Source organism: Taudactylus pleione, unplaced genomic scaffold, assembly GCF_031769625.1.
Source record: "Taudactylus pleione unplaced genomic scaffold, aTauple2 ptg000061l, whole genome shotgun sequence".
Classification (NCBI taxonomy): domain Eukaryota; kingdom Metazoa; phylum Chordata; class Amphibia; order Anura; family Myobatrachidae; genus Taudactylus; species Taudactylus pleione.
In genome coordinates, this window is record NW_028284463.1 from 15,921,644 (window position 1) to 15,978,827 (window position 57,184).

At 47.9% G+C, this 57,184-nt stretch overlaps 2 protein-coding genes across 3 annotated transcripts; one reads left to right on the forward strand and one right to left on the reverse strand.

Moving 5' to 3' along the window:
* Positions 1–8,285: 8,285 nt before the first annotated feature.
* On the reverse strand, positions 8,286–30,917 carry TOP3A (DNA topoisomerase III alpha). Of its 2 annotated transcripts, none has more exons than XM_088464800.1 (20): positions 30,570–30,917; positions 28,777–29,059; positions 28,587–28,646; positions 27,200–27,273; positions 26,635–26,710; positions 25,794–25,902; positions 25,570–25,713; positions 25,128–25,298; positions 24,311–24,411; positions 23,835–23,909; positions 22,653–22,735; positions 21,660–21,867; positions 21,290–21,475; positions 19,692–19,821; positions 18,552–18,665; positions 17,976–18,141; positions 17,748–17,891; positions 14,229–14,351; positions 12,899–13,617; positions 8,286–9,625 (listed from the first exon to the last, which is right to left on the reverse strand). In XM_088464800.1, exons 2-20 carry the CDS (start codon positions 28,966–28,968, stop codon positions 9,438–9,440), a joined length of 3,063 nt encoding a protein of 1,020 aa, XP_088320926.1. In that variant the 5' UTR covers positions 28,969–29,059; positions 30,570–30,917; the 3' UTR covers positions 8,286–9,437. The 2 variants fall into 2 exon arrangements, with proteins under 2 accessions (XP_088320926.1, XP_088320927.1); XM_088464801.1 differs by lacking the exon at positions 30,570–30,917 and adding an exon at positions 30,450–30,536.
* SMCR8 (SMCR8-C9orf72 complex subunit) lies at positions 30,769–41,034 on the forward strand. Its single transcript, XM_088464802.1, has 2 exons — positions 30,769–33,378; positions 37,840–41,034. The coding sequence occupies exons 1-2, from the start codon at positions 31,037–31,039 to the stop codon at positions 38,291–38,293; spliced, it is 2,796 nt and encodes a 931-aa protein (XP_088320928.1). The 5' UTR covers positions 30,769–31,036; the 3' UTR covers positions 38,294–41,034.
* The last annotated feature ends 16,150 nt before the right edge of the window (positions 41,035–57,184 follow it).

A 57,184-nucleotide genomic window follows, 5' to 3' on the forward strand; every position in this document is an offset into this window, starting at 1 on the left:
TCAGTCCAGGAGGTAGACACTAAGTCTTCCATCAATGTGCGGGCTCTGGTTAAGGCGGTGCGGGCTATTCTTCTGATTGAGGATGAGGCACCCGCTCCCAAGTCAAGGTATCCTAGTTTTAAAAAAGCTAAGGTTACTTCTACAGCGTTCCCCTTGTCTGATCAGTTGACTGATCACATGGCGGTGGCCTGGCAGACGCCCAGTAAGCGTTTCCTGCCACAGAAACGCTTGGCGTCCAATTATCCATTCCCGGAAGCGCATTGTAAGAAATGGGAAACTCCGCCTGCAGTCGATTCCCATGTAACACGCCTCATCAGGAGTGCTACTTTGCCATTGCCGTCTATATCCTCGCTGAAGGATCCTACGGACAGGAAGGTGGAGACTTGTCTAAAGTCTATTTATTCTCTCTCAGGGGCTGTAGCCCGGCCGTCCATGGCCATCTCCTGGGTGGCCAAGGCCATTGAGGGGTGGGCCAACGCCTTGGAGGACACGTTTACGGATGAATCTCCGGACGTCCAGAGGGCGTTGTTAGGACAGATGAGAGATGCCGCCTCCTACATTGGAGAAGCATCTTTGGATGCTAGCCTGTTGACCTCTAGGGTTTCGGCGGCAGCAGTGTCTGCTCGTAGATCCTTGTGGTTGCGGTCTTGGAAAGCAGACGCGGATTCAAAGAAAGGCTTGGAGGCCTTACCTTTTAATGGGGACCTGGACAAAATAGTAGATACCCTGGCAAAATCCAAGTCAGCCTTCCTCCCTTCAGCTACTACACCTGCTAAGGTCCGGAGCTCGGCGTTTCGTTCCTTTCGGATTCAGGGCAAGGCAAAGGGTCAGTCCTTCCCGAGGCAGTCCGCACCCAAGACCGCCTCAAAGCCAAAGAAGCAAGCCTGGAGTGCTAGGCGCCCTTCTTCCAAGCCAGAAGATAAGCCTTCTGCGTGATGGGACGGGCCTCCCTCTGGGGGACCCCAGAGTGGGAGGCCGACTTCTTCAATTCGCCCAGTGCTGGCACAATACCACCACGGATGCCTGGGTGCGAGAAGTGGTCTCCCAGGGGTACGCCCTGTCTTTTCGGCACAGGCCGCCTTGCCAGTTTTTTTGCACAAGTCCTTCTCAGGACAAAACCAAGGCCTTGCAGGTTCAGGAAGCCATAGAGGCCTTGCTGACGGCGGGGGTCATTATACCCGTACCACAGTCTCAACGTGGGATGGGGTATTACTCTACGCTGTTTCTGGTGCAGAAACCCAATGGCTCTCATCGCCCCATCCTCAATTTGAAGTCCCTGAACAGGTTTCTCAGGGTTCCCAAATTCAGGATGGAAACTTTGCGTTCCATCATACTGGCGATGGAACCGGGGGATTATATGGTCTCCCTGGATATCCAGGACGCCTACCTCCATGTGCCTATAGCAACATCGCACCAACGGTTTCTGCGGTTTGCTATTCTCCACAACCACTACCAATTCAGGGCTCTACCCTTTGGTCTCTCCACGGCACCAAGGGTATTTACCAAGGTGATGGCGGTCATGGCGGCTCACCTTCGGAGCCAGGGGATACGGTTGCTACCGTATCTAGACGACCTCCTCTTGCTGGCAAGCTCCCCGGAGGTACTGATCCAGCATCTCCACCTGACGGTCGCTTGTCTACAGGCGCACGGCTGGTTGATCAACTGGAAGAAATCCTCCCTCATCCCATCACAACGGATGGTTCATTTGGGGGCCCTGCTGGACTCTCGTCAGCAACGGACTTTTCTGACTCCAGAGAAGGTCTCCTCCTTACAGCTGCGGATTCACAGTTGTCTGAGCAGTGGCAGAGTGTCGGTGCACTCAGCGATGAGAGTTTTGGGGTCCATGGTGTCGGCATTCGACATGGTGGAGTTTGCCCAGTTCCATTCCAGGCCCCTGCAGGGGCTGATTCTTTCAGAATGGAACGGATTGCCACACAGGATCCGCTCTCAGATGCTGGTGTTGTCCTCGGAGGTGCGTCTGTCCCTAGCCTGGTGGCTGCAGACAGCGCATCTCCTGGAGGGGCGCCCCTTTTGGATCCCGGAATGGGTTCTGCTCACGACAGATGCCAGTCTCCGGGGTTGGGGGGCGGTGACAGGCTCCTTGTCACTTCAGGGTCGTTGGTCGGCGGAGGAAGCGATTCTTCCGATCAACATCCTGGAACTGCGGGCAGTATACAGAGCCCTGCAGTCGTCCGGCACCGCTCTTCACGGAAGGGTCGTTCAGCTGCAGTCGGACAACGCCACCACGGTGGCGTACATCAATCACCAGGGAGGGACTCGCAGTCGAGCTGCGATGTCGGAGGTGTCCCGCGTCCTGGCTTGGGCGGAGCGCTATCTTCCAGCTCTCTCGGCAGTTTTCATCCCAGGAGTCCTCAATTGGGAGGCAGACTTCCTCAGCCGTTACGATGTGCATCCCGGGGAATGGTCGCTTCATCCAGAGGTATTCCAACTACTCGTGGACAAGTGGGGGCTGCCAGAGCTGGACCTGATGGCGTCCCGTTACAATCACAAGCTGCCTGTGTACGGGTCAAGGACAAGGGACGCAGGCGCAAGTCTGATAGACGCGCTGTCGGTGAAATGGCTGTTTCAACTGGCTTACCTGTTCCCTCCGATATCTCTGCTGCCTCGGGTCCTGCGCAAGTTCAAACAGGACGGAGGCACACTGATCCTGGTGGCCCCAGCGTGGCCCAGAAGGCCGTGGTACTCCGATCTGCGGAGCCTGTCCATCGACGCTCCGTACCTCCTACCTCAACGGCGGGACCTGTTGTCTCAGGGGCCCTGTCTTCACCTGGATCTGGGTCGACTATCTTTGACGGCGTGGCTCTTGAGACAGCCGTCCTGAGGTCTCGGGGCTTTTCTAGCTCCGTTATTACCACCATGCTGAGGGCGCGCAAGCCTGCTTCCGCGAGGATCTATCACAGAGTGTGGCACACTTACTTTCAGTGGTGCGAGGCCAGAAACTATGATCCCCAGGTGTTCCGAGTTTCGCGTTTCTGGCTTTCCTTCAGTCGGGTTTGGACTTAGGATTACGTCTTTCTTCACTGAAGGTACACGTGTCTGGTCTGTCGGTGTGGTTCCAGCGCAGGATCGCTGCTATGCCGGACGTACACACCTTTTTCCAGGGTGTTTTGAGAATCCAGCCTCCCTTTGTGCCACCTGTGGCCCCGTGGGATTTGGCGGTGGTTCTTAGGGCCTTACAGGGTCCTCCTTTTGAGCCCTTGGAGTCAGTGGAGCTCAAGTGGCTAACTTTTAAAACTGTTTTCCTCTTGGCAATTGCTTCTGCCAGGAGGGTTTCAGATTTGGGGGCGCTTTCTTGTCGTCCCCCTTTTCTGATTTGTCATCAGGACAGAGCGGTGCTTCGCACTCGTCCTGATTTCCTGCCTAAGGTGGTTTCCAGGTTCCACATTAATCAGGAAATTGTTGTACCAGCCTTTCAGTCACCTGATCTTTCGGCTGGGGAGACTTCCTTAGACGTTGTAAGGGCACTCCAGGTTTATGTGGACCGGACTAGTTCTGTGAGGAAGTCGGATTCTTTGTTTATCCTCTTTGGTTTTCACAAGAGGGGTTGGCCTGCCAACAAACAGACTCTAGCCCGTTGGCTTCGTTCTGTTATTATTGAGGCTTATATGCAGGAGGGTTTACCTGTTCCAGCCTCTGTTAAGGCTCATTCCACTCGGTCCGTGGGCCCTTCTTGGGCTGCTAGCCGTGGCGCCTCTGCTGTTCAGCTCTGTAAGGCGGCCACCTGGTCTTCCATTCAGACCTTTTTGAGGTTCTATGCGTTTGACACCTTTGCCTCTCAGGATGCATCCTTTGGGCGCCGGGTTCTCCTATCAGCACAGGAGCGTCCCCGCCATTAGTTGGACTGCTTTGGGACATCCCCAAGGTCACCCTGTGGACCCCTATGGACCCTGAAGTAGAAAACAAGAGATATGGTAAGAACTTACCTTTGTTATCTCTGTTTCTACGAAGTCCATAGGGTCCACAGGGCACCCGCCCTGACGCACCTGGCTTCATATGGGCTCTGTGACTGGTCACCGGTTTTCCGTCTCCCATTTCTGTGAGTATGGTTCTTGTGTGTTCCAGTCTTCCTTCTCTCTGTTTCGTCTCCTCCTCCGGCCTGGGCTGCTTACCAACTGAGGTGCCTGTGGCTCGGGGGCAGGGTATAGGGGAGGTTGGACCCAAGTGCATCCTGGGAGCAGCTGAAAGCTTTAACTCCGTGGTGCCCGAGGATCCAGGATCCAGCTATACCCCAAGGTCACCCTGTGGACCCTATGGACTTTGTAGAAACAGAGATAACAAAGGTAAGTTCTTACCATATCTCTTGTTATCTGTCATCCTTAGGTCAGTTATGTGGTGGTGGACAGGTTTGCACTTCTTTCTGTCAACATATTTACATTACATTGACCATAAATAATTTGATTTGGTGCTTTACAACCAATCTGAGGCACCCCTGCAAGTGTCCCGGTGGTGTGTATCCATGTGGTGAGTAATATAGATTGCAGGGTCTTCTGAGGCAGAGACTGAGGTGAATGATGAAATAGTCTCTGTAAAGTGCTGTGTGATATGTAGGCGCCATATAAACCTTGTTAATAATAATTCTCAACTATACATACTGTAGCCTCGGTCCCACAGTCTCAGATATTGGGTCCCTTTACCAGAATTTATACATGGTGTCAGCACCTATGTGACTGCTATATAACAGATGACTGGGTGCATTATCAGAGAGCCACCCCTTCTCCCACTGTGTGGTAGCAACTGGCGTGTTAGAAAATGGGTGATAGTCGAATGTCGCTCTTCTGTGTAAACATCGGTACCATCGATGCACATCGACCACTCACGCAGCATTTACAAGTCTGACCAACCGCAGGCACCGCAAGTCTCCTCGCACTCAGTGGGCTCTCAAGCTGTGTATGCAATCGCAGTGGCTAATTTATGCACGCCCATGCAATGGCATTCAAACGGACAGACACGCCTGCATTTCTCCGACCACTCCCCCGTCACCACCCCCAAACGCCTGTCACTCACTCTGCAATGGATTCCTCTGTGTGTGTGTAATCATTGTGCGATCGCAGAGCACGCTCAGTGCGACTTATACGAATGCGCAATGGCTAATAATCGCTCAATCTGCGTATGTTGTTGCATTTGCGATCGTTGCTTAATCAGGCCCAGAGTGCAGACATTCAGGTAATCTACACCAGTGATCAAATACATTTTAAGAAAATCTTACACCCATTTTTGTCGATTTACATGCAAATAAAGTTTTAGGGGTCAAGGTGCGAATTCTGAGGTGCGAGTTGCTATTTTGACTTCGAATTCGCATAGCGAACTCATTTTGTAATCCAATTAGCAACTCGCACTGAATCGGTCAGACTGAATTCGCAACTTTCCACTCGCACCTCTCTGAGGGTGAGAGATGGAAAGGAAAATCTTTATTTTAAGGTTAAAATGTCGGGACACTGTGCTGAACCCTTTGGGCACCCCCCCCTAATGACTAATTAGGCTTTTCAAAGTTTGCAATTAGCTTAATTAGTCCAAATATTACATGTAATTTTTTAGGGCAAAAAAAAAAAATTCCCACAACTTACCCCAAAATCTACTTTTTCGTTAGTTTAGGCACCCCAAATTTAATCATTTCATTATTTTAATTATTTTTCAACTAAAAATTATTGTATTTTTTTTCCAATTTTTCAAGGTGCCCTCAAAGTACCCCAAGATCACCTTTTCCTATTTTTCTTGCATTTTTGTTTGAGTTTAAACGAAAAAAGTGTTTTTGATCATTTTCTTGCATTTAAAAAAAAAAACACAGATCAGACATTTGACACAATTTAAAAAACTATATTACCTTCCTAATGCCCACAAACAGCCTTCTATATGGTACAGCTAACAAAATTATCCATTTTGGGGGATCCAGGATGGTCTCCCCAAATTTTAAGGCATTTCTCGCAAATCTCATTTGGCAGTCAATTCGCACCCCTCCGCTGCGAGTAGTGCGAATAGGGATTTTAATTGGATTGGAGAATACTTGGAAACGCGCTTCACCGCGAAGTCTAAGTTTCAAGAAACAAACTCGCTACACGCAATTTAACCTAATAGGATTGACCCCTTAGAGAGGCTAGCCCTAACCTTGTCCCAGGCTTCAGGGGTAAGAGTTTCACCCATGTCCTCCTCACATCTGAGCTCATGTTGACCAGTTACATTTCAGAATAGATTGTTAAAAAGAGAAAATTAGACCTTTAGACGAGGGGCGTTGAGAGCAAAAAGGCACTAGGGGGATGGATCATGTAGACGGGGGAGATGTGCCAATCTATCGATTGTGGGTATTGATAGAAATGGGATTGGGGGATACCAAATGTCACTTGCATGCTATCAAAGGAGAAAAACATGTTTAATTAATAAATGCCCCCAAGCCCCTTTTTTGCCTGATTATTAAACTCCTAAATCCACAGTGAATCTCTTCTACATTAACCCAAAAATAGAGACTACGGTTGGACGCACGCTACCCCTAAAGGAAACACAGCAAAAATGAGTGAATGAAGATGGAGGGCTCAAAATGCACTCTGCCAATCAGAGCAGTTTTCTCATTCTCCAACTAATCAACGGCTAGCCACCCTGATTGGTTGAGTAAGTACTAACCACACATTCATGCTTGTTGTCTCCACGTTAGGAGCCAACTGTGGTTGTCTGGATATAGGAGCCTAATAAACTAAACCCAACATCTATTTTTTTATATTCAATAACTAGCTGAAGTACCCGGCTTTATACGGGTTTAAATGTTCAAGTTATTCAGTTTTATTATGTGATGTCATCCAAATCCACCTAGTGGATGGCCCAGTCCAGGCTCCCTGCGTTAAAGTTCTACCCAGCGCACTCCGCTGTGAGATCCAACCCGGACCCCAACCACTCCATCTCAGATCAATTGCCACCCCTCTGTGAAGTTTTCATCCAAATCCATCCAGAAGGCCCAGAACAGGCTCCCTGGGTCAAAATTCTGCCCAGCATACACCAACAGGAGATCTGCCCGGGACCTCAACCCCCTACTATGTCTTCTGGGATCCAATGTTACCACTCTGTGAAGTTTTTGTCCAAATCCATCCAGTGGAAGGCTCAGAACAGGCTCCCCGGGTCAAAGTTCTACTTAGCGTACACCAACGAGAGACCCTAACCACTGGCCAGGATCCAACTGGACCACCTCGCGTTGGTCTCATCCCAATTGGTGCAGGAGTGTCCCAATGCATAACCGGAAACACAAACAGACCAATGAATTTTATATATAAGATTTTGAAAATGGGATGTTTATTTGCATTGCATGCTGGGGCCTGCCAGGGCTTCTTGGGACTTGTAGTTGCACAATATATAATCTCTTCGTTAGGACTATTACCCTGACACCCAACACACCGAGGTGCTAGGAAGAGCCCCAGTGCCAAGCGGCATGAGGCTGGTCCACCCCAGAATGGGGTCTGCTTTTTGTAGTCTGGGGTCCCCTAGGGCCTTTGTCTGCATGTAGTGAGCTCAGTGAAAGCTGATCATTGCACAGACTGCCCACCCACTCTCTGGGCTACCAAGACAATAGATGGTCAGTTACAGGACGGAGACCACTATCAGTGGCGCACGCAGGGTGGGTTTCTGAGTACCTAGAAACCCCCCCTGCCAGGCCAATCCATCCCCACAGCGCACAAGTATTTATTTGTTTTTTTAAAGTGAGACAGAGAGCTTTGTCTCTGTCTCATTAGGCCGGTGAGGTCTGTGAGCTCCGAATGGGCAGCCTCTGCGTAGCTATGGAGATGGCTGAGAGCAGTACAGGGGAGCTACTGCGGCTGCAGCTCCTCCCTGACAGCTCCCATGTGCCTTTGAGTGCCGGTGATGTCACTCACTGCAGTCCTCCGAGTCCTAATATATATGTAACTATCCATATATACGCCACCCACATGCCTCTCACACATGGATAGTTAAATTTTTGCAATGTATTGTGTAGGTATAGTTGTATTCCCAATTTGGACTGCCCCCCTTCTCATATATATATATATGGTATACAATCGGGAAACCGGCTGCCTTAATACCGACAGCCGGCTTCCCGACTGTCATATCCCGGCGAGGGTGAAATGCCGGGCGTCTATATCTAGACGCCTGTCATTTCCCCGACGCCGGGAGACAGGTGCCCGGCGTCCCGATCGAAGGGATGCCGGGCGCCGCGAGCGGACAGCCGCGGGGGGGAGGGTTAGGTTTAGGCCAGCGATATTTCATACCGATTCTATATATATATATATATATATATATATATAAATTGTATACACATACATACATATGCAGAAACCCCCCCTTACAAATCCTGCGTTTGCCTTGACTCTGTGACAAGGAACATTTTGCTGTGATTGCCAACAATCACAGACGGGGTGGAGGAGCCCAGCCCCTGCGTTACAGGATGCAGCACTCTGGATTATCGGGTACTTGGTGTGATCAAGTCTACATTGTTTGGAAAACAGCTTAAGAGCTAATCATGGCTAATTGCTACCTCCCATCACATAAACTCATAAAATCATTGTTCCTTTTAACACAAAGTTTTATTTTGCTAATAAAATAAATGAAGAGGTGTCAACGGGCTATAAACAAGAGCCGCACAAAAAGCGGGTCATAATATTAAATAACGTCTCCATCATCTGTAAGAGGCATTATTAGGTCAAGACCGCAGGATTCAAACGATAGATATTATCGCTACTGCCCTCTGGTATCAGTCAGAGTAGATGCAGCCAAGATCCAGGCACTGCCTCTAAATAGGTAAAAGACAGTCTTCAGTACTGATAGACTCCTGCAGACCTCACGAGCAGCTGGTTCACTGTAAGGACCTGGGCGAATGGGCTTTAAAAATAGAGGTGCAGGTAAAGGGAGCACGAGATTTATAAAACTACATCTGAAGTTTCCACATGGAAACACTTAAAATAATCGCTTTGCTCCAAAGTTTGACAACATTTACGTAACATATATACAGACAGGGGCTCACTGAATACCACGGGTACAGTGTGCTAATGAGCTGTATCCGGCGGCAACCAATCAGTATTTAATTATATTTTCAAATCTGTGCAAGAAGCAAAAAGATGGTATCCGATTCGTTGCGGTGGCTGACGGATGTGTGCGCACTGCGGCATTTTATTATAGCGGACCCAGTGCAGCTGTATCCATGGGCAACACTTCCATCCCTGCAAAACTCCCAAAAAAATGAAATTAAAACCCAAATCTAACTGATCGGCTGCTGTGGAACTACAAGTCCCAGCATGTCTGCCAGATTTAGAACAGATAGGCAGTATTGTGGTGTGTCCCTGGATAAGGAAGGGGTGCTGTGTGAATAGCAATGTATTAATACGTAATAATATTCAAAAACAACCAGGAAAGGATTGTGGGTAGAGTGAGATGTCTGTAGAGAATGGAGAAACGCGCACCGCTTCTCATCTGCCCTGGGGGCAGCTGGTCCGGTTGTGCCCTGGCTGGTGGCATATGCCGCAAGTCCTCGGTTTCTTTGCTGTCGGGCCTCTGTCTGATGAGCCGTGTTCAGAACGTTTGTTTTTTGTGCCGAATCCTCGCTGCTCCCCGGACCCACCTCCGAAGGTGCTGGGGTAGCCTCCGCCAGAGCCCCCTAGGGGAAGAAAGACACTATCATGAAAAATAGAAAGGAAAATTCCTAGCGCTAAAAAAGGCAGGAGAAGCAGGTGATGATGCAGCGATATAAAAGGAGGCGGTTGTCAACCTCCCACGGAAGAAATAATGGAGCAAGGAAATACTGCGCTCTAAAACCCATGCTGGGACACTGATATAGCACACATCAATTGAAAATAATATTAATAATTTATTAATGCAATATAAAATCGAATAGCAACACATAAAACAAGATGAAATTAAATACAACTAACAATATACATGAGAATAGCAATTCACAGATAGTATAACCAACACATAGAGTTGATCAGGCTCTTAATTTGTAAATAAATAATGAAAAAATGAAATAAATGTAATAAAATGAACTATTAAATAGTGAATTGGTTGTTGAATGAACAAAAATGATAAAACTGCCAATCCAGCTTGAAAAAGGCAACGGCGGTAGCCGAAACGCGTTGCTGCTCCTTTCCACGTCCACCGGAGATACACCCTGGTTTCAGTTACTTCATACTGAACAACCACCCGACCTATTGGCAAACAGATACCATCTCCCTCACGTCAGCCACAAGTTTGATTCAGCCGGGTAGTCCATTGTGACTAGTGCCGGTCTTTTCACTGCTGTCTGCGGCGTTCTGTTGAACAGACCTTCCAGTGTTTATCACCCGACCAACTGCTTCACGGACATCATCTGCCCTATGACAGCCACAAACCTGATGCAGCCGGGAGTCCACTGGGATCAGTGCCGGCTTGTTTGACTGCTAATTGCGTCTCTCCGTTGGAATGACCATCCACGCCGCTTTACTCCCTGAGACGCGAGTTGAGAGGCGTACATCCTCACAGAACCTCCTGTCTGCCGCAGTGTCCCGATTTGACAAGGTACGGCACTATACACGAGTTACTATACCAGTGGTTTGTACGGATAGTACTTTCATGGCTACTGCACTCACAAAAGTGTACGGGACTTGTTTACACAGCAGTTGTTTTAGAGACTTCATTTTCCTGTGGCTTGATACAGACGAATTAATTAACCATCTTTATACCTTTGCATGTCGGGTCCTGGCTAAATGCAAAGGTTATTGGAGAACTGTTACACACAAATCATTCTCTGAATATAATCTCCGGGGAAACAATTGTTGAGATACCAATTTGTATCAGCTTCTTGGATACAACATCACTACTTGTATCTAATACTGGCTTAATAAATCTGAATAAGCCGTTTTTAACAGTTTTATCACTTTTGTTCACTCAACAACCAATTCACTATTTAATAGTTCACTTTATTACATTTATTTCATTTTTTCATTATTTATTTACAACATAAGAGTCTGATCAACTCTATGTGTTGGTTATACTATCTGTGAATTGCTATTCTCATGCATATTGTTAGTTGTATTTGATTTCATCTTGTTTTATGTGTTGCTATTCGTTTTTATATTGCATTAATAAATTATTAATATCATTTTCAATTGATGTGTGCTATATCAGTGTCCCAGCATAGGATTTGGAGCGCAGTATTTCCTTGTTCCATTATTACTATCATGAAAAAAAGCTGGGAAAGGACGGCCGGTCTGAAACGCAGATGCAGGACGTGTGCGTCATCTAATGCCACGAACAGCGAACTGGGAGATGTAGGTCTGGGTGAATTCTGATGCCGGACACTGTGTAGGAGGCAGAGAGATATCTTGCCATGCCCAGCAAATGCACATTTATCTTCCCCCTCATTTGCATGACGCAGAAGTCAGTGACACCTCCTCCTATTTACTGATTTGTAATTGGCTGGCTCAGTTTGCATTACAGTAAATAAAAGGATGGACTGGTAGCGCTAGCCTGGAGACAACGGTCAATGACCTTTTTATAATGGATTTCTGCAGATCTGGGTGAATATCCTCTTTAATGGACATCATCTCCCACCGTGACCCATGCAATACTCCTTCTATCTGATATTCCCCTCACCCGTCTGCTTCAATCTGTCCAAAATGCATTGAAACTAACGTCCCTCTCTAGGAGCTCCGGACCAGCCGCGACGCTCTGCAAATCCCAACACTGGCTCCCTATAGCCATCAAAATCCAACTCAATACTACACCACACCAGCTCTTCTTACAGATGTGTCCTCATACGTCTAGCCTGAAAATGCCATGCAGCGCGACTTCCAGGCGTGAGTGAGCCAAAAAGGTGACGTGAGACTCTGCTAGCGCCAGGCGTCTTTTTTTTGCATCTTTTCTTGGCGAAAATACGTCTAAGAGCCGTATTCAATATGAGCCGAGCCACGATACTTTTTCGCGGCCCGGACTTTCCGCCTACTTCGCCTGTTTGGCAGGCGGAAAACTATCGCGCGCGGGCACGCTTTACCCCGTATTCAATATGAAAGTACGTGAAAACGGCACCCGGCGAAACTGAAACAGGCAGAAAGTCCTGTCAGATTTGGGGAAATCAGCCTGCGGTTTGGGGTTCACTATGATACCCCCGATTTGGCTTGCTGAAGGTATTTGGGGTTTTTAAACGGGCTCAATAGCTGCTAAATAGCGTTTTTCTATACGTGGTGCAGAATAGTATTCAGGAGTATTTTTTTCTGAAAATAACTTATCCCAGCAAATTTGGGGTACTTGAAAATGGGGGTCAGCATATTTAAAAGTTGCTAAAATGTAGTTGTAAAAATCGTGAAAAATCCACCTGCCGCAAGCACCTGCAACCAAAAAAACACTTGGGTCATACTTCGGGACCCCCCCAGAGTCAAGTTCGCTAGTTGTTAACTTTGTACCCCAATTTTTATTTTTTTCGCCCCCTTTTTCAAAGTAATTTTTTGGGTGGTCCTTAAGTATTTTTTTTTTTTTTTAAATTTGACACCTTTGGGGGACTGTCTGAAGGCTGCAAGGGGGTTCCCACAAAGTTGCACCCCAATTCTGCACTTTTTTCCGCCTGCTATTCGTAGGCAAAACTTTTTCGCCTGGTACATTGCATTGACTTTCCACCAAGGCGGAAAGTCCTTCAAATTGAATACGGGGTAAAACCAAAACAGGCGAAAATGACGTCACCCGCGAAAACGGCTTTTCACTCCAAATTGAATACGGGCCTCAGTCGCAATGTGATTCGACTTAGACGCATCACATTAACAACCAAACCAACAACAATAACTTGCCACATTATTTAACAGGAAATGTAATTGTTTCATTATAATAAACAAGTTTGAATTCTATCAGGACGGCAGGAAAAGGTGACTACATGAACCACAAAACCCATTCACCATGGTCTCACCTGGAGGATCATTCTCGTCCGCCCACTGGAAGAAGCCACACTGCTGCTCTCTGGGTTTGGCGCACGTGTGGAATTGTCGGCCCTTGTTGGCCCCGTCCTTCTGCACAGTACGCGTGATAGCTGGTTGGTTGCACATACAAGTGGCCTGTCCCCCAGATTCCGTGTTCCAGGTATCCCCTCCTGCCCTGAACCCTCCTGATATCCGTGGACTATTGAATGCATTCGAGGGGCGCCCTTCAGTCGGCTGAAATGCCGGATTGCTCCTGCCAGATCCACTGTCCTGATCTGCCCACAAGAAGAAGTTGCAGCTTCCTCCATTACACTTATAAAATGGGCGTCCCTGGTTGGGCCCCTCCTTGCGCACAGTAAGCTGCACGGCACTAACACCACAGTTACAGACCACCTCATTGTTCTCAGTGCTGGCTGTGGTTGGTGGTGCACTTCTCGGGATGGCTGGAGTCACTAGCTTGGGATTCCTCTCCTTTCTGACAGATGGCTGGCGGCTCTGCCCACCTCTGGCGTTTCCCGTATGGGTATTTTCCCGGTTCTCCTGCAAGTGATTCCTCTCCCGTGGGCCGGTCTGTGGGGCTCTGTTACCACCCTGAAGATATTTGAGGTCCAGGACTTCTCTAAGTGTTTCATCACAACCACCAATACACCCCACAAACTCCAGCGGCATCAGTGGGGGCACACTACCCCGCTTAAACTTCAGCTTCAACCTGTGGGAGAAGGCAGAATGGAAAGTATTGCAAGAGACCCAAGTTAAGACAGAAAGGAGGAGGATTAAAGGTTATAATGCAATTGTATGATGTGAACGGCTGAATATAAAATAATTTTTTTATTAAAAAACTTTGACTTAAATAAAAATAATTTGTGCATAGTTCTTAGGAAGATGACATTTCAGGGCTGACACAATGAAAAAAAAAAAAAGAGAGAACTGTGGAGGTTTCCTGTCCTGCTCACCTAAGTAATCAGCTTGATGTTGCCTTTAAAAGGATTGCTGCTTTTTTAAATTCAAGGAGAGGCGCATGAATCCCTGCAGCGGCTGCAGATTACAAGCTACTACATAAGCCCCAAAGACTAAATAGTGTCACATCTTGCCCACCCTACTACCCACCGGACTTTTCATTAAACTCCCAGAAGTCGTTTAGTTCACGGAAGATTATTTGTTACCATAGGCGAGAGCAGATAACGCCGATTACACACAGAGCATCATGTGCCACATAATGAGAACACTGCACCTCCCAGACATGGGAATACCATTGTTTATATCAGTAATAAGCACCGTAGCTCTCCTGTCACATGTCATGGGACTCCGGTGACCACTCACCTGTGTACGGGATGAGGCCTGCACACCTCGCACACGCTGTCATCACGTGACACCTCCAACACGGAACTGGGGAACCAGATTGAAGTTTTACAGCCCGGGTATCCCATGCATGAAATGTAGAACCTGGAGCGAGAGGAGCAACAGATACTGTGCGAAAGTGGGTCGACTGCTCTTATAACGACCATTCACGCATAAAGCAATCCGCAAACATACCCATTACGCTGTCGACCATGAACGTCAACAGGAATCAAATAAACTCACATTGTACAGCATATTTTTGCAAACATTTCAAAGTGTGTTCACTGAAATAATCTTGAGACTTGTTAAGCTATCAAATATTATGTAACGAAAAGTTCTGCAAACAGCAGACGGCAAGATCGCAATTCAAGTGGAATTCTCGCACGGAGGTGTCCTCACTTACTGGGTGTCCGTACAGCCATATGGCGCGAGACGCTCCAAGAGGAGTAGCGTACCGTATTTTCCTTGAAATTTTGCGTGTTACCAGCATTGCAGGCACAGCGTAAAGCCGCTCACGCTGCGACTTTATTTGGACAGGAATTGGTTTAACCCACGTACAAAGTCGCAGGGTGGAGCACAACGGAACTTGGCGTCAGGAAAAGCCGCGTCCGCTCGCATCGGAGGCCCTTCTTACACAGACTCATTCGTACACAGATGTGCAAATGTCGCACACTCACGGTGGCCATCTGGTACGACTTAAACAGCAGTAATTTAAACAACAGTACGAAAGGACACATCTGTATTGCAATCAATGGATAGTGCTGCAGAATTTGCTGGTGCTTTATAAATGTTGAAATAAATTAATTTCTACTTCAGGGTCCACAGGGTTGACCTTGGGGTATAGGTTGGGAACCAAAACCGGGCACCACGCAGGTAAAGCTTTTAGCTCCCAGGATGCACTTGGGTCCACTCTCCCTATAACCCCACCCCCAAGCCAGAGGCACCTCAGTTTAAGTTGGTGCCCGGCCGGAGTCGGGTCACCGTTTAGTGCAGTGGGGAGCTGATTAACAGCCCCTAAGCTTTATATTTTTTCTAAGAACAGAGTTTTTTATTTTTACTTTGGACTTTTAGAGCGGCAGCGTCGGACTGTCACTACCATCGCGGCCATCAAACTGCACGCTCGTATAGGCTGTGGGTGGTGACCCACAGCTATACGAGCGTCCAGGAGGACGCTCCATTTTTATGGAGGGCGGCCCTCATTCAGAGCGTGCGCTCTGCTCAGAGCGTACGGCTCTGAATGAGGGCCATAGTCCGAGGGTCTCCTCCCGACCATCTCGGCAGCGTTCATTTCAGGTGCTCTCCATTGGGAAGCGGGAGTCCTCAGCCGTCACGACGTGCATCCCGGGGAATAGTCTCTTCCCCAAGAGAGGTTTCATCTCCTGGTGAGCAGGGGGGGCCCCCCTGGCCTTCTGACTTTATCACACTATGGTGTTACAGTCCAACTCTGGGGATTCTGAAGCAACCTTCAGTGTCTCTTTGTCGGTGAAGTGGTCCTTTCAATTTGAGTACCTGTGTTCTCCGGTCTCCCTTCTTCCTCGAGGGAAGTGTTTCAATCGAGATGGAGATGCTTTCCTGCTGGTGGCTCCTGATTGCCCCAGATGTCAGGGGTACTTGGATTTTCGGAGTCTCTCCTGATGCTTCACTGCCTGGACCTGTTGTTTCAGGGTCCTTGGTTTTGCCTTGGACCTGGGTCGTTTGTCTTTGACTGCGTCCCTACAGTGGTCTTACGGCTTCCCTGGCTTTGTCATCATTGGAATGATTAGAGCACATGGATCAGCTTTTGCTGGGACCTACCACAAACTGTGGCAGCCATAATTCTTATGGTATTGTACCTGTCGATACGATCCTCCGGTGTCCAGGATTTCCTGATATTCTGGCATTCCTGCCGGCTGGCTTGGGTTTCACCCTCGGCCTGTCCTTCCTGACAGTGCGGATCTCTACACTGTCAGTATGATTAAGATATGGAATTGCTTCGCTCTGGTATCCAGTTCATCCTTTGGAGTGTTTTCTGGATTATGCCTCCATTTGTCCTCCCTAGGGACTCCTTGGGAGTTAGTAGTGGTTCTTCGTTCCCTCCGGGGACAGTCAATGGAACCGCTGGTTGTGATAGCAATTACATGGTCTATTGCTTTGGCGCTCTCTCTCTTTCTCTCAGGGTGTTTATATCAACCAGGTGAGTGTCGGAATTGGGAGCGTTCTCATGTGGCTCCCTCTTCTGGAGGGCATCATGTCAGGATGTGAGTTGTTCTCACCCTGTGTTTCTTCTTAGTGATTTTTAGGTTCCATATTATTCTGGAACTTATGGTACGGCCATTCAGTCCCCAGTCCTCTAGGCTGGTGTGGCCACATTGACTGTGGTCCGGCCTCTGTGGATTTATGTGATCCGTTCAAGTTCCTTAAGGAAATCGGACTCCTAATTGGTGGTCTGAGATTTCTGGTTTTAACAGGAAAGGATGGCCGGCCTATAACCAGATGTTGGCTGGATGGCCTCGTATGTCTTCTTCAGGGGCCTACCCATGGGTAGGCCTTTCTGTTGTTGATGCTTGTTTTTTCTCGGGCCATGTAACCCTCGTGGGCGGCTCGCTGTGGCGCCTTGGCTGTTTTGCCTTACTAGGCGGCCACGTGGTCTTCTGTCCACACCTTTTTAAGGTTCTAGGCATTGGTTTCCTTTGCCTCTCAGGATGCTTCCTTTTTGGCGACGGATTCTCCCCTCAGCACAGGAGCGTCCCCACCCTTGGTTGAACTGCTTTGGGACATCCCCAAGGTCAACCCTGTGGACCCCCTATGGACCCTGCAGTAGAAAACAAGAGATATGGCAAGAACTTACCTTTGTTATCTGTTTCTACGAAGTTCATAGGGTCCACAGGGCGCCCGCCCTGACGCACCTGGCTTCATATGGGCTGTGTGGCTGGTCACCGGTTTTCCGTCTCCCATTTCTGTGAGTATGGTTATTGAGTGTTCCAGTTTTATCTCTCTATTTCTCTCTTTCTCCGGCCTTTGGCTACTTACAAACTGAGGTGCCTCTGGCTGGGGGTGGGGGTGGACCCAAGTGCATCCTGGGTGCTAAAAGCTTTAACTACGTGGTGCCCGGATTTGGTTCCCAACCTATACCCCAAGGTCAACCCTGTGGACCCTATGGACTTCGTAGAAACAGAGATAACAAAGGTAAGTTCTTACCATATCTCTTGTTATTAACAAAGGCTGTAGCCGCGAGAAGCGTCTTATTAGCAAGAAATGTCCCAGCCCCCGCTAACGGCTTCAACAACCCTATGGGCAGGTTCATCTAGGTTCTCCCAGGTATTATAGTAGCATTAATAAGATACAACCTGACCTACAGCTTAATAAATAGCACAAAGCAAGTAAATGGCTAAAATCATATAAATGTAGATGAAGCACTTGAAAAGATTTTACTTTACGGATCTTCCGTCCCTGCGCTTCCGTCCCTGCGCTTCCGTTTCGGAGCTGAATTACAAACGGTAACACACTTAAGGCTCCGCTTACCCTCCATCTCTCTTGCTCTTCAGAACCATATCCCTGCTGCACTGCGGACACTTCCGTATGGGAAGTGGCGTTTCCGCATAGATCTCGTGCTGCTCCACATGTTGCACGGCCTGTCCGAAATACTGAGACAAAGCCTCATCCAGCCTGTTAAGGAGGGAACATCATAGTTTAAGCGAGATGCAGATTTTTTCTGGAACGGAGAGAAAAGACTAACACAGTGCAACTCACTTGGTGGCTTTCGTCACAGCTTCGGTGAAGACCTGCTTGTATTTCTGCACCTGCTGCCTTAGGACGGTGAATTTGTCCTTCTTGCCTTCGCAGATCAGCTTTAAGTCAGCCTCCAGCTCGGCCCGGAGGTCGGGCTTGGACATCTCGAAGCCCATGGAATCGTAACCTAGAGGAATGGCAAACACAATGAGGGTCATGTATGACTGACTGTGGAAATCCGCAGCGCAAATGCTCTTTTGCGAGACTACTTAATGCAAGATTTTACGGATCTCTGCATGGAATGATGGCATTTGCAGAAGGGCAAAAAGAGAGGCGATGCATGTGAGGGGAAAAAAATAAAGGGGAAGTGAGAGGAGCAAGATATAAGTAAGGGAAGATGTGAGCAGTGGAAGAGGGGGGCAGAAGTAGAGTGAAGTGGATGTTTCTGTAACACTGGTTCGATTCTATCCCACACGGAGTCCAACCTCTAACACGAGCCCCCACCGCAGATCTCACAGACATGAGAGCTCAATAGCCAAGTGCTTCTGGACAACCAAAGACCATCCCAACATCTCTAAGCACAGATCGGCTCCTCACCTTCCACCAGCCCCATCCCCAGCTCTCCAGGTAGGAACCTTTGCTCAGGTGTGAGACCCACGTACATGCGTGATTTAATGGTCTCAATGTGCTCAGCGTGGGTCGCGTCGGTCCCTGCAGGAAAAAAAAAACACGCACGAGTGTACCAGATATGCAGCCCCACAATAACGTTATGGAGACAATGTGCAATAAGCTTTTTTTGTATCCCACAGAAATAAAAAATGACTTTCTATGACGTTTGATAGCTTGGAGCCCTGTACGTCCCACAAAAAGCAAAGCCCAGGGGAAATAATTACAAAGTGCGTTTGTGTTTGTTAGGTTTTCTACGTCTACCGAAGTTGTGAGAAAGTTGACCCTTTGTAAAGTCTTAAACGTAACCATATCTATCACAAACATCCATGAACAGACCGGGGCACCATTAGCACAGTTGAGACCGGATACATATTCAGATGCCCAACCAGATTTACCTTACCAATCAACGTCTGAAAGGTCTTTATTAGATGAATGATCTATGGGGGTCTTACACACAATTTGCAACCAACCAGGTCTAAAACAGCCTAATGCGTCGTAAGAAATCACAGCATGCACAGGCACCTTTAGGAACGGTTTGGACAACTGTTTACCATTTATATAATTTAGTTGCAAAATAATCAAATTTTCTTTTTCTCATATATATACTCTAAACTAAAGCAAGCGTATTAGTCTTCATTCTAGCACCCTGCACCTGTCAAAACACGTGCAGTTCCTCTTTCCTGCCTGGGGTGTCGCTCTCTGCTCTGGTGCTTCTAGCACACTCAGCTGATGCAATAAACTTCTGATCTAGCGCACTCCGGTCTGTATAAGCAGCAGTGAGCAACACCCCAGGCAGGAAAGAGGAACGGCACGGGTTGTGACATATGCAGGGTGCTAGAATGAATACTAGGTATCCTTCATGAGGCCCTCCAGTTGTTGTGGAACTACACATCCCAGCATGCCCTTCCACATTTTTAACATGCTCGAATAGCAAAACTGTGGCAGGGCATGCTGGGATGAGTAGTTTCACAACAGCTGGAGGTCCACATGTTGGATATCCCTGCTCTAAAGTGTTCCACACAACAAACAGCTGATCCGGCAGTGTCCTTGTAGGAAAGACAGACTTACCGATCCCGTGCTTGTCCATCAGGGCGATCAGATCTGCCTCTGTAAGGAGCTGTGGGGCAGTGGTCTCTCCATCCACCATCTCCACCGTGGTGGGCTGGAATGTGGCATTCATCTCATACACCGGGATTATCTACATTAAAAAATATGTGTATATATGTGTATGCATCAAACCATGTGCTTTTAGGAAGGTAAAGTCCATGACAAAATGAAACCAACCAGCCAAAACTGTACTATGGACAGATGAGAAAATTCATTACTGTTATAATTTAATTAGGTTTTTTTTTTTACTTTGTCTTTAAATAAAATGAACACATTTATCCACACACATATTTACGGGATGTAGTTAATGCCGCAGGTCTGAATCCCGACAAGACCTGCCCGACAAGGGACTTAAGATAGGCGTCGAAATGCCGGCACCTATCTTAATCCCGACGCTGGAAGACCGACACCTACCATCCCGATCGTCCTGACGGGTAAGTATAACCAACCGGGGATACGGGGGTTAGGTTTAGGGAACCCCGGAGGGACTTAGGGTTAGGCACCCCCCCTCCCCCCCAAGGACTGTTAGGGTTAGGCACTAGGGGCAAAGGTTAGGCACCCCCCCAGGAGGGTTAGGTTTAGGGTGCGAAGTGGGGGGGTTAGGTTTAGGCACCCCTGGGGGCTGGGGGGAGGTTAGGGTTAGGCACCAGGAGGGGAGGTTAGGGTTAGGCACCCCTAAGGGAGGGTTAGGGTTTTTGGGGATGGGGGAGAGAGAGAGGGGAGGGTTAGGGTACTTACCAAAGCCCGTCGGGATCTCGAGCTGTCGCACTGTCACTGTCGGGATTTGAACCGGCGGCTGTTGAGCCGCCGGTATTTCAATCCCATTCGCACATTTAAAGCAGCACTGTGATTATGGACCTGATACAGCGATGTACTGTATACGCCAACGCAACAGCAGCTGTGATCACGTACGCGTCATCTGTGCGAAAATATGCAAATGTCGCAGCCGCCAGGACCTGTATTGTGACGCCCACCGGCGGCTTCGCCAATCCAAGCACCCGAGTAAAATGTTGCCGCACCTGAGTACAAATGACGCAGAATCGGTCGCAAATCAATCGATGTTAGCTGTCCTGAGTAACACCCCCGAAACGATAGCGACGCGCTTGCGTTTTTAGTAGTCGCTCCCCATTACCTCCCCCAAGCGCTCCCTGACAGTCAGTCACACTGCAAAGCTAATCGTCGCTGCCAGCATCTACAGTAACGTACCTTGACGAGTGTTACTCAGACGCATGCGCAGACGGCCGATAATCGCTCAACTGCGAAAACATCGGCATATCGTACGGATCTGAATCAGGCCCTGTATTCAAAGACCTAGTTTAGCATTCATTGTCAATGTGCAATGCAGGAGAAATAAAAGCCCGTACCCACAGCGGTGTCACAGGATATAGATCTGTACCAAGATCACAAAACGTTGCTCATACTCATTTAAAACCCAACGATGAAAAGCTCTGGTTGGAAGTTTCTGTTACAAAAATGCTCGACCACATAATTTTGTTATTTATTTGCACCATTTTGAATAATCAACTAAAATAAATAAACAATATTAGGTCCTTATTCACCTTCGTGGTCCACTTGTCGTATGGATAGACCTCCAGATAGTTCCTGGCGATGATCATAAGCCCATGAACCACGAACCGCTCAGCAGCGATGTCAATCTCCACCGTGGTCTCCTGCCCCTGAGCATCCTGGGAGCAGCAGGCCAAGAAGTGACGAACGATGAACTCGTAGATGCGCTGCTCATTTCCCTGTGGACGCGGCGATACCGCAGAAAATGACGTAGTAATTAAGAGGATTGCAGTCTCAGTTTACTCCTTTAATGTAATGAGTAAAGAGATATAAGCGCCCACTAGGACTGCACTGTAATGCGGCCACCTAGTTCCACGTATATCCTGATAATCCCACAAACGACGACCGTACACACACGCTCACCTGCAGGCTGCCGGTATACTTAGTGGGGTGGATGGGGGGGTGGGCTTGATCGGTCTTGCTTCCGTTCCTTGGTGTTGGCCCACCCCTCTCGAGGATGCGCTGTGCAAACGCGCCCCACTGGGGGTCTTGCGTCTGCTGCTCAACCAGCGTTGTGAGGTTCAAATCCTTGGGGAAAATGTTGGTTTCAGTGCGGGGGTAACTGATATAACTAGAAATAGAAAACATTGCATGTAAGACAAAACCACAGTGACGTCTGGATTTAGTGGGAGACTTTTTTTTTTTACTTTTACAACAGTTGCTCGGGGAACATGGTGGCGTTTCTCATAGCAACTAGATTCTAATTTTAGCACCATTCAGAAAATTTAAAATTGTTTTTTATAGATATTCCACCAGTTTTTACAAATGTCAGACTGTGAATCTCTCCTACCAAGGTTACAGACGTTCTTGTAAGAGTGTTGGAACAGTCAATGCTGCCGGCTTATTTACAAGTCAGAACAACCTCTTCTAGCAGGTTCTAAGTATCTCAGAATGAGGGAGATGTATCAAGCTTTAAAGAAAGATAGTACCAACTAATCAGCTCCTAACGGTCATTTTTCAAACACAGCCTGTAAAGTGACAGTTAGGGGCTGATAGGTTAGTGCTTTATCTCTCACCAAGCTTTGATACATCTCCCCCACTATCCTACTTTCATTGCATTCTAAGTGCCAGTTAGTCTTCTGTCTAGGTGTGGGCAATTAGCGCCCCCCCAGCTGTTGTAGAACTACACAGCCCAGCATGCCCTGCCACAGTTTTGCTATTTGGCCATGCCAAAACTGTTGCAAGGAATGCTGGTAGGTGTAGTTCAGCTAACAGCTGTAGGGGTTGCTTGTTGCCCACCACTGGTGTAGGGTATAATTAGAGTGCTTGGTTTCAATGCTTTTGCACTGAATAAGATATTGTGTTGTCAGCATTCAGTCTTCAGTCCTGGCATGTAATTAAGCATCTTGGAATTACCCCTGAGTGTAGAGTTTCTCCGCAATTTTCATAGTTTCCTTAGCTCCGATTTTCAGTTTTCGAGAAACCAGTTTTTCCAGCTCCTGCACAGAGAGGAGAGACAGGCGGTCATCAGCTCAGCAATCAATGAGCTCTACCTGGATAGCTGGATAGGAAAGATGTCGTGTCCTGGTGCATGGGGAAAATCATTTCACAGGTTCATACCCCCAAACATCAGCTGTCACAGAGGAAGGAACAAAATGGCTGCCATTGTGCCAAGAGGTAGGATTTAAGGCCTTCTGCACTGTACCTTATAGCAGGACGAGCAAATTAAGACCAGCACTCCAAGGACATGATGTATCCTGAATTACTGACAGTTTATAGGTTATTTGTTTTTTTCACATACTTTATACAAATACCACACAATGGTGTCACAAGTTATACAAATACCACACAATGGTGTCACGTTCATACAAATACCACACAACGGTGCCATCGGGTGAGTTATCATCTTCTCCTCAGGGTTCATCCACATCAGCTGTCACCAAGAACCAGGTGTGTTTGTTGTAAATGAATGGAAGGTAACCTATCATAAAACTTCCCTGAGCACACAGGAAGGGTGTGGTACAGAATGTCGACTTAACATTTTTCTACTGTTAGGGCCCTATCCCTACCCTAACCGCAGCCGTACCCTAACCCTGTAATGTCGATATTGTGACTGACGACACAATTACCATGTTAAGATCATGACCATGCTAGCATTGTGAATGTCGCCATGTTCACTGTTGACATTTCGACCATATAATTTTTATGTCAACATTCTGAATGCTGACATAATGACTTCATACCAACAGGAATCTATGAAGCGAGATGAATAACTACATCCCATAAGTGCATCTCTCTCAGTTTTCTTACTAACGAGACAAACTGCATATTAGTCTGAGTGCCTAGTCCAGCCGCACCACCCTCTGCACCCCAAGGTAGCACCGAGCTCCAAAGTAGAGGATTCAGAGAACTTGTCCCCTTAATGGAATCACCCTTTCCAAATTATGTTTATCCCGAATAATAAATCTGTACCCCAATTCGGTACATTGCTGTATAAAGGATCACCTATAGCACAGATAAGATGGATTATATTTATTTGCCTGAGGTCAAACAGACACCTCAAACAGCATGTAATATTTCTGTCTGCGCTGTACTTACCACAGTGTCCAGGGCTACAGGTCTCCACTTGCTTTTCGGCTTACTCCCAACCTGAACGACAGTGGCTGTGGGATCCTAGAAAACACACCAAGATTTCCATATGTATAGAGGGAGCGCCAAGATCTGAGCCTGGTCTCACACTTTCACGTCTGTCATTATAACAAGGATAGAGTCTGTCACATCCATTCATTTATAGTGATTACAGGGGAACATATACATATGACTTACAGGCATCAGCGGGTTCCTAGCCAGTTTGCCACAATGTTTTAAAGTGGCGATCATTTAAAAGGCAAAACCAACCTGGTTTTACCTTTTCATTAATTGCCCCTTTAAAACATCAGCCAGACTCACCAATGCCTGTAAGTCGCAGGCTATTACATTTTACCCCAAAAGATTTTGTTCTCCTATGTAGTTTTTACAACTACAAGGACAAATTATTATCATCATAGCCCAGCTGTATGTAGCCAGCCTCGTACCTCCATGCAGATTTGGTAGAGAACCAGGCAGGCCGTGTGGTTAAAGAGTCGGTTCCTCTTCCAGTTAAATTCCACAGTTCCGTCTTCATGTTCGTGAGTTACTGGACAACACAAGTATTGTAGGGTAAGTGTGTAGCAAGTAATATAGCAAGGCTAACTGGGGAAGTATGAATCTGCTGATAAGAACGGTACTGCAGAATCTTATGCGTCCTGCAATCTTAAAACAGTGCCATGCTTCCCTGGGTGAGACGGCTTTGTCATTTGGCACTGAGGGCTTACAAACAAGTCAAATATTTTCATATTTCGCGGTCATGGCCTGTGGAGGTGGTAGAGTACAAAGTCCACCTCGTTTGGCAATGACTCGAAGGCACTGCTAAAAAGGTCAAATGGCACAGGATAACAGGTCCAATGGTAAAGCACGGCATGCCACTGATTTAAGAAGTACCTTACCCCTTTCACAGCTGCTCCTGACTGAAACAGGTTGTCAGTACAGGACAAAAAATGCCAAGGAGCAAGCTCTTTAAGGCTTTGTCCGTCCCACTCATTTCCAGAATGATGTACTCGCCCACCCCCAACAGGGCACCAGTCACTTCTTAACAAGGGGATGGGACAGATTTAGCTAAATATGAATAATTTTATAAAAAGCTTCATAATATAGCTCAGAAGCTCTTGTACCTTCATATATTTGAAAGTCTAACAGTGGTTACTTGCTTTGCCTATAGGGAATCATTGAGCCCTCTTACCCATCTTAAGTGTCTTATTAAAATTACATTTCCAAGATTAATGATTTCAGAAAGCTTGCCATAGCCAAACACACCTTTGATCTTGTAGAAGGTCTCAGGAATAAAGGCCTGGATGGCTTTAAATCTCTCCACTACAAACCCCAGTGTGGGGAACTGGCAACTTCCATAGCTGATGAGCTGGCTGGACAACACGGAAGGGAAGATCTTTTGAAGGCGGAGGGTCTGGAACCTGGTGAAAGCAGCTCCTGGAGGGTAAAGAACCAGCTGTTTTGTGATCAGTTTTAAGGAACTGGATGATACCCACAATATTGTTTTTATCTACTGCAAATGATTTTGCACAGGACGAAACACGTTGTTTCCTCTTAGTAAGCAGAGACCAAACTGGACTATTCCAGATTCACCATCGCTGAGATTAGAACTTCAATGATCATTCTTTTTGTCACTGTTTAGGGTGGACAGTGCACTTAATCAGTTGTCTACTCCTATTTCTGCTATCAGAGCTTTGCAGACGCCTACCTATCCGAAGGTCCAGCTCCATTCTCACATCCACGGCGTCACTGGTGTTCTGGTCAGGCGGTGTCAGGTTTTCGCAGGCCGCGCGGATGGAGCGAGGAGTGATCTCTGAGAACCTAGCTCGGAACACCTGCAGATTTGGTTTCACTGCAAGATAACAAGGTGGGCGTAAATACGTAGAATGTCCCAATAGCACGTAACAAGGGAAACAGCCATACGCACAATACCTGCTTTACAGACGTGGATAATCTCAAAACCAATATTCTCCCCCTCTCGGTCGCAGTCAGTCCATATGATGAGAGCCTGGCACTGCCGTACCTCTCGTTCCAGCGTCCTCTGAAATTACGTAAATATCAGTCTCATGTTCTAGGTTCTCGTACAGTCAGTACTCTATTAGAGATTTCCAAAAAGTTAGTTTCCTTCTATATTGTATATCAGAAAAAGAGTCTGCACATGATTTATATATCGCCATTAGATAAATGGTAGCAGATGAGAAATACTGTTCTGTTGCTTCCCAATGAAGCAGTCTCATTTCCTCTGGCTTACTGAAGCTCCCTCTGAGTAGCCCTGACTGCTGTCATAGTACCCGACATGAAGCAGTGTAGGCCGATTACTGTTTGCTACGATCACAGCATGTTGTAAGCAAACCCGATGTTTTACGTACAACCCCGATGGTTGCTGACCGGCACAGCTTCACTGACCCCGCTAGAGTTCATTTCACGGCCATCATGAGTAACGGGTGATATTTACGCAAGTGATCTGATGGCTGCGTAAACCTTTTGCGGCATTAGCATATTATTATACAGTCGCTGCGTACAAAGTCATGTACACGAGGGACCTTACAAAACGGTGCTATGGGGGGGGGGGGCAACATATTATTTGTTACTGTTATTTTATGCAAATAAGCCAGAGACAAACTCAGCTGGTTGTTTACAAATGAAAAAAATATTCTCCTCCCACAACACTTAACAAAAAGTAGCAAAGGAGCTAGAATAATGCTAAAAAAAAATACCCGTGTAATGTGATCTGGCAAAGGCATGTCCAGTATTAAAGCGATACACGTTTTACCTTAATGTTCACAAAATCATCAGGACAAATCTTCTCCACTTCCGCATCAAATAGGGAGACTGGATTACAGCTGTGCCTGGATTACAAAATATGTATTTATAAAGTGAAGGAAGGGTAAATGATTTCACTTTTTCTTTTGTTGAACCGTTGTATGTTCAGTATGACTTTTATGTTTTCGATTTTTTTCAAACCATGGGAGAATTTTCAGGAGGCTGCAAGAGACACCGATAGGTCTAACCAACTTCTAGCTCCAATGTAAACGGGCTCTACTAATAACTGGCTAGCTGGCTACCACTAGATTCAGTTCGTCTGACTGAAGCCTCCAATACCTTTCCCTAGCCTAACACGGACAGGTTTCTTGGCGACCTTGTAAAAAGAATCCAAAAGATCCACAATTTATTCCATGGCAACCAACTATCTATTGTCACTCTCCCATAATCCCCACGGTTGTCGTTTATCCGGCTGCAAATTATTATGAGGATGGTAATTCACAAACAGCAGTGGGGCCATCAGATTTCTCCCAACCCTCTGGGAGTTAGACACACTGTGCCAGATTTATACCAACCAGGATTTTAGATGACTCTGGAAATCCAAGGACAGCAAATGGCCAGATACTGAGGTCATGAAGACGGTTACATCCTGCAGGAATTAGAACAAGGATGAATAATGATATTACCTAGTGTTTATCAGCTTCAGACTACAGCAGGACTAGAGATCACCTGAGCACCAACCGCAAGTGTACCGCCTCTTTTTACATTCATTTGACAACATTTATGAGAAAGAATGACTGATGTGTAAAATCATTAGTATAATTTGTTAGAATGATATAGGCAACATGTAGCTCTACATCTCTTGTGGAACTATACAACCCAGCATGCCCAGCCGTAGTTTAAGCATGCCCTAACACAGTGGTTCCCAAACTTTTTTTTTTTTATTATTAATAATAATAATAATTATTATTATTTTATTTATATAGCGCTTTTCTCCCATAGGACTCAAAGTCGCTTTACAGACATCAGAAAACATGGTACATTGTACAAGGATTTGGTGTTGCAAAAAAAATAGAAAACCAACCCGAGATAATTACAATCAACCGAAAGCTAGAGAGCGCAATACGCATATTGCAGGGTTGGTGCAGACATTTTGGGAAATAACTTCCATGGGTTATATATTCCACCCACACAGGTACCACATGAGGCAGCCGTCTTGGACGCACTACGTAGGATTACCCTGGGTGGAATAGGTTACGCCTAGAAGAGACGACACAAAATGGGTGGTTGCAGCATCCTGATGCTAGGAGTAGGGTCACAGCATAATAGTCAGGTCCATGTATTTTTCATCCCATCCACGAGTGTACCAGGTGAGGCAGCCATGGTGGGCGCACTACTAAGGTTGCACTGTGAGTGATAAACCATACAAGGACCCGAGGAATAAACACGGCGCCCTAGAGCAGGGGTCTTCACTTGGCCCTCCAGATGCTGTGGAACTACACATCCCAGCATGCACTGCACATAGTTTTAGCATGCTGTTATAGCAAAAAGGTGGCAGTGCATGCTGGGATGTGTAGTTCCACAGCAGCTGGAGGGCCAAGTTTGAAGACCCCTGCCCTAGAGTATCAGCATTGTTTTCACGGCACCCCTAAGCCAAAAATGTTTTATTGAGAAATTCAGAAATTTTTTTATGAAGTAGTAAAGTAAAGTAAATTGTGCTGGACTGCAGCATAGATGTATAAGGACACATCTGTAAGCACATTAAAAGGAGATTCTCAAATTCAGGCCTGGAAATCAGGGGACGGTGCCAATGAAAGTGGTGGAGTCTTCTTTCCCAGTCACAATCAAACAAAATGCTGAGACCAGAGCAATGCAGGGGACCTTTGCTGCCCCTTCATTTGTACTCCTGGTTTTAGGTAGCCTTCAATGTCTGCATTACGCTCAGTGGGAGTCATTACTTACCTTTCCAAACAAATGATATTCAAATTCATAAATCTTGTTAAACTTGGAAAATCCTTCTCTCTGTAGATAGCAAAAACAGAAAAAAATACAACAGGGGAGTTAAAGAAAATGTAGTACAATAACTATTTTTGTTTGTAGATCTCAGCGGCGGGCGGCCTTCATGAAACAAGTAGTATATGGATAGTCTCACCCTCCTCATCCGGCCATTGGACAGAAGATCTGAAATCCCCTTGGAAGCATCGTTTTTCTCAGCAACGCACAAGACCTTCTGGACGGGAATCCTCAGGGACATATTTGCATATTCCTGAGCGCAATGACGAACAGCAACTTGAATCGGTAGCTTGAGCCTACTGACTGCTAAAATACTTCTCTGGAAAATCATTACGAGAGAACAGGGAGGTTCTCGGAGCCTGTGACAGTCATGTCGGACTCTGTACACTCAGAACCCAGATATACCAGGATTCAAGTTACACCTGTTTAACAAATGAGAAAGAGCTTTCAGCAGAACAATGGGCTGTTCCATTTACAGTGATGCTTATTGCTGGATTGTTGTATAGATGCCTGTCTTGACAAAGGTAATTCTTTGATCGAAACGTTGACACTGTACCGAATTGGATAAGTAGGCATTAAAAAAAGGTTTGTTGCCTTCAAAGATGCTCTGGCGAGAGCCCCTTTTTCTGTGGACTATATTGCTCTGGACCAAATAAAGGTCACAGCGGGATGCACCCCAACTATTGAACTATTGCCTGTTAAGTTAGAGATGTGAGTGCGGACTTTACTGTGTGTATATATATATATATATATATATATACACACACACACACATACAACAACAACCAAGGGCCTGATTCAGAGCCGGACGCTATTTGCGCTCGCTCGTCCAGAAAAAAAGGGGTGGCTATTCAAATGAACCGTTCGCTCTTTGCGGTCTGTTCACGTTTGACCTTTAAGCACGCCTGCGTTCGGATCTCCACTCCCCGTTTTCAAGCACCTTCCCCTGTTACCACCCACATACGCCTCCTTATCTCACTCAAAATAGCAGGCATTCGCTATTTAGCGAACAAACGATTTTCGGCCGCACTGACTGGTTCGCGCATGCGTATTACGATCCGTACGCATGCGCAGTTGGGCAAACATCGCTCGGAGCTTACGAGCGGCTCTGAATCAGGCCCAAGTCCCCAGCACTCTGGAATTCAATCAATGCCAGCATCGGTGCCCTCTTAGAGTATAATCCCTTACACAGGTGTTGGTAATAATGGCGACACTCAGACGGCTCTTTAGTATGCAAAAAAAGACATTGGGGTCTATTTACTAAGCAGTGTTAGGAGACAGAGTGAAAAGTGATAAGAAAGTGATAAGGTGCCAGCCAATCAGCTACCAACTGTCATTTTTCAAACACAGCCTGTGAGATGACAGTTGGGAGCTGATTGGCTGGCACCTTATCACTTTTCACTCTGTCTCCTAACACTGCTTAGTAAATAGACCCCTTTAACTTTTAATCCAAAATGAAAGTCTTCTTTTTGCATACTAAATGCGCATATATATATATATATATATATATATATATATATAAAATGATCTGATTAAAAGACACATACTCTGCAGACGTATCGTGTGGAGCTGGTCAGTGAGTGGGCACAGAAAAGCTACTTACAGTGGGTGGTGACTAGTGAATATGCATTATTATACAGTGGAGGCAGAGAATCAGGAGCTCTCCAGCTGTTGTGGGACTACATGTCACAGCATGTCTAGGTTGCAGCTGGAGAGTCACTGGCCTTCCTATGCAAGGTCACAGAGATCAGTGATGCACATCTGGGTGATGAACATTATTACATTTGTACAGAATTAGACCACTAAGCTTACACACAAGCTGGAACTTCCAGCATGCTCCCATCACAGACCCGGGAAATGTCTATTGGACGCAATATGCGCCTAAAGGACGAATCTCCCTATGATGGAGAGCGCAATATAGAGATAACTTACGTGGTAATTACTACATTTATGCTGTTTCCCGCGCTGTTTGTCGTTGCGGCTGCTGCGGGATGACCCTTGTCTCTTCCCGTACACGTCCCCTAGTCCTCCGTCCCCACCGCCACTCCTGCTGGCCATGCCCACTCTATTCCCCGGAGAACTACCCCATCTCACGTGACCGCTGCCGGACTACAACTCCCGGCATGCACTGCGCAGCCGTTCTCCGTCTCTCGACCACTGAAAAGGATGGGTCAAGTCGGTAAACGCCGTCGGCGGCCCCCTGGAGCCGTCTCCTAGTCTCACCGGGCGCGGCTGGGGCCCCGCTCACCGGCTTTGGCCGGGGCGGCGTGACGTCAGGCGGTGGTCATGTGGTCCGTCCTCCAAGATGGCTTCCCCCTGTCTGCTGTGAGGCGGCTGTGAGTGAGAGGGGAGGACGGAGAGTGGCGCTGGCTGCTGTCTGGAGGTCTCCGGGAGGGACGATGATCGGATCCCCGGACCTGGTGGCCTTCACCCGGGAGGAGGAGTACGAACACCCCCCACGGGGCTCCCCCGGGCTGCCGGAGGAGTACTCGGTGCCGCTCTTCCCTTACTCAGAGGCGGAGAGCAGCCCCTGGTCCCGGCTGTCTGGAGCTAAGTTCTCCCGGGACTTCATCCTCATCTCCGAGTTCTCCGAGCAGGTGGGGCCACAGCCGCTGCTCACCATCCCTGATGACCCTCAGGTCCGTGGGGTCTTCGACCTGAACTACTTCTCCCTGCGCATCATGTCGGTGGACTACCAGGCCTCCTTCGTGGGCCACCCCCCGGGCTCTTCCTACCCCAAGCTCAACTTCGTGGAGGACTCCAAGGTGGTGCTGGGCGACTCCAAGGAGGGCGCCTTCGCCTATGTTCACCACCTCACTCTCTACGACCTGGAGGCCCGAGGCTTTGTACGGCCCTTCTGCATGGCCTACATCTCCACCGACGAGGATAAGATCATGCAGCAGTTCCTGGAGCTCTCCGGTGACTTCTCCAAGGCCTCGGATTGCCTGAAGACCGGCAACAGGAAGGCCTTTGCCAACGAGCTGGAGAAGAAGCTGAAGGACCTGGACTACACCCGGACCGTGCTACTGACCGAGATGGAGGACCAGCAGAAGACCGACAACAAGGGTTTCTACACCACCCAGGCCATCGAGAAAGCCAACGAGCTGGCCAACGTGGAGAAATCCATTATCGAGCATCGGGATTTGCTGAAACAGATAAGGTCCTACCCTTACAGGCATTTAAAAGGTGATGATTACCAACCGTACGTTCCGGACAGCTCCCCAGATGAGGCCACTCCGCATGAGCCAGACCAGACCTTAGCCTCCGACCATGAAGGGAACGACGAGGCTGACCTGTACATCCCTAGAGCGTCTTACACTCCCAAGTTTATAAAGGCCAAATCTTCCAAATGTTTTGATAAAAAATTGAAAACGTTGGAGGAGCTAGTTGATATTTACTTTTTCACGCAAACCATCAACTTGTTGACGGGTATCGAAAAACGATATCGTGGCGATGTCAGCTATTTACTAATGAGTCATCTTGACAAGGCCCTCTTGGGGCAACAAGCCATTGCAAACTTCTTATTTGAGGATGTGTCGACATGGGATCCGAAATTGATGGTCCGGCAGTTCTCTGATAACTTGCAGATTCCACAATCTATGCAAAGCTCTAAATTCATAGAAGAACCTGAAAGCCCGAAGCCTTTAGCGAGCACAGAATCATACAAGTCCAGCGTGGAGTCTGTTCCTATTAAAATCGAGCAGGAGTTATTTAACGATGAACGCGATGGAGAGGAATCTGGACCGTGTGCCTGTGATAACCCGGGAAATGTTGAATTTCTTGATGTTGATGCCAAAGGGAGCTTTAGCAGTGGCGAGAGCATCGAGGTCTTAAGGACTGAGAAGTCTACCTCACTCATTCACTCGGAGAGTCAGCCGTGTCTGAGGCTGCATGCCAGTCCGCAGCCTCCGAGGAGGAAGGCAGGTAGCAGAAGAACCATTAGTGAGGACAGCATTGAGGTTCTTAGCACATTCACTTCTGACACTGTGATCCCCGAGGATTTTCGGGCAACCTACCAAATAGCCATTGATGAAGAAGATCCCTGTGTAGAGGAGCTAATTAGAGAGCAGTACGACGGTCAGATTGTCAATGAATTAGATGCCATTAAGAGTAATGCCGCCTCTGGGGATGATTTAGAGGTTGACCCTGCCTGCTGTATAAGGGTGGATACGTCAAGTCTAGAAGAACTAACTGGAGATCTTGTACCAGAACCCTGTTTTGATGGCCCTGTTGTCAGCGTCCCGCCACAGCCAGGCAAACATGTGGGACAGACTTCTAGTCAGGTGAAGTTCCTGGTTGAACAGGTGGACAATGATCCTAGGGAAATAGTCCCTACTCCCGAATTGAGCTACTTACTGAGCAGCAGGGATGCAGAAAAAAATACTCTCGATGAGTACTCGGATTCCACAAGTTATAGAAGCAGCGCGTCTACGTGTTCTGACAGGACCCCTTCCCCGCCTCCCGTCGCCACGGTCACTGACCGCCAAAAAAGAAAAGCTGGACAAAACGCACTCATGTTCATCAGACAGTACCCCTTCTCCCACCCTGCCATTTACTCTCTCTTGAGCGGGAGAACTCTTGTAGTGTTGGGCGAGGAGGAAGCCTTTGTGAAGAGACTCGTGACTGCTTTGTCTGTGTTTGTCCCAAATTGCGGACATGTTGCTAAGCCAGTGAAACCGTGGGTGACATCCCCACTGCAAATCACGGATTTCCAGAAGTGGAAATTGATTGGCCTTCAGAGGTAAAGTATTTAATGTACTTCTAGCAGTTCTGTGGGTTGTACCAAAAAGCTCATGTCTGATACTTCCCCTGGGTGAGTCACTATTATCTTAAAAGAAAAGGGAACTGAAATTCTGAAATTTTGCTGTTATCGCATGTGTGGTGCCGTAAGAATGGGATTTAATATTATGATTTAGACCAATGTCTGGGCCATGGGAACAGGCATTGTGGTGTGCAGCTACACAGATGTCAAGCAACAACCTTGGTTTGTAATTTTCTGGCAACACCTCAGCTAATTTGTCTAGATTTAAATAATACTCTTGTTTCCCCATCACCGAATAGAACAATAGCCTGGATATATCAGGTCAATAAGGTGAAATGCAAAAGCTCTACAAGCATTAGATAAATCCATGGTACAAAATGAGATACAATTGGATCGCACAACGCTACAGTATATAGGCATCATATCCTGTGTTTTTAGTTGAATTCACATTTTGTATTTGTCATTTTGTATGAGGAGGTGAACTTTATTATTGTCTTCAATTTATTATTATTTTTTTACTGGCTTTTATGTGCCTCTAGAAGTTTTTAGTACGACTGCGTGATGAGCGTGTTTTTGTCGCTAGCTCACAATTCCCTTCTCTCCTAATCATCTGACTCATGTGGGATCATTCTTTCGCAATACTAATACTATGGGGCATATTCAATTGGGCGCAAGGTTTAGTAAGGAAAAAATTTCACGCCCAATTTTGGAATACTGCGGGTATATGCGCTTCCGATACCCGCGGTATCCATTTAAAAAAATAGTTGACGCAGGGGTTTTCACCCCGCGCCGAGTAAAAAAAAAAAGAAGCACTTGCCCTGTGGTCTCCGTGGCACCCGGTGGCCTCCCCTCTATCTTCTTACTGGAGAGGGGGCTGCTGGGAGATGTAGTTCTCCCAGCACCCATTCAGAGGGGGGAGCACACAGACACTAGGGGGACACGCCAACACTCATAGGTAAGTAATTAAGGACTAATTAAGCTTATTGGAAACTTCCAATTGATTCATTAGTCCTAAGGGGGGGGTGCCGCCGGGGTCCCAGAGCAAGTCCCACTGATTTTTCCTAAAAATAAAGATTTTAGGAAAAATCACACTTGCTCTGGGGTTGCGTGAAAAAAAAAAAAGCTCCCGACAGTCAAAAAAGAAACAACCCCAGACCCTAATTGAATTGCAAAAATCCCGAACCTACAGGAAAAACCCCGCAGGTGCAGGATTTTTGCAATTCATGCACCCAATTGAATATGCCCCTTAGAGCGAGGCCTGGTAAAATATAATCATGTGATATGATGCCAGCGGGTGGTTGGCAGATCTAGAAACTCTGAAATTGTCACAGAAACCAAAGAAATTCTAGGTTAAAAAAAAAAACTGACGTGTTCAGTAATTGTGTTTGGTGCTCACTGTAGACTTCTATGATGCGTTTACATGTGGTGTAACCAGAACAAGATTCGTTCTGACAACTGGAACATGACTATAATGCAGGGAGTTGTGCCAGTTACTGCTGTACCTGCTATTATGACACAGGGAAGTGTAATTTTTAGTGTCCTATCCTTTTACATATAATTAACCAACACTAACGTTGCTAGTAAAAGTGCGTCATTAATGTCAGTGGGTTAATTGTTTGGATCTGTGCTTTGGGAGCATTCTGCAGGAGGAAATGAGAGGAAGCCACTGTCAATGAGCTGTAGAACTGCTATAGCCAGATGATCTGTCAGCTGTCATCATGCTGGGACTCGTTTCATGAAAACCACATGTTGTCCAGGTCTGGACTATGGGCTGTGTGGAAAATCAATTGACGAGATTCATGGGGGATGGGGCGGTTCAAGTCTCCCCTGCCCACCCCCTGGCCTCCCTCTCCATAGAAACCAAATAACATGTTTTATTACATTTTATAACGCAGGGTATTTCCCAAGTTCCCCTTTTAAAGTGAATGATCTACTACTGGTTCCGAGCTCTTGGACAAAATGGTACAACCATGTAACCTGGTTTTCTAGTGCAGCTCTACAGACTGATATACCCAAATGTTTTGACTAGATATTTGTGCTGAAATGTGAGAACCTTCTCTATGCTACATGAGGACTGTAATGCAGAACTATGTACTGTCCCTCTGAGAAATCTCATTACATTGGTTTTATGCTTCTGTAGTTGCAGTAACACGTAGTAAGACCGTTATTGAGGCCTCCCCAGATAAAGCATATATAAAGTTACTCGCCCCACTTTACGTTTTGACACTGCAAATGTTTTTGCTTCAAAATGGACGAACAATATTTACTTTATTTTTCTGCTGTCTTCTAGAGGAAATTTTTGTTTTCAGGTTGTTTATATCCTATGTACTCGTGAGTTGGAGTTTTGTTTTCAACTGGCATATATTGAGTAAGCATGAAAAGTTTGTATTCTCGACTATGCTATACTATGCTTTCCCTTCCCTAGTTACTACAGCAGAACCTGACTCCTAAGCTGGGTACACACCTACTGTATACAATCCACGGCTCGATATGTGTATGCAGGAGAGATAGCCGATAAACTGTTAATAACACTTCTGCTAACAGTCGGGATCGAGAGGTCGCATCTCATGTGCTGTTTAATATTTATCGGCCCAACCTCTCGTAGAAGCCTGTACACACTGAGCTATTTCTAGCACAGTATCTAGGGGGCTCACACAGGACCAAGCTGGGGACACAGTACTCGGCTGATCGGATGCGTTTCCCCGACCAGCTGAGTGATCGCAAAGGTTTGTACCCAGCTTAACCCAGGGCTAGTGTAGTGTTTTAGTTTGGAACAACATTTCAGCTATCACTTCAGTGCTATTGATGATCTATCAACAGGCGTCATTGTGAGGCCAATTGGATACTGTACCTTTAAACGGTATCCTGTCGGGATCTTCTAGTGCTGGTCTCCCGGCGTCGGGATTTGAGCCGCCGGCCATAGGTTCGGCGGTCATTCATACCGATCCCACCTTAAACAAGTTACAGCTACTCCTCAATAGCAGTCACTAGTTAGCTCAGGGAGTTGTCCTTGCTAATTAATGCTTTAAATGTATCCAGAAGCTGAATATGTCGCCTTTTTAATAACTTCATGTCTGGCATAAGTTTATAGTAATAAGATTAACTTGTCCCATCCCAGCGATGTCAGCGCAGTAGTGGAAGGTAGAGACATTTCTTGTGTGAACACCGTCCAGCATTTGGTGTGTTGCAAGAGGTCGGGCCTATTGATCTGCACACCAGCTGTCCTTCATTCAGTGACAGTCAATGGCAGTAGATCCTCCAGAGCCTGTACTATGTGGATAGCTAAATACGCACGCGGCTTAGACTGTGCACCCATCGGGCTTGCAGTGTGATGGGTTAGAATATATAATTTTTCTTAGAATCTGTTTGTATAGTAACAGTTCTTAGTGCGATAGTAGATATCTGCTCTTTTTATTAACTATACATGTCTAATGCAGGTTTAGGCCACAGTAGCTGGCAGGGCATGCTGGCAGTTTTAGTGCCATGATATCTGGAAAGTGAATGGTCTGAAACATTTCCAATGTCCTACCATGCAAGTACCAGATGTTCTATGATACGGTTATATTAAGGTCTCTTGTTGCTAACAAGTCGCTCTATTTTACCATAGATATGACTGGTAGATGCCACAAAAGTACTTATCTTCCCTATATTCCTCGGCCCCTCTTCCTGAAATGAAGAGACTGTGCTGTGTATTGGCTGTGAGCTACTATCATGCTCCTGGTATCATGATTGGCGATATTAATTCTTGTTGGGTTTGGTCCCAATGTTAACAGGGGCAGCTACTAAACGCAGCTAATTTTACCAACCGCAAAATGGGTAGAGACAAAGTGGGCAGCAGAAGACGTTACAGTGACAAGTCTGAGTGCAGGGGCGCAGAGTAGGCCCTTACCGGGACACTAGAGTAACTACATATAACTACATGTGCCAGCTAAGGCTCTGCGGTCCTTGTTGGGCCAGGTGTGGGTTTGCATACTGACCTTGGTGCCAGGTGTGGCTCTCTATGGAGCTTGCCCCTCCAGCTGTTTAATGAATCGTAGCTTAAACCCGAAGCTGCCATCCACTCCAGATCAGTGAGCGCACATCAAGAATATAGGTGTCTTGTTAGTCATACTATTCCACTAAGAGACCCTATTAAATCACCCACTCCACCATGCGCTATACAGCTCATATTATCACGTTGTACACATATAACAGGCCTGGCCTGTTGTGAAACTAAACATCCCAGCATGCCCTGCCAAAGTTTTAGCCTCCTCATATAGCCAAGCTGTGGCAGGGTATGCTGGGACTTGTAGTCTCCCAACAGCTGAAGAGCCACAGGTTGGCCAGGCCTGAAATTTGGTTAGGACCAACTTAATGCCGCATGTGGTAGACTTGGCTCACAACAGACTGGTACTGTTTTTGGAAAGAAAGTAATATAAATGTTTTTTTCTTTTGTCGCAGAGGGGTCTCTCCGTCCGGCTCCAACACCCTCCACTCCCTGAACCGTTACAGCCGATACACCAGCGTCCTGGATGCGGACAACAAGACCCTGCGCTGCCCTGTGTACAGGGGGACCCTCCTGCAGAGGCTGGCGGACCACCGCACGCAGATAAGAAAGGGCAGCACATACTACATGCATGTCCAGAGCATGCTGACCCAGCTTAGCTCCAAGGCGTTCCTCTTCACCTTCTGCCCCCACGTGCACCTCCCGATCCGGGAGAAGGAGAGCGAGGAGTCCATCGCACAGCGCAGGGCGGCTTTCTTACAGCAGCTGCTGGGGCTCACTCAGGAGGACAGCAAGATAGTAGAATACCTCTCGGAGCTGCTCAAAATGCATTACCTGAGGGAATCGGGGACGAAGCTCCTCCCGGTGCTCAGATTCGACTATATCCCCAGCGTTTTATACAAAATCTGATACCTGGAATGCAATGTGGAACCGTTTCTCCCGTAGGGACCTGTGGATGTACAGAAGTCTTCGGAGCATGACCGTTTTGCACCTTGGGCCATAAAGGAACTGAGATTTTTTTTATTTTATTTTAAAGTCTTGTTTGTTCGTTACATGTCGGTGATATTTTGCAGATCGTTGTCGTCTTTACATATTATGCTACTGAGATCCTGGGCCAGGAGGCAGCCATCAGTGTCGGTGTGGAAGGAGAACCAGTCGCTAGATTCAGGGTCCGCTGAATGTTGGGGGGTGGCAGTGAAATGATGTTACCTGCTTTATAGAAGTACCTTGCGGTAATAGTACACAAACTTACTGCATCCCGTGCATCGGAGCGATGAGCATTTCACGTGTCTCTCTCTCACTTGCACACAGTGGAATCGGGCGTTTTGTGTGTTTGAACCAATGTTCAGCGTATCCGATCGCTTGGAGCCGCTGTCCTCCCTGAATCACGAGGGGAACTGTTCCATGTTACTAGTTAATGGATGAGTTGCATTCCCGTATTAGTTCAGCCAATGACACGGCAGCCTCCGCTGTGTATGCGGTCGTTGGGTGATCACTCCTTGAACGTTGGGATTGTAATGGGGCTGTAGTTATGGAAGGTGTAGTTTTAGCAAATAGCACCAACCAAAAAGGGGGTAAACTATCTATGCGGGTGTTTGATTCTACAAGCTTGTAATGAGGGTTAAACCAGTGACATATACCATGTATTTTGAAATTGGGGGTTAAGAGAGGGTTTGGATAGTGCAGGGATATTGGGATATACATGCCCCAGGTTCTATATTGGCCCATAGACCTCTTTATGTGAAGGTTAACATCAAGTTTCGGATTAGATTCAAGGACTTAAGTGTCGGAAAAAGGTATTTACAGACCCTGATGGGAACAGAGAATATTTAAATAGCAGCGTTCTCATTTCAGCTATCTGTATCCCATCGCCTTCATCCACGTGTCCCATTGATACAGGAGGAGCGGAGTTTGTTGTAGTAAAGGACCTGCCACCACACACGCAATGTTCTGTTGCAAATAACACAAATGTCCCAAGTTATTCACAGCTAAACTAAGCAGAGGCCAGACATCCAGTAGCAGAGTCTGCATGTAAACCTCAGCCAGAGTTCCCCATTACTTATATTAATATATTATTGCTCTCTAAAAAGAGTCGTCGGGTCTCTCACTACCTGATGTATGATCCTCTTGACCTAGTTCTTTAAAGACTTTGCACTGAAGAAAACGCCTGTCGCCCATCCAGGACATCTTGTTGTTGCTGGTAAGGGTTATGGGAACATTGTGTCCTGCCAGGCTTCTATGTAAGCTGTGATTTTATTTTTTACACCATTTACTGTCTCAGCGTTAGACCCTTAGATTGGTTTGTCAGGTTGAGCCGCCTGGATGTCTCATGTTGCTGCACAGATGATTTGCCAGCAGTTGCTTCACACCAGGCCCTCCTGAGATTGATACCAGGTGTATGCTAACACATATCGCTGTATAATTGTGGTGCTGTCAGGCTGAGCTCCGTTATCTTCTGCTACTGCACCTGGATCAGCAGGAGTTTTTTAAAGGTGCCAAATACTTAGACTGTGACTTGTTGAACAAAAAGGAACCAACTCCCCCGATCCTAATTATTTGTGTGCGTGTTTTTTGTTTTTTTTTGTCCTCTGTTCAGTCTGGCAGCTTCTCCCCCCTCCCCCCCCCCCCTCCCTGTCAGTCCCTTCACTAGACAGCACTTCAGTAACAGAACACCAGTCCCTACCACGGTAGGACTTAAAATCTAATTTCGGACATACAAGAAGAGTGGGATCCATTTAGTCCGGCATGTCTTCCTCTGTATGCTAATTAATATAAAAGCGAGCGTGGCCTTAGTTAATGCCGCCATTTAAACGTAACATTCATAGAATTTTGTTTTTAGGTTTAAATGCGATTCCCCCCCCCCTCCTAATTGAAATTGTAATTTATATTTAAAAACTAGGAAATCAATCTGGTGGGAGAGAATTTAGGCCACGGTGCCCCATGTCCAGGGTATTTTGTACCCTTAAGTGTTTCCAATGAGATGAAAAGACCGTCAGGGCAAAGCACTGCAGACGGCTTACTGGCGCCTCGGGTATATGAGGCCTAAGTATGGAAAACATATACGTCTGTGAGTGGGATGTTTTTACTTCCTAAAGAAAGACTTCAGCAGAATATAGTGTTACATCGTCCCATTATGACATTTCTAGGAACGTTTTCAGATTCCTCCACTTTTCTACCTTTGAGCCTAGCGACTGTCTGTACCTGGCGACAGTGAATTACAGTGTAGGACACACGTTGTCTAATCTGTTCTGATAACCTATCAGTATTCAGGAAAAGGGCAGAGTAAGCTGTGGGGCAGCATCTACCTTACAGCTGGTTACTGAACTGCACGGGTCCTAAAACCCACCAGTCAGTACCGGTCATGGGCTTGTGGGAACCGTAGCTTAATATTAACAAGGACTGGGAGTGAGATGGTTACAGGATGCGGTCTTCTTACAGGAACTGACTCTCAAGTATAAGATTCACAAACCATGAGTCCAGGACCGTACAATCTGTGGTGCTCCTGGCACCTTCTACGACTCCCAGCGGGCAAGGCTGCACCTCCTTCAAGTCCATTAATGTTGCAGCTATCCTAGTGTTAAACGAACTGGTCCTGACTTATATCCTGTCCACCCCTGCATTAATTTATTTATTTTCGTTGCTGCTGTACAGTCACCAAGTCCTGCATGCTCAGTTTAAAATGCGTTTAGATGGTTGGGGGCTGGTTTTATGTCCCTGGGTCTCTCCATGCCTGCGAGTGGTTATTATGATGTCATTCTATTATGTTTTATTACTGTATATGCACTGATCAGCCATATATCTATATATATTTTTTGTTCCTGTTTATTTCCATGTGATTATTTGCACTAATTGAGGACATGTGAGAGTTGTGTTTCTGTGACACTATACAGAAATTGAGGACTCCTGTGACTCTGCCAAGCGACCTGCCAAACTTCCATGTGCCGGACAGGGTGCAAATGCATTAAACTAGTTTACTGTCTGTGTAAGAATACAGGACAGACCGAAACACAGACAGACATCGGGCTGCGCACATTTTCCTAAAATCTCAAATGTTTTGTGTAGCCTCATTTTCATGCGAGGTGACGGGCAACCGCCCAGTCTTGTTCTGGCACTGTCTCTAGAACGCTCAGCACTGCACCTGTCACAACCCATGCAGTTCCTCTATTCTGCCTGGGGTATTGCTCTCTGCTCTGGTGCTTCTAGCACACGCACTGCTGAATGTCAGCAATTTGCTGCATCAGCTGAGTGTGCTAGAAACACCAGAGCGGAGTGACACCCCAGGCAGGATAGAGGAACTGCACAGGTTGTAACAGGTGCAGGGTGCTAGAATGAAGACTATGTTCTTATGTCTGTATATCTTCTGCCTCCTCTCACTTTGGGGTCTATGTACTAAGCCTTGGAAAGAGATAAAGTACCAACCAATCAGCTCCTGTCATGTTAGACTCTTTGAAAAAAATGGCAGGAGCTGATTGGTTGGTACTTTATCTACATCCACTTTCTCTCGCCAAGGCTTAGTATATAGACACCTATGTGTTTCGCAATGGGCTGTGCAAAAGCAGTGTCTTAAAATGAGTTTTTGGAACAATTTGTTTTTGGAGTTAAAAACTTCACAAGAGGTTCCTCGAGGCACCCTAATATTCCAGGTCATCCATGCTTGACCACAGGTGACTTAACCACCTATGCTCAACCATGGATATCTCTAAAACCTAAATTGTTGGGGAACCTCTGGACTAGACTAAAAAGTCATTTTGAGGCCAGAAAGTCTTGTATAACATCAGTGTAAGTTGGAGAATTCCTGCTGGCGCCCTCTGTCCATGTGTACATCTCATGTGAGCCGTAGGTCATGTGGTCAGGCCACGGCCAATCTATTACTCGTACAATGCGCAGCCCTGTCCTAGTTCATTGAGCTGCTAAGATGCTCTCGTCCTGGCCTGTCAACTGTGGAGGACTGGCAGCCGATTGTAGGGAGGGGATGGGAAACTTCAATCCAGAGGACGGCACAGGGGTACACGTCTAAATAGCAGTAGTTGTCCACAGCAAACGCCACCTTTCAAAACCAATTTTACGGCAGATCTACAGACTTTTGCTTTTTGTGAATATTTCTGGGCAGTATTTGGGGCATTTTTGTTGTAATGGGCCGCACAGTGACTGTTACAGAGAGCTGATCATGTCCACCTTTACTGCCTGTAATTACTGCACATCTGACCTTTAGCAGTCAGACCCGTCCTAGGCGTTTGGCCAAATCCAGAAATAACCTTCCACAGAGCCCTTTTATTTATGTGGCTCTTAGAGGCTTCTACACATTGCTGATATTCCGTTAAAGCAGCACTGAGACTATAACACGGATCATGGCAACTGCCTTTTTGTTTGTTTGTTTCTTCAGGATGCTGATCATTTTAATTCTGCAGTGTCATGTGACTAATTTGGCAACCAGTCACATGATTTAGACCTTTGGCACGCCGCTCTGTGTACTTTCAAACCCTTCCTGTCGTATCTCATCTGCCGTCACATGACATGCTGAGAGCTGCAAACCTGACTGGCAGCCATATTGGTCTCCCTACCAGAGAGGTTTTGAAAAGGAGTGTGTGATTTTTCTTCCCTGTCATCCTACAAATTATCAGATGCATGTTTAAAAGGTACCTAGCTATCTACCCGTATGAAGTGCTTACATCTTAAGGTACATACACACGTAACGATTGTGTAACCAATGATTTTCTTTCAGATTTTCCCTTGAAAAAGTGAACGATTTTTTTGAACAATGAACGAATAATGTTCCTTCCCTTTAATGAAAATCATCATGTTGGACAGTCTGGTGAACGATTACTACAAAGGGAATGCGCATTTGTGATTATCGTTCATCGTTAGAACTCCTAAACTGAACGTTTTTTGTTAACGATAACGATGTTATCGACAAATCGTTCAAAAAATCGTTACATGTTTGTGCACCTTAAGACTGATGGCCTTATGTAATAGCCTGTGAGAGGCAGACGTGTGATTCCGGCGAATTCGCCTGTATTTTTTTATTTAAAGCTGCACTAATGCCTGGCGTGATAACAGTGAATTAGCCCTTATTTTGAAAGCAGTGATAATTTAAAAGGCAAAAATATAAAATACATTTTTGGCATTTTAAAACTACGGGCTGCGTTGCCTAAATCCCGTCCGTGCCTGCATCTCGCAGATATATTACATAAGGTCCCGAGGCTCTCTTCTCCCGTAAACTGCTCCTAGCATTATCCATGCCAGCAGTGCACCATTGTTCTCCAGTCTGCCCATATGTTAAGTACAGGTTAATGGCGTGCTGAATTACTTTCCAGGACTTCCACACAACTTTTTACTACTAGCCCTAGGGAGTTGCTCTACCCTCCTTACCTTTGTTTATATGATTGTTAACTATTATACCATGTATTGATGTATAATTGTGATGTTTTTTTTTATCAGTGGAGCCATATAATAAAATATATTTATTTTGCTGCTTCCCTTTAAAAAGCTGTGAATTTAACGCTTAATTCAAATTCTATAGTTACCCAGAGGTATGCAATATACAGTATATAGCTCTATAACTACCAGCCAAAGGGAGTTCTGCAGCATGAGATCCACATGTTGATTAACCCAGAGGACTACACTAAACCAGATCACCGGATTGTATTCAAAATAAATGTTATTCTATGCCTTGCATTCCCCCATCATGGTACATACTGTTCTCTTTTTACACACACACATTTGCGTGATGATTTCTATTTGACCTAGCATGACGAGTTTAAACCCTGTCCTGTTTTGAATGCTTCCTCCGTCTGTTGTGCGCGCTTGATTATTAAGTTATCTTTTCCGCTGCAGAAGTTTAATTAAATGTCACGGCTTGTATACTGGTGGTAACTGCAGATTGGAGTGCCCCCTGCACCGACTGGCACTGGGAGTGGGGCATGTACACCCTCGCAGGGGCACTGATTCTATGTAAATGACACAATGTGAAATGTATTTATTATATCTATATATTTTTCTTTGTAAAACTGTGAATCGAACTCTCCTCTGAAAGTTAAAACACATTTTGACTTCTATTAAAATTCTGACATTGTCATAAGTCAAGAAAAAAACACAACTTGCATTATTAATTGCTTTTATGGTGTTGTTTTGGAAGTAGCAGATGTAATATGCTGTATTAAGGTGCCCACACACAGCAACATTTTAAACGATTTGGCCGATTTCGACGAATCGGGTAAAAAAAGTACAAATCGTTATACTCACGAGCACGATGCCGATGCGTGTCCCCGCTCGTCGTACATCGCATCTTCTGATCTGCCGTGCTGTAGGGCAGATTAGCCAATCTGGGATACAATGCATTGGCTGCAAGATAGATCTTTACATCTTTATTGGACATTTTTAACTCCAAATCGTGATCACGACGGCAAGGGAGCTCCCGTGAAAGTTCATGAGGAAATTGGCCATAAAATCGTATCGTGAGTACATCGGTATGTGTGTGGGCACCTTAAATCCCTGTTCTCAAAATAACTTCTCCAGCACCTTCACTAACCTTGTATAGCAATCAGGGTTCAAAACTACAGGATAAATCAAATTTTAGGCACTTAAATTGTGTTCCTTTTGCTTCTATAAAAGTCTGATGCAATAACCTATTAAAGTGGTTCTCAAACTCGGTCCTCAGGACCCCACACAGGTCACTAATTCCAGGTCACCCAGCAGGTGTACTCATTGACACATTTTAAAAGATCTACAGGTGCAGCTAACTATTTCACTTGTGATTCTGGGAGGAGACCTGCAAAATATTCACTGTTTGGGATCCTGAGGACCGAGTTTGAGAACCTGTGACCTATTATATCTTAACAGGACTTGAGGCCCCCATACACTAGCGACAGATTGCCCCAAAACAGAAGTATTGGATTTCACTGATTTGCCAGTCACAATGATTTATCAGCAAAACAGGAGATATGGTAAGAACTTACCTTTGTTATCTCTGTTTCTACGAAGTCCATAGGGTCCACAGGGTTGACCTTTGGGTTATAGCTGGAACAGAATCCATGGGCACCACACAGTTAAGCTTTTAGCTCCCAGGATGCACTTGGGTCCTCCTCTATACCCCGAGCCACAGGCACCTCAGTTGGTAAGCAGCCTAGGCCGGAGGAGAATATGGAACAGAGAGAAGGAAGACTGGAACACACAAGAAACCATACTCACAGCAATAGGAGACGGAAAACCGGTGACCATTTGAAGCCAGGTGCGTCAGGGCGGGCGCCCTGTGGACCCTATGGACTTCGTAGAAACAGAGATAACAAAGGTAAGTTCTTACCATATCTCCTGTTTTCTACTTCAGGGTCCATAGGGGGTCCACAGGGTTGACCTTGGGGATGTCCCAAAGCAGTTCAACTAAGGGCGGGGACGCTCCTGTGCTGAAAGGAGCACCCGGCGCCCAAAGGAAGCATCCTGAGAGGCAAAGGTGTCAAACGCATAGAACCTCAAAAACGTTTGAATAGAAGACCAAGTGGCCGCCTTACACAGCTGAACAGCAGAAGCGCCACTTCTAGCAGCCCAAGAGGGACCCACAGAACGAGTGGAATGAGCCTTAACAGAGGCTGGCACAGGTAAACCCTCTTGTGCATAAGCCTCACAAATAACGGAACGAAGCCAACGGGCTAACGTTTGTTTGTTGGCAGGCCAACCCCTCTTGTGAAAACCAAAGAGGATAAACAAGGAATCAGACTTCCTAACCGAAGCCGTCCGGTCTACATAAATTCTAAGCGCCCGGACCACATCTAAGGAAGTCTCACCAGCTGAAAGATCAGGGGACTGAAAAGCTGGCACAACAAGTTCCTGATTAATGTGGAACTTCGAGACCACTTTGGGCAAAAACTCAGGACGAGTGCGGAGCACCGCTCTGTCCTGGTGAAAAATCAGGAAAGGAGGGCGACAGGAAAGCGCCCCCAATTCAGACACCCTCCTGGCCGAAGCAATTGCCAGGAGAAAAACCGTCTTAAATGTCAGCCACTTGAGCTCCACCGCCTCAAGAGGCTCAAACGGAGGACCCTGCAGGACCCGTAGCACCACCGCCAAGTCCCAAGGAGCCACAGGAGGCACAAAGGGAGGCTGGATCCTGAGAACACCCTGGAAAAAGGTGTGAACGTCTGGTAGTATTGCAATCCGCCGTTGAAACCACACGGACAAGGCGGACACATGAACCTTCAGAGATGCAAGGCGTAAGCCGAGATCCAATCCTGACTGAAGAAATTCCAAGATCCTGGAAACTCTGAACACCTGAGGATCATAATGTCTGGACTCACACCACTGAAAGTAAGTGTGCCACACTCTGTGATAAATCCGTGCTGAAGCAGGCTTGCGTGCCCTGAGCATGGTACCAATAACCGAACTGGAGAAGCCCCGAGACCTCAAGACTGCTGTCTCAAGAGCCACGCCGTCAAAGACAGCCGACCCAGATCCGGGTAAAGGCAGGGCCCCTGAGACAACAGGTCCCGACGCTGAGGAAGAAGGTACGGAGCGTCGATGGAGAGGCTCCTGAGATCGGAGTACCAAGGACGTCTGGGCCACGCCGGAGCTACCAGCACGAGCATGCCGCCGTCCTGCTTGAATTTCCACAGAACCCGAGGAAGCAGGGATAGCGGAGGAAACAGATACGCCAGGTGAAACGTCCATTTCACCGACAGCGCGTCCACCAGAATTGCGCCTGCGTCTCTTGTCCTTGACCCGTAAACGGGCAACTTGTGATTGTGACGGGAGGCCATCAAGTCCAGCTCCGGCAGTCCCCACCTGTCCACGAGTAGCTGAAACACCTCTGGGTGAAGTGACCATTCCCCGGGATGCACGTCGTGACGGCTGAGGAAGTCCGCCTCCCAATTGAGGACTCCGGGGATGAAGACCGCCGAGATCGCTGGAATGTGACCCTCCGCCCAAGTCAGGATACGAGACACCTCCGACATCGCTGCCTGACTGCGAGTTCCGCCTTGGTGGTTGATATACGCCACCGTGGTGGCGTTGTCGGACTGCACCTGTACCGCCCTTCCGTGAAGAGCGGGGCCGGACGACTGCAGGGCCCTGTATACTGCCCGCAGTTCCAGGATGTTGATGGGGAGAAGTGCTTCTTCCGCTGACCAACGACCCTGAAGCGACAAAGAGCCGGTCACTGCCCCCCAACCCCGGAGACTGGCATCCGTCATGAGCAGGACCCAGTCCGGGATCCAAAATGGGCGCCCCTCGACCAGATGAGCTGTCTGAAGCCACCAAGCCAAAGATTGCCGAACGTCCGGAGACAACACCAGCACCTGAGAGCGGATCCGGTGAGGTAACCCGTTCCATTCTGATAGAATCAGCCCCTGCAGGGGCCGGGAATGGAACTGGGCAAATTCCACCATGTCGAATGTCGACACCATGGACCCCAGAACTCTCATAGCCGAATGGACCGACAGACGGCAACGGCTCAGGCAACTGCGTATCCGCAGCTGTAGGGAGGCGACCTTCTCCGGAGTCAGGAAGATCCTTTGCTGACGCGAATCCAGCAGGGCTCCCAAATGAACCATCCGCTGTGATGGAATCAGGGAGGACTTTTTCCAATTTATCAACCACCCGTGTGCTTGCAGGCAAGCGATCGTCAGGTGGAGATGTTGAAGCAGTACCTCCGGGGAGCTCGCCAGCAACAGGAGGTCGTCCAGATATGGCAGCAGCCGTACATTCTGGTTCCAAAGATGTGCGGCCATGACCGCCATAATCTTCGTGAACACCCTTGGTGCCGTGGAGAGGCCAAAGGGTAGCGCCCGGAACTGATAGTGGTGTTGAAGGATAGCGAACCTCAGATACCGCTGGTGTGAAAATGCTATCGGAACATGGAGGTAGGCGTCCTGGATGTCCAGGGACACCATGTAATCCCCCGGTTCCATCGCCAGAATGATGGAACGTAACGTTTCCATCCTGAACTTGGGAACTCTGAGGAATTTGTTCAGAGACTTCAAGTTGAGGATAGGGCGATGAGAACCATTGGGTTTCTGCACCAGAAACAGAGACGAATAATACCCCGTCCCTCGTTGTGATAGAGGAACGGGAACAATGACCCCTGCTTTCAGCAAGGACTCTATAGCCTCCTGAACCTGAAACGCCTTGGTCTTGTCCTGAGAAGGACTTGTGCAGAAAAACTGGTGGGGTGGTCTGTGCCGAAAAGACAGGGCGTACCCCTGGGAGACCACTTCTCGAACCCAGGCATCCGTGGTGGTATTGTGCCAGCACTGGGCAAATAGAAGAAGTCGGCCTCCCACTCTGAGGTCCCCCAGAGGGAGGCCCGTCCCATCAGGCCGCAGGTTTATCTTCCTGCTTGGAAGAAGGGCGCCGAGCACTCCAGGCTTGCTTCTTGGGTTTAGAGGCAGTCTTACTCGCAGACTGTCTCGGGAAGGACTGACCTTTCGCCTTACCCTGAACCCGAAAGGAACGAAAAGCCGAACTCCGAACCTTAGCAGGCAGTGCCGCCGAAGGGAGGAAGGCCGACTTGGATTTAGCCAGGGTGTCCACTATTTTGTCCAAGTCCGGACCAAATAGTAATTCCCCATTGAAAGGTAAGGCCTCCAGACCCTTCTTTGAATCAGAGTCCGCTCTCCAGGACCGCAACCACAAGGATCGGCGGCCAGACACCGCTGCAGCCGATACCCGCGAGGTCAGCAGACTAGCATCTAAAGAAGCTTCACCAATGTAAGAAGCAGCGTCCCTCATTTGTCCCAACAACGCCCGCTGGACATCCGGAGCGTCGTCTGGGAAGGTATCTTCCAATGCATTGGCCCACCCCTCAATGGCCTTGGCCACCCAGGAGATGGCCATGGACGGTCGGGCCACCGCCCCGGAGAGGGAGTAAATAGACTTTAAGCAAGTCTCAACTTTCCTGTCCGTGGGATCCTTCAGCGAGGATATCGACGGTAATGGCAAGGTGGCGCCCCGAGTTAAACGGGTGACATGGGAATCCACCGCCGGTGGAGTTTCCCATTTTTTACAATGTGCCTCAGGGAAGGGGTAATTAGAAGCCAACCGCTTCTGAGGAAGGAATCTCTTACTGGGCGCCTGCCAAGCTACCGCCATATGATCCGTCAACTGATCCGACAGGGGAAACACCGCAGAAGCCACCTTAGTTTTTTTGAAACTAGGAAACTTCGACTTAGGAACTGGTGCCTCATCCTCTGTATCCATTTCCTGGACCGAGGCGTCCGAGTCAGTGTCATCAGGGTCCTCCCCATCATCTGAGGAACCCTCTGAGTCCGATACCTGAGCAGCCCGTGTCATGAGTGGGCGTTTTGAAATCCTAGAAGGCATGTCAGTCTGCAACATTGACTGAAAAGCCGAGGAAGCGGCCGCCAAATTTTGCACGGAGTTGGAGAGCACATCCACCCATGGTGGAGGAGTCGCCATAGGGGCCTGAAAAGGTACCACAGGCTGCTGCGGCACAGGGGAAGCCTGTATATACATAGGTAACCCCGCATAGGGACCTACTGATTGAGACCCAGGAGGACTCCGCAATAACTGCGGGACACCCGGGGAATGGGGGATGGTCGGCTGGGGCACCGCCCTAGTAGGGAGAGCAGTCGGGACCGACAGACGGTCCGCAATAGACACCAGCACTTGAGAAAACATCGCCCACGGTGGTTCCTGCGCCAGAGAAGGTCTGGATGGGCCAGGAGCCACCTGGCATCGACTACACAGGCCATCCTGTGACAAATCCTCCCTATCTACTCCTGCAGAACAGCGTCCGCAGGAGGCCAACACCGGAGCCACTGAGCGCTCAACCTCCTCGTCTGACATGACAGAATATATTATATATCTGGCACCAGGGTAGAAGTAAAACGCACTCACCGGTGTGCTGAACAACAGCCCACAATATGGCACTGAGTAGCACACAACTGTATGTGACGGACCTCACAAATACGTGATCTATATAAGTGAGGTCAGTAGAAACGCCCCTCCCCCACACACCTGTAGGGCTTGTAGGAGAAGTAAAGGGATAGGTATAAGCTGACAGTAAGTAGAAAATAAGCACAGACGGCAGCACTAGCAATTGTCACATACCATGCAGGAAGATATACTCACTGCACCTTTACACTACAATCAACCTGCCCAGATTCAGTGTCTGGGAGGGCTATAGTGCTGTGTACGCTGTCCTTAATCAGGGGAGAGGTACACAGGGGGACCGGTCCGCGTGCTCCCTGAGATCTGCGCTGCCACTGGGAAAATGGCCGCTGGAGACCTTAGAGGAGGAGTGGCCGTGTAACTGCAGCTCAGCGACGCCAGACTGCGCGCTGAGCTGAGGGGAGGAGCCGCTGACAGGGAAGGCTTCCTCCCCTGGCTGGCCATAACCCCAGGGATGCTGGCTTCCCGCTTGCCCCTTTATCCCTGGTGGTCTAGTGGTCCCACGGGTTATGGGGGGGCCCGCCGCCACTGCCAGCAGCCTCCGGTCTGTCCCCAGGACCGGAGGCTAAAGGACTGCATTTAAGGCATTCCGCGCGCCGCCGCTAGCCAGCGACGCGCGGCTTACCTGAATCCCCGGCGACTCCGGCAGCAGTCCTGGGAGGTAGACAGAGTCCGGCTAGTACGGACTCTGCCCTCCCGCCGCGATCCCCAGATCAGTACTGGCGTCGCGGCGCCAGTCGGGGATCAGAGCGGCAGCGTGGGCGTCTGTACAGACAGCCCTTCGCTGCCGTCTGTAGTAAAAAGATTAAAATAAATAAAATCTAACTTAAAATAAAAAAGCTTCTGGGGGCTGCTCCTGCAGCCCCCCTGCGCGGTGACCGACTCCGGCCGGGCACCAGCTTACACTGAGGTGCCTGTGGCTCGGGGGCAGGGTATAGAGGAGGACCCAAGTGCATCCTGGGAGCTAAAAGCTTAACTGTGTGGTGCCCATGGATCCTGTTCCAGCTATAACCCCAAGGTCAACCCTGTGGACCCCCTATGGACCCTGAAGTAGAAATCAGGATTAATTTAACATGTAGAATTTTACCATCGATGGCCGTCGTTTGGCATTTCTGACCGGCGGATTGGCTGGCAGATGTATGGGGCCCTTAAGAAACCTGTTACACCAACCTCAGCCAGCAGATGACTACGGATGATGAAAACGGTAATCCTAAAGCAGCTGAGGTGATGAAGTTACTTCTTATGTGCAACGGGTCCTGCACGGGGGGGGGGGGTTGGGGGAGTTTGCTAGGACCCATAATGCTGGGGGAAAAATCCGCTCATAAACAACACTGAATGAAACACCACCACCAACACACTTTGTTAACTTCATAGGGTCCACAGGGAGACCTTGGGGTGTAGGCGATGGCTCTGGAATACGGACACCACATAGTTAAAAGCTTTCAGTTCCCAGGATGCACTTGGTCCACTCTCCCTATACCCCGCCCCCGAGCCACCTCAGTTTGTAATAAGCCAAAAGAGGAGGATAAGAGAGAAGGAAGACTGGAACACTCAAAAACCACATTCTCACAAAGGATACGGAAAACTGGTGACCAGCAATATAGCTCATATGAAGCCAGGTGCGTCAGGGCGGGTGCCCTGTGGACCCTATGGAGTTCAAAGAAAGTGTTAACAAAAGGTAAGTCCTTACCATAACTCATTTTCTTCAGGGTCCACAGGCTCCACAATGAGACCTTAGGGACACGCCTGCGCTGAGAGGAAAATCCGGCGTTCAAAGGAAACATCCTGAGAGGCGAAGGTATCAGAGGCATAGAACCTTAGAAAGGTCTGGACAGAAGACCACGTGGCCGCCTTACACAGCGGAGGCACCACGGCAAGCTGCCCATGGAGGGACCCACAGACAGAGTAGAATGAGCATTAACAGAAGTCAGAACAGGCAGGCCTGCCTGTAGACCTCTGAGTAAAGGCAGGTATCCACTACTAGATATACAAACGAGAGCACGATTACGACATTGCAATCGTGCTCCCGTTTGTATAACTAGTGATGTGCCTAGACTGAGCGTTCAGTCCAGGCACATCCATCATCCCCGCACATGCTGAACCTGACGGGATCGTCAGGTTGACCAGCATGTACGGGCGATGATAGATGTCGGAAGCGACCAGCGTGCACGCGCATCGCTGGTTGCTTCCGACCAAAACATGCCCGATGCATACGCGATTTGCAAGCGATTGCATGATAACAACGTAGTTATTGTGCAATCGCTTGCTAAAATCACCTAGTGGATACCCCCCTATAGTCATACGAAGCCATCTAGCCAATGTTTATTGGCTGGCCATCCTTTCTTGTGAAATCCAGAGAGCACAAATAAGGAGTTTAATTTTCGGAGGGAACTGGCACAGACCACATCCAAAGAGTCCTCACCTGCCAAGAGGTCCGGTGATTGAAAGGCCAGGACTACAATTTCCTTATTAATGTGGAAACTAGAAAAACAACTTTAGGAAGGAACCCAGGGTGAGTCCAAAGCACAGCCTTGACCTGGTGAAATATCAGAAAAGAGGAGCGACAGGAAAGCACCTCCAACTCTGACACCCTCCTGGCGGATGCAATTGCCAGAAGAAAATGAGTCTTAGCTGTTAACCACTTGAGTTCCAGTTAGAATCTAGTGGTTCAAATGGAGGGCCCGAAGGACTACCGCCAAATCTCAAGGAGCCACTGGGGGTACAAAGGGAGGTTGAATCCGGAGGACACCCTGGAGAAAGGTGTGGATATCTGGAAGTGGAGCAAGTCTTTGTTGTTGAAACCTTACCGACAGAGCAGAGACATGCACTTTTCAACAAGGCCAGGCAGAGGGAGAGGTCCAATCCAGCTTCAAGAAAAAACAGGACTCTGGAAATCCGAAACACCTGCGGATCGTAATTTCTGAGACGACACCATTGGAAATATGTATACCACACTCTGTGGTAGATCCTGGTAGAAGCTGGCTTACGCGCTCTAAGCTTCGTGTTGACGACAGAGCGAGAGAATCCTTTGGACCTTAGGAGGGATGTTTCAAGAGCCACGCCGTCAAAGACAGACAACCCAGGTCCTGGTAAAAGGTAAGGACCCTGAGACAACAGGTCCAGACGTTGAGACAATAGGAATGGAGTGTCGATGGAGAGACACAGAAGATTAGAGTACCAGTGACGCCTGGGCCAGGCTTGAGCCACCAGCAGGACAGTGCCTCCGTTCTTGTTTGAACTTCCGAAAACCTCAAGGGAGACTGGAGGAAACAGGTACGCAAACTGGAAGGTCCACTTCACTGACAGAGCGTCCACCAAAGTCGCCTCGGCATCTCTTGTTCTGGACCCATACATTGGTAATTTGTGATTGTAGCAGGAGGCTACGAGGTCAACTTCTGGGAGGCCCCATTTGTCCACTAGGAGTTGAAACACCTCTTGGTGAAGAGACCATTCCCCGGGCTAAGGAAGTCTGCTTCCCAATTGAGAACTTCCGGTATGAACACTGCCGAAATAGCCGGGAGGTGACAATCTGCCCATGTCAGAATGCGTGACACTTCTGTCATTGCTGCCCGACTTCGAGTGCCTCCTTGATGGTTGATGTAAGCTATTGTACTGGCGTTGTCGGACTGAACCTGCACAGGTTTTCCATGAAGTATGTGTTTGGCCATCTTGAGGGCCCTGTACATGGCCCGAAGTTCCAATATGTTGATTGGGAGTGTTGCTTCGACTGCTGTCCAACGACCCTGAAAAGAGTGCTGACCACTTCTCTTACCCAAGCGTCCTTGGTGGTTTGACACCAGCACTGGACAAACTGAAGAAGTCGGCCTCCCACTCTGGGATCCCCCAGGGGGAGGCCCGCCCAGTCAGGGTGAGGGTTTATCCTCTGGTTTGGAAGCAGGGCATCTTGAGCTCCAGGCCTGTTTCTTATGGTTGGCGGCTGACTTTCTAGGAAAGGACTGTCCTTTGGGACAAAAAGGAAGGAAGAAAGGAAGCAGTTCGAGACCTTTGGAGGGGCAGACGCTGAAGGCAGAAATGCAGATTTCGATGCTGCCAATGTGTCAACAATATTGTCCAGGTCTGAACCAAACAATATCTCCCCATTGTATGGTAAGGCTTCCATGCCTTTCTTAGAATCAGCAACTGCCCTCCAAGAGAGCAGCCACAAGGAACGACCCAGCTCTCTATAGCATTAGCTACCCATGAAATAGCCATGGAAGGGCGGCAACAGCTCCTGAACGAGTATATAGATTTCAGGCGTTTCCACTTTCCTATCTGTAGGATCCTTTAAGGAAGAGATGGAAGGCATAAGTAATGTAGCACTTTATTAAACGTGTAACATGAGAGTACACCGCAGGGGGTGATTCCAATTTTTTACAGTGAGCCTCAGGAAATGGGTATTAGGAGGCCAAAACACTTTTGAGGCTGATACCTCTTACCAGGCGATTGCCAAGCAGCAGCCATGTGATTTACTAGCTGATCTGATAAAGGGAATACTGCCGAAGTCACCTTGACCGGTTTAAACTGAGGATGTTTGGATTGAGGGGCTGGCGCGTCATCCTCTATTACCAATATGGATCTGACAGCTCGCACCAAAGCAGGAATATTAATATTTGCCCTAGACTCCGCCTCTTGCAGAGGTCAGGGTTAAAGGCATCAGCAATCTCTCCGTCGACAGATGACATCTCAGACTCAGAGCTGTGTGGACTGAGATGACAACACAGGACGCTTAGCTAGCTTCAGGGGTTGCTCACCCTGCAACATGGTCTGAAGGGCAGTAGAGGAAGCCGCCAAGCTCTGCACTGAAGTAGAGAAAACCTATACCCATGGTGGATGCATAGCCTGTGGTAGTCCCTGTAAGGAAATGACAGACTGCTGAGGTACAGGAGAAGTCTGCATAATCTGATGTAGACCCTGAGAGGGCATGATGTCTGCTGAGGAAAAACAGCTGGGACCGCCAGGCGGCCCGCAATGGAGGCCAGGAGGGAGGGAGGGGGGGGGAAACTTACAGGCAGCGCTAGCATAAGTCACATACAATACAGAATTCACACTGCAAATTGGTACTACAATCAACTACACATACTCAGTGTCTGGTAGGCTATAGTGCTACATACATTAACCCAACGGAGAGGTATGTAGGGGGACCGGACCTCACGCTGTCCTGAGAGAGCTGCGACTGCACCACTTGAAGCAAAAAAAAAAAAAAAGAAAATGGCTGCCGGAGACCTCAGAGGGTGCGTGGCCAGAGAACAGCTCAGAGAAGCCAGACCTCAGAGGAAAGGCACCCTGAGTTGAGGAGCCGCTGTAATGGGGAAGCAGTCTCCCTGGCTTATCGTTAACCCCCCGGGACGCTGGTTCCTGCACAGATTGTCCCTGGTGATCTAGTGGATCGCGGTGGCTAGAGCCTGTGTCCACACTCAGCCACCTCCGGTCTGTCCCGAGACCGGAGGTATTGACTGTCTTAATGCGTGGGTCACCGCTCGCGGTGACTCGCCTTACCTGTCCCCTTAGTGTCCGCCTGCAGCCTGGGTCCCCCTCAGATGCCCCCTCTGGCTCGGGCTATAGTGAGAGTGGACCAAGTGCATCCAGGGAGCTGAAAGCTTTTAACTGCGCGGTGCCCGGATTCCAGATCCATCACCTACACCCCAAGGTCTCCCTGTGGAGCCTATGGACCCTGAAGAAGAAATATATAATTTTTTTCTTCAATTCTATCCATCTATGTTTTAATAGCACATGAACTCCCCTCTCCCATGTCATGTGGCAGAGCTTCAGGTGTATCACTACACGTCTGCATTCTTTCAATGACATCACAAAGGGGTGCGACTGTCTCTTCAGGAATTCCGAACCAGAATCAAGATACAGGGGGTCCTTCCACACAGAATGTAGATTAAATCCCTGTGGTCATGTTGCCGATGCCAGAATCCTGACACCAGTTAGAATCTTGGTGGCAGCATTCCAACGTTAGTAGTGGGGTTAGGTTTAGGATAGTTACAGACGGGTGTCAATATCCTAATCATGCGGTCGGTGTTCTGACCGGCATCCCGACCTAGGGGACCGGTATGATTTACCGCCGGCAGAGGTGGAGATCCCAACTGCGCTAAAGGTAAGTTTAAACAACCCCCCCTCCAAGTGCATAATCCTAACCCCCCCCCCTGTCCCGCTGCCTAAACCCAAGTCTCCCGGTGGGGGGGGGGGGTGCCTAACCTAACCTCCCCCCCCCAGGGGTGCCTATGCCTGACCCCCCCCTTCCCCTAGCCTAACCGTAACCCTCCTTGGGGGCTGCCTACCCATAAGGCGTCGTAACCAGGAGACCCTAACCCCCGCGGCTGTCCGCGCCCGGCTTGCCTCCCATCGGGATGCCGGGCTCCCGGCGTAGGTAAATTGACAGGCATCTGGATTTCGACGCCTGTCATTAAATCCTTGCCAGGATTAGACAGTCGGCATCCCGACTGCATACCGTACCTAGTGTTCATTCCAGCACAATGCACCGGTCACAACCCGTGCAGTTCCTCTTTCCTGCCTGGTGTGTCGCTCTCTGCTTATTTAAACCCTTGAGTACTCTAGGAGGGAGGGAGAGGCGCAGGAGGGCGATTGGCCGAGCACTCTGCCTATAAGGGAAATCGGGCTCCTTATTGGACAAGCACACAATCATCCAATCAGGAATAAGTTGTAATTTCTACCAATTATACCAGATCCTTCTCTCTGCCACGCCAATACTTATGTAAGCAGGCCAGCAGCGATCTGGACATGAGGTATAAGAGACCCTGCTGAATTGTACACCAGCGGTTGCCCCTGAACAAGACAGTAAGTGCACAGGGAAGCTGCAAGTGCTAGACATGTTTGTGAGACCAGCAATAAACCGGTCAAGGTTCCTAGAAAACCCATAAATGAATAAGACTTCCGATC

What these genes read in the sequence shown, in the direction of transcription:
- TOP3A (XM_088464800.1), bottom strand. Translation starts at nt 28,968, where the DNA reads ATGATTTTCCAGAGAAGTATTTTAGCAGTCAGTAGGCTCAAGCTACCG. An exon ending in CTGTAGCCCTGGACACTGTG is followed by an intron (nt 22,736 to 23,834) that starts GTAAGTACAGCG and finishes CTCTCTGTGCAG; the next exon opens with GAGCTGGAAAAACTGGTTTC. An exon ending in AGTATACCGGCAGCCTGCAG is followed by an intron (nt 21,476 to 21,659) that starts GTGAGCGTGTGT and finishes CCGCGTCCACAG; the next exon opens with GGAAATGAGCAGCGCATCTA.
- SMCR8 (XM_088464802.1), top strand. Translation starts at nt 31,037, where the DNA reads ATGATCGGATCCCCGGACCTGGTGGCCTTCACCCGGGAGGAGGAGTAC. An exon ending in AAATTGATTGGCCTTCAGAG is followed by an intron (nt 33,379 to 37,839) that starts GTAAAGTATTTA and finishes CTTTTGTCGCAG; the next exon opens with AGGGGTCTCTCCGTCCGGCT.